Source organism: Cnephaeus nilssonii, assembly GCF_951640355.1.
Source record: "Cnephaeus nilssonii genome assembly, chromosome: 11".
NCBI lineage: Eukaryota > Metazoa > Chordata > Mammalia > Chiroptera > Vespertilionidae > Cnephaeus > Cnephaeus nilssonii.
Genome location: NC_137082.1, coordinates 46,098,559 through 46,170,647, shown reverse-complemented (window position 1 = coordinate 46,170,647; position 72,089 = coordinate 46,098,559).

Genomic DNA, 72,089 nt, shown 5'->3' with positions numbered 1-72,089 from the left:
CTTCAAAACACAAATTAATTTAAATTCCCTCTTCAAGCATAATTGTATTTTTGAAGTATAAAGCATATGACAATTGGAAGAAATGAAATTTCACTTATTGTAAAAACTGATTTCATTTGAGGATAAAAAGTAATTTACCACATAACTATTTCCTTTGAAATGTTATATGCAGATGACTTCCAGACAATTGAAGCATACACTCTTATATTAAACTAGAGGCTCGATGCACAAAATTCGTGCAAGAGTAGGCCTTCCTTCCCCCCACTGCCAGCACCAGCTTCCCTCTGGCACAGGCTTCCCTCCTCCAGCCGCCAGCAGGCACCTGGGACCCAGGCTTCTCTCACAGCCCTGCCAGCTTCATCTGTCCGAAAGGACATCAGGTCTAATTGACATATTACACTTTTATTATTATAGATGACTTACAACAGAATTTTACATTGATATGGAAAAATGTAGCTAACATATTTATTGGAGGAGAAAATTAGCTAATCTTAAATATTTAGGCAATTAGCAGAAAGGAAATAAAATATAAATAATAGATTTATATGAAAAATAAAGCACAATAAAGAATTTTTTTCATCTAAATATACACAAACAATATTACATAAGTCCTATCAACATACATTATACCTTAGGTTTCTTGATCAGGACAATAAAATGTACTTTCTTTCTTATATACCTTAAAATAAAATATATTGTTTCCTAAGAAATGAAATAGAGAAAATATTAGGAAAGTATAACAACTCTTGAGAATTATGTTGACTCTATTCAAAATTCTAGTTTTTCATTTACAGCAAATGCTTCAAATTATTAATTGAAGCATTTTACAGTATAAAAAACAGAAACATGAAAATAGACAAAAGAGATTACTGACATTTCTTTAGGTGCTGTTCTGGGCTGAGCCTCTGATTGACTTACTATTGACAAGGCTATTTCATAACTCTGGAAAGGCTGATGTGAACTTACAACAGATTTTTGTATAGTGAAAATGCAAATATTTTAACCTCCAAATAATCCTAAAATTTACTGTTAGTGATACTGTTGTAATCAGCTAGTAATTAATAATAGGAAAGGAGCAAAAGTGAGGCCAGACACCATAAACATGGTTATTTGGGTAGCTTCACCAGGAAGCTGCAATTTCACACTCCCCTGAGAACCACAGACCCATTCCCTGCTAAAGAGCATTTAAAACAAAACTTTCCTGCTCTAGCTGGTTTGGCTCAATGGACAGAGCTTCGGCCTGCGGACTGAAGGGTCCTTGGTTTGTTTCCAGTCAAGGGCACATGCCCGGGTTGTGGGCTCAATCCCCAATAGGGGGCATGCAGGAGGCAGCTGATCAATGATTCTCTCTCATCACTGATGTTTCTATCTCTCTCCCTCTCCCTTCCTCTCTGAAATCAATAAAAATATATTTTAAAAAAAAAACCTTTCCTATGTCAAATTACATAAATGATAACAATTTTTCAAATTGGACAAGAAAATTAAATGGACTATTTTAAGTATTATGGTTTATGTCTTATTTATTATCTCACTATATCCATGCAAACACGTTCATTATCACCTTTTAAATCAATATGCAAACATAGTTATTTTTTAAAATGTGTATTGAGTTTTGGACTTTTTTGTTTTGATTTTTCAATCCATGGAGTCACATCACAGTAATAACACTTGGCTGTAATTATACTCCCATTTTCAGTAGCTCCTTAATAATTATCATCTATTTCCAATCCGCAGTTTCATTACCCTTTATTTTCAAGCCTAAATTATAACAACACAGATAAGGTATCAATTGAAGAAGAGACAGCAGAGCTATTGAAATATTACATTTGCTACTAATTTAGGTAATTGCCTGTTAAGTCTTCCAAAGAGAAAAAAAATGATTTAATACTTTTGGTGCCTTGAGAGGAATAGCTCATTTCAAGGTCTAACAAAACATGCCAACATATAGAATATTTACATGTTGTGGTCAGGGTACTGCTAATTCTCATATGTGTCTCCCTTTGATTGAGCTATAATTATCCTAGCCTGCCTACAGAGAAAAGAAAGAAAAATTGTAGAACTCCAACAAACTTACCAGGATGACAGTGTAGAGTAAGCTACAATCAAGTATCCTATATAATAAAAGGCTAATATGCAAATTGACTGAATGGCAGAATGGCCAGTCGCTATAATGTGCACTGACCACCAGGGGGCATACACTCAACACAGGAGCTGCCCCCTGGTGGTCAGTGCACTCCCACAGGTGGAGTGCTGATCAGCCACAAGCAGGGCTCATGGGAGCCTCTCTCACATCTGAGGCAGTGCTAAGGATGCCCAACTGACATCCCCCAGAGGGCTCCCAGACTGCAAGAATGTGCAGGCCAGGCTGAGGGCCCCTCCCTACCCCCCGAGTGCATGAATTTCATGCACTGGGCATCTAGTGTATATCATAAACTCAAAGAAGTAAATGATAACTGGTTAACTCATGGCCACTTGGCAGGAGTCAGACGTTATTTTTGGAAAGACATATGCAAGCACATTTAAGAGTAACTGTGTAGCATTTGAAAGAAACCATAATATTTAAATTGGGTTTTTAATGAAACCTTATGACATTAAATTTCATTCCAAATAATCTTAATAGTCTCCTTTAACTAGTGGTCTTCTTTAATTTTGAATAAAAATTTGGTATTAAACTCAGAAAGAGGTTACTTAAAATAGCACTGAATTCTGAAAAAGGCCAATTGCTCAATTACTTCAATTTTCCAAAAAATATAAAATAAGTTACTGACATACTAAGTCTAAATTAGCCAAAGGACTGTGGGGACAATAGAAAATGTATCATCTGTGCTTCATTACCAACAAGGACACTAATTTCATATATGAAGTCAAATACCAGAATTATGACAAAGTTACAGGATGATGTTGAGAGATTACATGAATAATGAAACTCTAAAATTAACCTCAGAGTCACCAGCGAAGTTCCTCCATCCTGTCAGTCAATCTAAAATCAATTAAGATACTCGATGGAGAGAATTCATTCATTCTAACACGTCAATCTCACTGGACACTTTCCACTGCTTCCTAAAAATGCCTTTGCACTGACACGTGTTTAATTAGGGCCGAGTGAAGACTGTTTCTCTAACCTACATTTAAAAATCAAGACCATTGAAAATTTATAAAATTAAAGTTTCTTCCTTTACATATTTGAAGCAAAGCAGGAAGTGACTTGATTGAAAAAAAATGTATGATTAAAAATGGGAAGGGTCTGAATGGAATTGGTACCTAATCCTTAAAGTTGAAATTGCATACTTACTGTCCTAATTCAGGTACTACCCAAATCAGTTAAAAGCAAGACAGAGATAGTTAGTTGAGATTTTCAGAAATAAAGGATTATTAATTTTAGATCTGCTATAATCTAAATGTTCATCTTGTACTGTAAGTTATCAAAAGAAGTCATGATCATTTTGGTCAATTTATGTAATTGGCTTGACTAATCTCTACAAGAACAAGTTTCTGTTTAAGGATGATTGACATACACAAGGGCAAATCGGCTATCTAGCTATGCCCATTCAGCCCGATTTCTTGTACTTATCTTGCAAATATAACCAAGATGTCTTTTGAGGTTTCTTTACCTTTTAAGACCCAAATAAGTTCAACTCCAATCTGTTGGCCTCAACCATCTTGAACCATTAGAATTTCTCACCAAGTACAAGTTCAGTGCCTACCCTTTGATTTTGGAAGATGAGCTCACAATCTCATGACGACTTCTGGAACTTTTCTTCTACTGCTACAGAATGAGTTTATGTTATGGATTGTTCTCTCACATGTAAAGTCTCTCATCTTAGAACCAGATGTGAAACCTAGTCACAATTCTCCATTTCCAGAGACACACACAATCCTTCAGTTTTCTTTCACCATAATTCTTTGCAAAGATATTTACTGAAGATCACTGAGATAGGATGGAGTGTGGCTTAAGTAAGGGGAGGAAGTTTGAGGGCTGAGAAGGAAGAGTGAATACTTATGGGAAGAGGAGATGTTTTGCAGAATCGTAACTTTTTATTGCTCATAAGTGTCTTTAAGGCCCACATCAAGGGTACTGGGGCGCGCTCTCTCTCTCTCTCTCTCTCTCTCTCTCTCTCTCTCTCTCTCTCTCAAAATTTCTCTTAATTTGAACTGCAGAGAAATTTAACTGTATTTTCCTCTTTTCCAACTATTCACATTTTAGCTTTATATTTTTTATCTCGATCACTAAACTGAATTTTAGTGAACTATTAAGAAGTTACTTTAACAATTACTTAATATTATCTTGATTTTGGCACCTATAAAGTGATACCCAAGTCATCACTTCCCACAGGTGTACAGTTAACACTAAATTTAGAAATAAAACTGATGAAGATTAGCACTAAACAGAGAACATCACATCTCTAAAATGCAAGTGGGAATAGAAACACAATCAAGAATCTTAGTGGGGCTGCAAGTTTAGGGGAAAAACACACCTAGTTCAATTGTAAAATGATCCCTTTCAATAGATCAAATAAGCATGTACTTGTAAATTTAATTTGTCATCATTCATCTCTTCATGAAGAGTATTTTAGCTGTGGTTCTGAGAGTGTTGCAGCAGTGTCTTGTACTTATCAGGTATTTAGATAGCACTTTGGATTGGGTTTGGGGGAAGTGACTATGTTTTCTATGTATTGAGCCATTATGACAATAGGTATATTTTAGAGGAACATCTCCTAACTTCTAAATGTTCACATTAAATAGAAAATTGGCTCATCTCCACTTCATGTTGTAAAGTAAATGTGATTATAGATATAATAGACAAATATATCTACAATCACATTTCATGTAAATGTCCATACATAGGGGTGTGTGTGTGTGTGTGTGTGTGTGTGTGTGTGTGTATGTGTGTGTGTGTGTGTGTGCGCGTGCACACATGTGTGTGTGGTATTGTACAGACTAAATCTCAAAAGGATTTATTTTTGGTGGGGTAAGAGTTATTTGTCCAAATATGGTTTGAATTTCCTATAATTTTTTCTAATCAGAGAAATTATAACTCAAATCATGTCCTAAAGTGAAGATTTGCAGTTATTATAAACATAATTTCAGAATTGCATAATCAAGAAGAGATTTTGCTTAATCCTCTCACCTTTGTTACAGAAAACAGTATGGTGATTACCAGGGAAAGGGGAGGGGGGTTTAAAGAGTAAAGGGAGGATAAAGGATGACATAAGGAGACTTGACTTTGGTGGTGAACACACAATATAACATACCGATGATGTATTATAGAAATGCATACCTGAAACCTGTATACTTTTATTAACCAATGTCAACCCAATAAATTGAATATTTTTAATTAAATTAAATTTAAAAAATAAAAAGAAGAGATTTTGTCATTTATTCAGTCATTTCTTCACACAATCTATAGCACATACTCCTTCTATACTGAGTTAAATAAGATACGTCATTATTACGTGAATCACTAATAAAGAATAAAAATTTGTGAATTCAAATATGGCATAAGTTAATAATTCTGTGAACCATGAATTGGTTACACTCCTTTCATTACACTTAGGTTTCTTTCATCTATTCCAAGGAGTTTTGCAATTTTAAACTATATCCACAGTTTCCTTTTCCTTACATGGGACTGGCAATAATTTTACATGTATGTCAACGTTAAAACATTATACGCTTGAGGGTATTTTTCTTTCTTGGTTACCAAAAACACTTGGATTTGGCTTTGCAAGGCAATATGGACTAGCTGTCATTTTCCCTGTGAAGACTATTTATTTCACTATTATCAATGTGATGCCCCACTGCTCTCTTTCTTTCCTTTCTCTGACCACAGTAACTTTTCATTTCAGTGCTAAAACATTTTGTAATCTTTGGAAGACTTAAATGACAAGTAAAATCAACACATAAGGTGGCAGTAATACCCACAAGTTGATTAAAGTGATGAAAATATGAGCTGATTTGACCAAGTTCTCACATGCCAAAGCAAGAACAACTGGCCACACCCGTCCTTAGCCACTGTGCTTGTAAGACATCAGTGATTGTGAAGTAATGATCCATATTTGAAAGATGTCACAATATGAAACAAAAAAAAGACATTTTAAGAAACAATATGTTATAACATTTATTAAACTTTACTACATGCCAGAAACTATGATACATGTTGAAGGTTATGGAAGGCGTGTGCTTGTGGTAAAGACTTGTGTAATAAAATCTTCTATGAGAACATAGAAAGTATGGTGTTGGAAAACTTGTTCTCAAAGAATTCAAAGAGGATAGTAGTTGAAGATAGAAAGACCAATGCAAAATTCAACAGGAAGGTATCAGTTCATCTAAGCTAGAAAGAGACAAAATTTGGATAAGTGGTGGTGGTGAGAAGAAATATATTTGTAAGCTCAAATCAGATTGGAATAAAGATTTAGAGACTGTCTGGCTGGCATGGCTCAGTGGTTGAGCGTCAACCTATGAACCAAGAGGTCATGGTTGATTCCCGGCCAGGCATATGCCCAGGTTGTAGGTTCAATCCCCAGTACAGGGCATGCAGGAGGCAGCTGATCAATAATTCTCTCTCATTCTTGATGTTTTTATATCTCTCTCCCTCTCCCTTCCTCTCTGAAATCAATAAAGATATATATTTTTTAAATTTATAGGCAAAAAAAAACAGGGAGGATACTCAAACAGAGAGGGTTTATTTGGCTGAAGCTCAGCATCTGAAAAGGAATGACCACAGATGAGATCAGAATGGGCTCTGAACTGGGAAGATTCTTGAATGCAGGCTGAGAGTCTTAAATCTTTCTGAGGTCACTAGCATGTGTTCAAAACTTTTATCAGGATGCCAAACCTGTGCTGCTGGCTTATCTGAGCCAATATGATAATTCAACAAAGGTCAGGTTTCTGAGACAGTTGATAGTCTCAACTGTCTGTAAGCAAGTGAGGACATTGATGACAAGGCAAGGCTGATATTGCCCTCCATCCCTGTTCTCAATGACAGGTGGTATTTAAAACAAATCCCTTTCTACTGACAAATACTCCAGAAAAATACCTTGAATAAATTAATTTCTTCCAGAGAAGTCATTCTTCTCTCAGAACTGGTAGAACTCACAGTGCAATTGGGTAGCAGCTTATGTGAAGGGGAAATAGGCAAAATCATTGTACTCTAGACTTAAAGGGCTACTCCCAATGAGGATGACATTGGTGACTTCTATACCTTCTAAAAGCAAACCTGACAAATTTCAGAATATTTAAACTTCTAATAAAGTAACTATGGGTATGAATGACAACTAGGATTACCTTATTTATGCACACATAATTAGGGCACATCTCTCAGACTCAGTGGTTCAAACGAAATAGACAAATCACAATATAACCATATGAAAGCAATATAGGAAACAGATTACAAGTAGTAGCTGGAGAAACTGGAAACAGAGTTTGAGGTAGTAAAGCATTCTAATAAGCCAAAGTGAAAACTAATAAGGAACTGGAATAAGATAATGGTCTGGAAACATGAACAAAGAAGGAGGTGTTTTTAAAGCCTCTGTAAATAGTCCTGCTATATTCAGTAACTTAGTTCTAAGTGCATACTTCTTTTGCTCTGAGTTAAAGTGTAACTGTACATTAATACTCTTTCTGAGAACAGTTAGGCTCTATTTCCCATGAATGTAGGAAAAGTCATTCGGAAAATGAGAAATAGAAGAACAAGAAGCAACAATGGTTTCCTTTCCCAGGAAATTGACATAATGAAAACTGGTCCGTTGTTGTCCTCAACAGATACAAACCAGAAGCAGAAAGTCCCCCAATAAAGCAAATCTATTACTATGAAATTAGTGAACTCCTCAAACCGTTTCTCCATTCTGAAGCTTTCAAATATCTTGATATTTTATTCAAATCAATTCCAAAAGAACAGGTTTTGTGTTTATTTGTTTAATTCTCTCTACACACACTAAAACATCATGGAATTCAGAAGAGAAAGTAATGGTTATGCCTGTTGCCTTTTAATTGCCAAGTGGTAGTATTTAATTACCACTCAAGTGCAAAAAAATCCACTTAAAAGGTGCATTATACTTTTATTATCAGTGAATAAATATTTGATAGCCTTTCATAATTTTGATTCTTCTGTACAGTCATTGAAAATGCATTTGGTCAATCTTGAGGTCACACTGTTGGTCCATGAAAGAGAGGAGTACTAGACATAAGGATGAGTGAAGTAATTCTTGACATACTTCAGTTAATCTCTATTTATTGAAAGAAACTTTTAAAGTATTCTTTTAATCTGCCACCCTTTTGGTTTTTACATTACCAAAATTATTTCCATATTCATGTCCATGAGTTTTCAGATACTGTGGGAGCCCTCATGTAATCATCCACCTTTAGAATATCTGTTTGTCCAATCACAGAGCATAACTTGGGCCCATTTATAATGAAAGTTTAAAGAAAGAGACAATAGCCTGGCCTGCATGGCTCAGTGATTGAGCATTGAACTATGAATCAGGAGGTCATGGTTCGATTCCAGGCCAGGACATGTGGCCAGTTGTGGGCTCAATCCCCAGTGTGAGGCATGCAGGCGATAGCCAATCAATGATTCTTTCTCTCTTATTATTGACTAGAAGCTCAGTGCACAAAATTCGTGCACAGGTAGGGTCCCTAGGCCTGGCCAATGATCAGGGCTGATCTGTGGGGTGACCAGTGGGGCAATTGGGAGGCCCCCATTGGCACCCTCCTAGGAGACAACCTGCAGGGCAATCGGGGGTGGCGCTGGCCCATTCGCCAGACAGCGTCACCCCCTGATCACCCTGCCGCCGCTGGTCACATCCCACAGGTAGGGCGATCGGGGAGCGGCGCTGGCCACTTGCCTGCCGGCCCCATCACCCACTGTCAGAGCTGGTCACCTCCCTTTGCAAGGCAACCAGCATGGCGATCGGGGGGTGGGGCCCGCTTGCACCCACCTTGGCTGGTCTGGGGCCTGCGGGCTGGGGGAAGCTCCTGCATTGAGTGTCTGCCCCCTGGTGGTCACTGCACATCATAGCGACTGGTTGTTCCACCAGTCGCTCCGCAGTTCGGTCGATTTGCATATTAGGCTTTTATTATATAGGATGTTTCTATCCCTCTCTCTCTCTCTCTCTCTCTCTCTCTCTCTTCCTCTCTCTGAAATCAATAAAAATAAATTAAAAAACAAAGAGACAATATACTCTCATGTTTAAATAAACATAACTGTTTATGGATATAAAAATAGCTAAGCCAACAAGAAAACTGCACCATCATTCCCAAAAAATGAGAGAAGAGAGAATATTTTGACTACATGAAGAAAGAGGGAACTGTTATTGGCCTCTATTCCACGAAGTCATTTAATAGTAAATTGTTATAAGACATAAAGAATTAAAACATTCCTTTATACTTAGTCAGTAGCAAAGGAGAATAAGTATTTAATAGTTGATTTATAACCTCATTTCACATTTTCCTTTTTACTTGCACCACTTGCTTGAACTCTAAGTTCACTTTGTCATAAAGAAATGGGAATATAATTACTTCCTAATTACATAGCTTTGGGTTATTTGTACGATTAAGTTATCTATTACAAAGTTAATGAATGTTAATAATGCAATTCTCTTTGGTGACCTGATTGATATACTAACATTTATTGTAAACCGAAGTCATTAATTGAGTCATGCTTATTGAGTGAATATTGAATATTCAAGTATATATATATATATATATATATATATATATATATATATTCAAATCATTATCAGTCATTTATGACAATTTTGTTTTTAAGCAGTGTCTCAAATTTTAAAGTTCTAAATTAAGAAGAAGAACAGTAATACTAACCCATTTTATTTTACTTTATATCAGAACAATTGGACGTCAAAGTAAATTAGTCACCCAAGATTTGGGAGAAAATATGTCCTCTATCCCAGATAGGGCCTACCATGGAAAAGGAAATTAGAAAAAAATAACTCTCAAATATTAATGCCTTTGAAATATCATGCAGAGAAAACTGGACACAATGGAGGAAAAACTTATGATTCAAGATAAAAAACAAAAAAGTTACATGCACACAAAATTAACACTAAGCATACAGACCACCAGGGAAACCTCATTGCCTTTATTTCTTCTGATTAGATGCTGTCATCAGTCACAAATCAAGGTTTAGATAACAGTGTGTTACATTATATTTATGCCCTGGTAATGTGTGACATTGCTGCCTTAAATGAGAAGTTTTGAACCTTAAATGAAAAATTTTATGTGCTCTGAGAAGTAACCACTGAAATTTACTTTCAAAATCTGATCTGGTTGTATTAGACACTTTAAATAAGGACCTTTAAAATAGTTTATTTTTTAAAGACCATCTCTAAAATACTTATTTGTATACTAGAGGCCCGGTGCATGACATTTGGGGGCAGGGGAGGGGGGGTCTCTCAGCCTGGCCTGCACCATTTAGCAGTCCCGGAGCCCTCGAGGAATGTCTGACTGAAACCCCTAGTGGTCAGTACGCATCATAGTGACTGGTCGTTCCAGTCATATGGTTGTAATTGTTGCTTAGGCTTTTATTTATATAGACTAGATGCCCAGTGCACGGCATTCGTGCACTTGGGGGGGGGGTGCTCATCCTTAGTGCTGTCATGGAGGCAGGAGAGGTTCCCGCCATCGCCACTGCACTTGCCATCTGTGAGCCCAGCTTGTGGCTGAGTGGCACTCCCCCTGAAGGAGCGCACTCACCACCAGGGGGCAGCTCCTGCGTTGAGTGTCTGCCCCTTGTTCAGTGCACATCATAGTGACCAGTCGTTTGCCATTAGGTCAATTTGCATATTACCCTTTTATTATATAAGATGTCACCACTGGTTTATACCTACTGTGATAACTTTGAAGCTGCTATCCTATTTCTTCCAATGTCTTTTGATAACTAAGATTTTCAGACTTTATTTTAAAACAAACATACATTCCCATAAAGTACATCATATTATGTAAGAGAAAACCAGTTCCCAGCACTGGAACTACCATATTAAAGTTGTGTCATGATATAAAGTAAAATGGAAGGATATAATAATTATAGCATAAAAATTTCATCTGATATATTTACAAAATTGAGGCAAATATAAATTCTGCTTGTGGGAATTATCTCTATTTTCCACTTAAGTTAGCTAGTGTAAAATGTTCTTTCCTTTCCTTTAATACTCTCCTCCTCTGTACAATTTTCCTTGATGCCCCAAGCAATATTTAGAATTTTCTTTACAACACAATATTTTCACATTTACAGTTTTGTTGTGGTGGTGTGTTTTGTTTGTTTGTTTTGTGTGTATGTTCTTTGTGTGTGTGTGTGTGTGTGTGTGTGTGTGTGTGTAATCGCAAAGGGCTACTTCTTGCCAATATCTCCCCTAAGGAGTTATTTCCTCAAACTCCCATCAATTAACCATATACACACTTTGCCTTTGATATGGTCCAGGCTGAAACATTACTGCACATTCTCCTGTACTGCTATCAGTGTATTATTGCTCATTCTACCATCTACTTGTGTGCCATATACACCAAATGCTGAAATCTTTTTGTATTGATACTGCATCTTTGACAATACTAGATATAAGAAGGCAATAAATAAGATCCTATTTAACTTAAAAGAAAGAAGCCTTTATTTCCTGTGCCCTTCAATACTCCATAATTCTGGGAATTTGTCTTACCAAGCTCCTGTCAAAAGACAGAGATGAAGTAGGGAGACTAGAGAGGTGGCTGCGATTGGACATCAAAAAGTATTCTACAAAGAAAACAAACATAAAACCAAGTATCTAATTAAACTAATCTGAATGTAAAGCACTCGTTTATATTAACAATGACTGAGATTTTTATGTGTGCAGATGTTTAAGTTCTCTTCTTTTAATTAGTAGGAGACTGCAAATATTCCAGTAAAAAAAAAAAAAAGGAAGGTTCAAGACAAGTGTTTTAGAAAATGTCTTCTAGGTTTTTGCAGCACATAGCAGACTCTATATAAGAGATAGTCAATATATACGTGCTCCATACATACTAAAAATGACTAATAGTGTTAAAACTCCATCCTTGGTCTCTTTCAGTGAGAGAACACTGAGCTCTGTTTGATCCTCCGTTCTCTGAACTTCTGACTAGAAACTGTCTTCATACAGTAGAAGATACAAATGTAGGTAGGCATCACCTTGTTGGCTTTTCTTCTCTCAGGAATCATAGTCCTCCACTGTCTGTTGTCCACTGTATTAAATACATAGTTTTAGACATTTTGTTCATATTTAAGTTGTTTAATGTGGAATGCACAACTTGAAGGGCAGGTACTGCTCATAACAGCTTCCAGCAGTAAATTTCCTTTGAGGAGTACCATTGGGTAAAGCCTGGAGATGCCTGAGAATTGTGCCCCTCCCCAACCCAGAAAGTTCAAAATGTGATTGATGATGTCATGTTCTCCTTACAAAATAATCTCTGCCCTGACTCCAAGTTAACAGCTACAGAACCTACAAATCTAGTTGATATGTGGACCATATTTAGTCTTTGAATTAAGTACACTGAATTTACGAGTGTTTAAGAACAAGACATAGAGGCCTAATTTTTGGAGTTTCCTTTGCCAGAATATGAAATAATAAAAGAAGGTATGGCTTCAAACCAAGCCTTGGCATTTACTTAATTTTCATCTATTTATGTCAAAAACCTACATCTTAACTGCTCTATCATAATTCCCACAGTCATGGAAACAATTCCAGCTCTTACCATCATTTCATTTAACATATAGCAGGGTCTATTGATAATTGATGGTTGTGACATGTACTTAAAAATGGGGTCTAGAGAGAACATTAAAGAACTTTAAAGCTAAGAGTGAAGACAAGAGAGTGAACTCAACCAAAACAGGCTTATGCAGACGGCATGGGAATTTCATAATTTGAATTTGAGTTGTGATATATTTATGTATGTACAAGTACCAAAATTTGTATGAAATAATAGAAAATAATTTAATCACAAATAAAATTAAGGGATTCTGTATTTACAGACTATAGGATAAATACTCAGCATTTACACCTAACTTTCCTGTGAGACTGTAGCCTATCTCCTAATCCCTACTTGACAGGGAAAAGATCCAATTAGCTGAGGATTTTCTTTTTTTTAATATATTTTATTGATTTTTTTACAGAGAGGAAGGGAGAGGGATAGAGAGAAACATTGATGAGAGAGAAACATCGATCAGCTGCCTCCTGCACACCCTCTACTGGGGATGTGCCCGCAACTAAGATATGGTACATACCCTTGACCGGAATCAAACCTGGGACCCTTCAGTCCGCAGGCCGATGCTCCATCCACTGAGCCAAACCGGTTAGGGCCCTGAGAATTTTCTATACTTTTTCACTATACTCAGCTAATATTAAGACTAGTGCTTAAAATTGGTTATGCAATAATTAGAAAATTGAGAATATCAATATTAATAATCTTAATAATTAACTGAGAGCAAGTTTTTGGTGTAAGCCACACATACATGTGTATATATTTGAAGGTGTCCCAAGGTTATTATACAATCTTTTTGGGACAAAAAGAAAAACACTGAAATCATGATGATTTCTGATACATGAAAAAATTAAGTAATTTACCCTTCAGAAAACATGCTTACTTATTGGCGTCCTACGGAAGTCCACAATTTCAACTGTTCCTTTCCCTACTGTGGGAAGAACAGGGGACAATATGTGTTTCCCTGTTTTGTGGTGTGTTTCTTTCTAAGAATTCAGCATCCAGTCCCCTAGATATCAACCTATTTTCATGCTTCACTTGCTGTGTATGATTTATTCATGATTTGTACTATCAACCAGAATAGTTACATCATTTTTCTGGATTTTTATGACCTTGCTCATCTTTCCTGTAAAGACTGAGTCCTTTCACAGTACCTGAACATTGTTATTGTTTCTTTTTTTTTTTTTTTAGTTGACTTGGCATTGTTGAACTGCTGCAGTCTCAGTGGTCCCTCAGTTAATGATACCCTTCAGCTCAAAAATACTTCATTTCTCTCCTTTTCCTTTACTTGGAAGTGCATGATTTTAATCCCCAAGCCTATTAGGCAAGGGAGGAAAAAAGGATGTTTTCAACAATGCATTTCAAACACAAAGGTTAGAGGGAATACAAGAACTACACATTTAGAACAAGATACAATCATGTAACTGAATATGTGTGAACTTTTTATATTTCCTCTCCCCCACAAAAGAAAATCATAAAATAGGTAGGTGAAATAGAAAAACAAACCAAACCCACAGCACTAACAAATCCCAGTTACAAAAGTAAAGTACTAACTTTGACATGCATATTTTTTGTACAGTTATTTCACTCATGAACATATGGAATTAGGGATGCAGGAATATCCTCACACACACTCACCTTGCATTTATTGTGACATGCTTTGGCAGCATAACTATATCTATAATTCCTCTGATCCTATCTAATAAAGAGGGAATATGCTAATTGACCATCATACCTTCACAAAGATGGCAGTGCCCACAGCCAATAAGGAGGGAATATGCTAAGTGACTCCCACGCCCTTGAAGATGGTGGTGCCCACAGCCACAAGATGGTGGTGCCCAGTCCCCTCAGCCCCACTGGGGTTGCAGGCTCTGGCATGGTCGGGCCCACCCCCAGGTGGGTCCAGCCGCTCCATGTACCTGCTTCTGGAGTCCCCCAATCTCCTCAGCTCCCCAGCCACCCAAGGCCAGTCCGGGGCACAGGCAAGCCTCGGATGGTGGCTGCCCAACTGCCCAGGGCCGGCCCGAGGTGCAGGCAAGCCTCAGATGGCAGCTGCCCAGCTGCCCAGGGCCGCCCGAGGTAACCAGGGCCAGCTGAGGCTTGCACTGCCGGCAGTGGCAGCAGCAGAGGTGTGATGGGGGTGTCACCTTCCCCTGATCCGCCGGGTCGCCTCCCACCCCTGAGGGCTCCCAGACTGTGAGAGGGGAAAGGCCAGGCTGAGGGACGTTCCCCCCCCACCCAGTGCATGAATTTTCATGCACCGGGCCTCTAGTAGCTAAATATTTTTTCATATTTTAGATAGTTCTGATGAAGTTTTCAGTTTTGTTATATTCTACCACCAGTTGAAACTAAACGAAAATACAAATATCTCTTAGAAACTATCCATTGCAATTATAAGTCCTATGAAATCTTGAGGTAAAACTATGGAGACTAAAGCAACTTATTCAGATCAGTACCTACACAAATATAAAATACTTTAAGTTAGAAAGACTAGAAGACTATTCTTCTCTATGCTAAGGTGAGTTCTAACTGAATTTACATTTATTGATCAATGAAAAATTTAAAATCAATTGTTGAAAGTAACCTCTGTATTAGAAAGAAGAAAAGGAATATGAATATATTGACCATGTTTTGTGTATAATCAGCATAGCGAGAGTGTAGCTCAGTGTATCAGATAACTCCAGCAGATCAGAAGGCAGGTATGCAGGTGTTTATGTAAAGACAGGTTGGGAGTTGATGTGTATTCCAATACACTGTCTTAACTGGTAAGCTTTAAGAACCTATAATAATAAAAGGATAATATGCTAATTAGACGACATCATTCCGGACCTCCTTCTGGACGATGCTGGGGCTGCAAGGGAAGCCCGGGTCCCAGGTGCCTGCTGGTGGACAGAAGGAAGCCTGGGTCCCGGATGCCAGAGGGAAGCTGGTGCCAGCAGCCAGGGGAAGGAAGGCCTACTCTTGCTTTAAGTGTAATTTAGCAACATAAATACATCACCTCAACAGTAGTTGAACAACCCCAAGTATTATAATGCATTTTTACTCTCGTACACATAAATAATGGAACATAAACAGCCACATTTTTATAATTCATAGTAATTACACCACTGTATGATGTCTTTAAATTTAATCAGGATTCACTTCCTCCAGGAATTTGTTTTTGGAAGCCCAGAAATTTGCATGTTTAGAAATGATGCATTGGGCTAGAAACAGGCAGTTATGCTGTGTACCATAAAATTATTCCAGAAGTAAAATGTTTAAAGCACTTGGGTTTGTTCTATAAGCCATGGACTTATGTATCTTTAATTTTCAAAACCCTGTTTTGGAGTTGAGCAGGCAGCTTTGATGTTCCTTTCTCCTAACTCTCAGGGACTATTGAATTTGGAATGGCACAGTGTCCTGTGGGCAAGTCTCAGCTCCTGAAGTATCTATACATGCAAGCATGTGTGCACGAATATACATCTTTCCAGTAAAGATTTTGAAGTTTTCTGCTTTTTGTGCTAGTAGAAATCTAGGTCAACTCTGCTTCAAATATTCACATGTAATCTTTTGAGCAGGTATTGTTATTTGAGCATCACTGATTCTGAAGACAGCAACAGAATGTTGCTCCAAAGCAAATCTGATTGCTTTCAGTGTCCCATCAACCAGGAATGATTAGCTCTCTTGGTTCTCCAAATCTTAGAATCATGATATAAATTCAAGAAATAAGAATCTTCCTTTCAAATATAAACATGATCAAAAACCCATCTCACCAGACAATATTTCATTCAGCAGTGGGACTGTTAGACTTAAAGCTAGCTATGTCTGCAAGGCTGCTCCAGGTTGTTTCTGCTATTTCAAAAAGAATTCCAATTAGCATTGATTTCCAATAACCTAAAAGTCTATGACACCTCCCTGGAGGCTCAAGTTGAGGGTGGCAAACCTCAGTTGGCTTTTCTGCACCTGGCATCTTTTAGAAGTCTAGCACAACACATTTCCACAGAGCAGGGGGAAAAGCCAAATGCACATTAATCAAAGCACTAAGATAAGACTTACTGTTTCCAGAGGATTGGTAATTTTCTATGACCTGAAAATGAAATAAAAATTCATGCATCCTCACTCATTTGATAGTAACACTTAGGTAGTCCTGGATGGAACTGGGTCACTGCCCTTAAGGATGAGGCTTTCTAAACTGGAGATAATATATATTCAAAGAAGCTGCAAATCTCTGTTTGGTTGGTTGGTTTTTGTTTGTTTGGCTGTTGTTGTTGTTATTGTTGTTGTTGGGTTTTTTTGGGGGGGTTCTTTCAGTAAAATTGAACCTATAATAAATATAATCTTTCCCCTCAAGCTTTGTACTCTAAATCCATACATTATAAACTGAGTTCTTCAAAGCTTTAAAAATTGACAAGATTCTAAGAAAGTGAATGCCGTTGGAAGAAAGCATCTGTCTTAATGCAGGCTTGGCCAAGGTAGTGGCAATTAATCGATAATGTCCAAATTTAAAAGCTTTCTTGACAATGTGCAGGACCCATGGTTTACTTTCTTGTAAACTAGAGGTGCTACTTAATAATCCCTTTGTCAGCTCAAAACAAATCCATCCAGATAGGATCAAAAGAACTTCTTTCACACACACATATATATAATTTACTTTTAATTATTTATTTTCCTTAAGGAAGTGTCTTGTGTTTTATTAGTGAATGCATTCTTGTCTGCCTTGCTCTACTAGTACATTAACCGTGAATTTATGACATGAATAAACTCTAATGACTTCTTTGTTGTTAAATTCTTTAAGTCATTTTATTTCAAAGGCCACAATACTTTAATACAAAACTAGAAAAATAATACTAAAACATTAAAAAGTGAGTATTTACTAAAATATATTCACAAAATCTTAATCTTGATCTAAAGGATGATCTTATATCCTGTCCACTGAAATCTTGACTCATTTTTCCAACTTCCAATTTAAAATCTCCTGGTTTTTCATATTCACAACAGAACTCCTTGTTCCCAAACCCAATCCTATTCCCATGGCCACTGCCAGTTCTGCAAATGCAACCAGCACTTTTTCCATTTTCAAATTCTGGGGGCTGTTCTTTATTTCTCTTTCCTCTTTCTTCTTTCTCACTTCCAAGCCCTCACCACGCTCTGTCAAGTTGACTTCCAAATTTCAGCATCTACACTTCTCTCGGTTTCTACTACTCTGACCAGAGGTTCAAGGCCCCATTAGCCCTTTCAGGACAGTTGCAGTTGTCTGCTCATTAGCATTCCTGCTTCTAGTCTTTAAAATCCCTCCTTGGGATCCATTCAAACTGCAGAACTCTTGGTGGCCATTTTAAAATGTAAATCGGATCATTCCTCTTCTCTAACTGAAAATGTGCAGTCTTGTCCTTGTACTTTGAGTAGAGTCCACAGTCCTTCCTCTGGACTCTGACAATCTCTCATACTTTGATCCTACCTAATTTACCCTGTGGTTCCAACCACACAGCCACTCTGCTGTTCCTCCAACAGCACAGCTGTGTTCTCACCTGCAGGTTTTGGCTGTTTCTACTCTGTCTGCCAGGCACTCTTTTCCCAGGATCTTCCCTGTGGGTCATTCACTCCACAAAAAGAGGTCCCGACATGTTCTCTGTCCCTCTCCATCACATCACTCGGTTACAAGTTCCTCATTGCATCCATCACTCTCTGAATTATCTTGGTGATTTATATGTTTATTTGCTGTTCCCCTTCTGCCCCTAGAATGTAAACTTCATCAGAACAGAATTAGTTTTTCTGGTCCACTATGAATACCACATGCCTAGTACAGTGTCTGGCACATATGTTAAAGAATAAAACTTATTACATAAATGCTCAACTAATAAGATACTTTATCTTTAGTACCAAGAGCAGTGCAACACAAAAGCACTCTTAATTTTTTATTGAATTTATTGGGGTGATATTGGTTGATGAAAACATACAGGTTTCAATTTTATAACGCAATAAAATATCATCTGCATACTGCATTAAGCTCTCACCATTCAAAGTCAAGTCTCTTTCTTTCCCTATTTATCCCCTCTTTGACCACTTCTACCTCTAAGAATTTACAAATCCAGTTTGAGTAAACTCATAGTAACCTCTGACTTAATTTTCAATTAGTTTAAAGGTGAATATTTTTTCAAACACTTTTTTCCTGCTTGAAAACACAAATAAGTTTGAATTCTTCAAAATCCCCTCAAAATTTAAATAACCCGGTGCTATCATGCTTACATAATTTTCTCAAAACAAAGCTAACATTACACACTGACCTCTATTTATAAAACAAGAAGTTCAGGTACTTGATAAAATACCCATTTGATGGAAAGCCCATATGTTGGTATTTTCTTCTGTGGGACCTCTCTGTGGCCCTGTGTGTTTTTTATGCCTGAAAGCAAGCAGAAAACCCCCAGGTGGTGAGAAGCAGCTATGTGCTAGCTACCCCACAGCCAGGTGACTAGCCATCTCAATATAACCTCAATAAGCCAGAAATAAAACATAGCCACATTAACAGAGTTTTATATTTTTACTACCCAAATAAATCAAAACACATTTTATAGTCTGAAAACAAACCTCATGTGGAAAATAGTTCACAATGGAAAAAATGGGGTTTTGATTTTGTATAAATATCAAACAGCCTCTTTAACACAGACATTAGCAATAAATAACAAAAGCCAGAAACATCATTGCTGTAGAAGATTATATCTTACTAGAGGCCCGGTGCACGAAATTCATGCACAGGGGGCGGGGGGGGGGGTTCCCCTCAGCCCAGCCTGCACCCTCTCCAATCTGGGACCTCTCTCACAATCCAGGAATGCTGGCTCCCAAATGCTCGCCTGCCTGCCTTCCTGATTGCCCCTAACTGCTTCTGCCTGCCAGGCTGATCACCCCCTAACCACTCCCCTGCCAGCCTGATTGATGTCTAACCGCTCCCCTGCCAGCCTGTTTGCCCCCAACTTCCCTCCTCTGCCAGCCTGGTCACCCCTAACTGCCCTCTCCTGCAGGCCTTGTCCCTCCCAACTGCCCTCCCCTGCTGGCCTGATCACCCACAACTGCCCTCCCTTGTAGGCCTGGTCCCTCCCAACTACCCTCCCCTGCTGGCCATCTTGTGGTGGCCATCTTGTGTCCACATGGGGGCAGGATCTTTGATCACATGGGGGCAGCCATATTGTGTGTTGGAGTGATGGTCAATCTGCATATTACTCTTTTATTAGATAGGATATAGGCCTGGTGCATACGTGGGGGCCAGCTGGTTTGCCCTGAAGGGTGTCCCGGATCAGGGTGGGGGTTCCCTTGGGGTGTGGGATGGCCTGGGCGAGGGGCCTGTGGTAGTTTGCAGGCTGGCCACACGCCTGGCAATCCAAGCAGAAGGCCCTGGTATCTGGGATTTATTTAACTTCTACAATTGAAACTTTGTAGCCTGGAGCGGAGCCAAGCCTGGGGCTCCCTCCGAGGCCGGCAGCCATTTCTGTTGGGATTTATTTATCTTCTACAATTGAAACTTTGTAGCCTGGAGCGGAGCCAAGCCTTCTGCTTGCTCTGTGGCAGCAACCATTTCTGTTGGGATTTATTTATCTTCTATAATTGAAACTTTGTAGCCTTAAGCAGAGGCCTGGGCTGCCCAGGGTGTGCAGAAAGCTTGGCTTCCTCCATCGCCAGAGAAACCCAAGCTTCCCTCCTGCTCTCTCCGTGGCTGCAGCCATCTTGGTTGGGTTAACTTGCATACTCGCTCCTGATTGGCTGGTGGGTGTGGCTTGTGGGCGTGGCTTGTGGGTGTAGCAGAGTGATGGTTGATTTGCATATTACTCTTTTATTAGATAGGATTTTACTGTTTCAACCATAGAGCCTACTGATTCAGGATCCAAAGATAAATATTCCTAAGTTCTTGAATGCATATTGGAACAGAGCCAACCAGGCTTCCATGGATAAAGTGTTGATAGTGGGGGAGGACTGAGCAAGTATGGGGTCAGGGAGAGGGGACCTCTGTCCTCTTCAATTCATTTTGCTGTGGCTCTAAAACTGCTCTAAAAAATAGTCTTAAAAAGCATTTTACAGGTGGGTTATGATTTGACAAATCACCTTAGAGCACAGTGAAAAATCCCACGGCTATTACATACACACACACAGAGACATATAGCTATCTCAATGATTATGTGTAATGTTCATGTGATAAACTTGAGTTGCAGAAATGACACTAAATTCTTATAATACAAACAGGAGTCAGGTTCCAAAGTGAATAGATTCCAACATGGCTACTCGTTCATCTGAACCATTCATTTTTGCAATATTTGTCTCAATGTCATTTACATTTGTGTTTTACATTTGATGGCTGTACTTAATTCTATCTACTCTTCCTAGATAATACCAATAGGACATCATCATTGCCACTTATTACAACTATTAAAATAATAGCATCTTGCAAAATATTTTTAATCTTTTCTTAAAATTATTGATATGATACCAATGTTTTTATTTTCATAAGAAATCTTTTTCAAGTCAGCCTCTTCTAACATTTACTGGTCCCAAGTCTCCAAAACCTACTGCCCAGTGTAATCTTTTCCTTTTCTTCTTTAAAAAATAAGATGCTGACCTTATGATGATCCATTTAGTTTGACCACAGAAAGTATTGGGATATAGACTGTTGAACAAAAAGTAGTGTTTCAGAAAACATTGATTATGATATTATGTCTGGCAGCTGAGGTTTTTCTTAGTGTTATCATACCTCTAGAAATATGCTAAGATAATTCTTTCCTAAATAAAAAATTAATGGGTAAAATATTTCATAAGTACATGCTATAAAATCTACTTGTATCATGAGAACAAAGGAATAAATATTTACATAAAGTAAATATGTTTAATGTTTTAAACTCATTAAATTTCATATCATACCTATTAAAATCAGATTAAGAAGGAAACTCACATGTTCCCTTGAGTTAATTGATTTTCCTATGATATTTAAATGAATTGGTGGTGTGTTATAGTCATAAATAACATCAAAGTGTACTATTCATGTGCTGGGATTAAAGTTCTGCTGTTACTGTGAAGTTAATCATCTTCACAATTATACAATCAAATGAAGAACTTTGAGTATTTTTTAATAGGGAGATGAAAACCCCCTAAGGCTCCTTTTCTTTACACTTGCAAAAAGAATGTGAAGAAAGGAGCTTTTTAACTGTACATCCTTAGGGAACCCTCTGGACACCACAAGCATTTAAGATCCACAGTGAAAATGAAGAAATTAAAATTTCCTGGATTGCATACATAGGTTTTTCTTGACGGTAAAATTGCCAAAGTAATATAAAACCAAAGACAAGTAAAAATTACTTGGGATAATCAGTCCTTCATTCTACAATATATTAATCACCCACAGAATATACACTAAGTGGCCAGATTATTATGAGTACTTTGTTGGGCCACCTTTTGCCTTCAATACTGCAGCGATTCTTCTTGGCATTGACTCCACGAGATGTTGAAAGGTGATGCGACGAATCTGACACCATGCCTAATGAATAGCACTGTCCAGTTCTGTGAGATTTGATGGTTATGGAACCAGCTGCCTGATGGCTCTTTTAACTTCGTCCCACAAATGCTCAATTGCATTGAGATCTGGTGACTATGGGGGCCACCTAAGCAAGGTAAAGTCTCCTGCATGTTCTTGAAACCACTCCTGCACAATACGAGCACCGTGGCATGGTTCACTGTCTTGTTGGAAGAAGCCATCTCCATTGGGATATACCATCAACATGATAGGATGAACTTGATCAGCAATGATACTTAGGTATGTTGTGCTATTCAGACGTTGTTCCACACAAATTAAAGGGCCCAAATCATGCCAGGAAAACATGCCCCAAATCATAACACTGCCCCACCAGCTTGAAGGGTTGTACTCATGCATGTGGGGTGCATGCTTTCATGCTGTTTCCGTGAAATTCTCACTCTGTCACCTGCATGATGCAACTGGAAACGTGATTCATTGGACCGCATGACTTTTTTCCAATGCTCAACTATCCAATCCTTGTGTTCCTGTGTGAATTGGAGATGTTTTATCTTGGTAACTGCAGACAGCAAAGGTGTTCAAACAGGCCTTCGGCTTCCATATCCTATATGATGCAGTGTACGGCTAATTTGCCTACAAATGTCAGGTGGTTATAATAATCTGGCCACTCAGTGTATATTTCTACTTTTCTGATAAAAGAAAATGATGAGTAAACAGGAAAAAACATAATTCTTTGTCACTTACTCACTTTCTGGATGATAAAGGAAAAAATAAAACATAAAATTAACTTAAAAGAATATTTCCCATTCGTAGTTAATTCATTCTTCCCATAAGGAGAAATTATTTTTCTACTCAGCCCTGGTGATACAGAATTAGAAGGAGATATATTGGACACTATGAAAAACTCACAGGACATTATAAACAGTTGCAGAACATGCTATGAATTCAGCTTTAAAATTTCAGTCCAACTGCAGTAAATAGGCATCCTATTTCTATGTATCTACATCCCAGTAACTTAAGTCTTTAACAAAAATAATTTTCTCCAATTTAAAACTATTTCAAAAATTGAAGATTAAATCTTCTTAATTTAATGCACATTGTGTTTACCACAGGAAGTAACAAACATGATCCCTAATCAGACCTATTTAAAGGTGGAGAACCTGAAGCTCTGAACAACTCAGCCTGTCTACTTACAGACAACAGCTCTTGAAATTTTTCATTTCCATGTATTCATCTTTAAAGAACATGTGCTTAATCAAAATTTTAGAAATTGGGTAGAAAGGTCAGTTACAGAGCTATTCTATTGATTTCCTTGTTGTTAAGCAATAATTCCGGGTCAGCCCTAGCTGGTTTGGCTCAGTGGCTAGAGTGTTGGCCTGTGGACTGAAAAGTCCCAGGTTTGATTCCATTCAAGGGCATATGCCTGGGGTTGCAGGCTCGATCCCCAATAAGAGGGGTGCAGGAGGCAGCCAATCAATGATTCTCTCTCATCATTGATGTTTCTATCTCTCTCTCTCTCCTTTCCAATCTGAAATCAATAAAAATATTTTTAAAAAATAATTCTGGGTCAGAGATATTCAAAGCAGGCTGAGGCCCAGGATGCCTGATGTGGCCGGGGTGCCCATTTGCATGCAGCATCCCTTCCCAGGCAACATGTCCCAACTTAAAACTTCCACTTATTGTATTGTTCTTGATCCCTAGAGTTTGAAGTACCTCACCAGCTGATTTGCAACCAAAAGAGAAGGGAGTAATTAAGGAATTGTGAAAAATTATAATACTGACAATTGGGAACCAGGAAGTGACTAGATACAGAAGTGGATTACAAAGGTAACCCTCCATGGGGCAGTGGAGAAATCACAGCCTAGTGCTGTGGCACCTCCTTAACATCGGATGGGGGTTGCCCTTCTAGCAATTGCTTAGGAATTTGCTCAAGGGAAATTGCTCAGGACTTCAAAGGAGATCTGGGCTTCCAGAGCACAGCTAGTAATGCTTTGCAAGAGCCAACTGAGACCTGGCTGGTGGGACTCTTTGAAGACACCAGCCTACATGCTATCCATGCCAATCATGTAATGATCATCCCAAAGACCTCCAGCTATATAGAAGGTGCTTAAGATATGCCATGATGGAATCATTCCATTACTAAAACAAAACAAAGAAACTCAAAACTGATACAATGTCTTTTCCTACTGCATCAGGGATATTTTTTCTTTTCTTGTTCATAGCGTCAAAAGATAAACAAATATATGATACCAAATAGAACAGGAAAATGGGAGACAGAATCATCTACACTAATAAGAGAGTAACATGCTAACTGACCATACCTTAGGGATGCCCACTAGCCAATTAAGAGTGAGTATGCAAATTAACCCAGCAAAGATGGAGGGTTAATTTGCATAAGCAGGCACCAAGCAGCTGAGGGCGGGACACTTGCGTTGTCGCCATGGCGACAACACAGGCAATCTGCACCACCCCAGCCGTGCCTCTGAGCAGCATGGGAAGGTGGGAAGGTGGCTCTGGCCAGAGCGAATGTGGTGCCAGCAGCCAGGGGAAGAAAGGCCCATTCTTGCACGAATCTTCGTGCATTGGGCCTCTAGTATATTATACTTTCATTTAATTTATGAGTAATTTTAAAATAAAAATGTGGAGCTGCAAAACACTAATGCAACTCAAAATGTTTCAGTGAATAACACTGACCAATTCAACATTGTAACAATTATAAGTAAATATTTTAAATTTTGTGGATAATACCAGCATTTAAATTTTAAAAGCAACTTAAATTTCTTATTGATGGCAATTAAATGGTCTTTGTGGTATTTTTATCATGTTCTAGATACCACCCATGCATTCTACTTTTGAGTTTCCCTACACAACAGTCAATGTATTTGAGGTGTATATCTTTTATTCTCTCCTATAAAGTTTATGATTAAAATGTATTGGACCACCAAAATATGTAATCCAAACAAATACCCCATCAGTGCAATATACAGTGTACAATTGGGATACCTCAACAGCATGCTCTCCTTTTCTGGCCACACCCAATCTCTGATTCACAGATTTAAGTCACAGTACATTCACAAAAGTCAGAGCAGCACACAGATTGGGAAGCTGGTGTCTGATTTACTTAATAATAATTAAAAGCAATGTGAACAGTATAATAAATCTATAGTTGTAACACAGAAAAAATATACATCTATATATATACACAAAAATATACATATATATATATATATATATATATATATATATATATATATACAAAAAAAAAAACAGTTTGAAATACCGGGTACTGTGTTTACAAGAGTTTTGCTCTCAAGAGGATATTTTTTTAGCATATATTAAATGTATAAATCAACAATTGCATAAAAATAGAGTAATATATTGTTAAGTGCCAAATGAATTATACATACAGGGTATTCACAAGTGAGAGTTATTTTCCTGGAAAGAATAGGGAGAAAATTTTTTAAAAAGAGAAAGAGATACAAGAAGAATTCAAACTAAATCAGAGATAAAAGAATTAAAAAGATGTAGTGAAGACAAAGGGTTCTTGCAATTCTTAATAGAAAGGCCAGCTCACTCTACAAAATATGGAACGATGGTTAATAGAAGGTTTATGCTGTTAACATAATGGAACACTGGTTAAAGCTGAAGTTGATGAGATGAATTCCTAAAATCCTAAAATCAATCTAAATTCCTAAAATCAATTTAAAGGAATTTGATTTTATTTGTAAGGTTATATATAGACATCATCTTTATATATTACAGACAAGTGAAGTTTTAAAATTAATTAGAAAAAGTCATGTGGTCCGATGAATCACGTTTCCAGTTGCATCATGAAGTTTTAAAATTAATTTTTTTAAATTAATCTGGGGTGTTCTACACAATAGATTGTGGAGACCAACTCTCTGGTGCCCCAAAGTGCTAACTTTATCCATGCAGAGTTCTGAGTAAGGTTCTCAATTGTAACACTTATCAAAGGGAAGAAGAAAGGATAAATGAAATACATCTCACCAAGGGACAACTTACTGGAAGACTGGTTAGAAATGGGAAACAAAAGAGAGAAATGAGCCAGGGATGGCGCTAAGGCTTCAAGTGTGCATGATTACCTATGAGAAGACAGTTCTACTGGCAGATGGGAAGTCATCCAGAAAACCAGCTTACAAAGGAACATGATGAATTATGCTTGAGGTGTGTTTGGCTTGGAAGAACAATGGAAAATCCAAGGGATCATGGCATAAGGAGTTGCAGTGGACTTTTAAAGAAGACTCTATCCTCATCTGAGGCATCAGTCCCTTTAATCATCATCCCTAACCAATTGTCATTTTTCATGTTGACATCTTTAATGACAGGAAAATGCTCTGTCTTCTTATCAATTCAATGTTTTTTGCCAATCAATTTTTAAACATATCCTTCTTTACTAATCCAAAATTGCACCTCCTCTAAATTCTAGGCTTTGCTGCTAGCTGCTTCCTATGGAAATCCAAAATAAATTTAATCCTCCTTTCACAAAACAGCCCTTTGAATAGGTGAAGGCCCTTTTCATGTCCCATTGAACGCGCCTCTTCTCCAAGTTAAATGCCATTTGATGTGCTTTCAATCTTTACACTGTCTTTCTTTAAAGTATATTGCGTGGAACTAAATTAAGAATGCTGAGAAAGAGAACAGATCACTATGAAGATTCCTGAAGTTATGACACAGGGAAGACTGCTCAAGGGAAACAAACAAACAAACAAACAACAACAACAACAAAAACGAACAAGAGACACCAGGAAGCAGAGCAGAGGGCAGGGAGTTAACCTTAGTAAATGACGGAAAAGAAGAGAATAAACAATCTGGGTAAAAGAGAGATTAGAAAAGCAAAAAGAAAACCAGGGCCGGGCCAAAAAAATTAGAGGTTTTTGCGATAATTAGTGTATTCAAAAATTAGAAAATGCTATTGAGAAATTTATATATTTTTTAAAAAGCTGCACAAGGTCATTGGGTCATTTATTAATTAACCTAGGAGTGGTGGTTTTAGGAGAATCATGAGAGTATAAAAATTTGGGGGTAGTAGAAAAAAATGAGAAAAATAATGCAACTACAGTACTATCATAATCCTATTGAGACTTTAAAACCTAAATCAAGGGATACTTCTTCAGAGAAATCACCTCCCACCCCAATTTGTGCTTCTTGAACAATAGCCTCTTGTTACACTGCTTGTTGCTCTGTACAATTTTTCTCCTCCTCTGTCCCTACCAGAAACTTGTTCCTACCATCTCTCTGAAACGTCAGCATAGTCTAAGCCTGACACATAGAAAATAGTCAAATAAATGTTAAATCAGAAAATGAAGTATCTGATGCAAGCAGTTCAAGGGCAGTTTTAAGGATGCCCTAGGTGCTCTGCCCAGTTTTGCTCAGATCTCATGCCCTGTTCCTTTGTGAACTCTTCCCGTTTTCTGTGTGCTTCTGCTGCCAACTTCTTGAGCCTGAAACCATTTTTGAAGACAGTTTTAGGGTTAATAAATCCACTTTGCTCATGCTTGAAGAATAGAGGTGCCTAGGATTTACACCCCGCCCCTCCTTCACTCTACACTGTTGGTTTTTAACCAGTAAGAGCCAGGTGCAGGAGCAAGCCCTGAGCCGTGGCCTCTGGGAACAATAACTCTGACTTATAAGTTAATCAATTACATTCCTAAGTATCCTTGAGGAATGAAGCCAGAGCTACCAGATGTGGGCTTTGCCTGAAGTGTCATCCATGCTCGGCCTCTATCCCTCCCTTGTCTTGCCTTCCCCAACTCCTTATCAGTTTGTTTGTACTATGAATACCTTTCTAAGGAGATCAACCTGCTCATCAATCCTTGTCCCAAATCTGCTTCTGGTAAACTTAACCTAAAAACTCCTTTTAGAAGAGGTGGAACTAGTGATATTTAAAAGCAGAGACGGTGGGTCCATCTAGGAAAAGTGCTTAAATTAAATATGCTCTCATGTGAACTTTGTTTCGCAGAGATTTGAAGTGATACATAGCTGATTACCAGGTTAAATCTTGGCGGGGAGGAGAGGGGCTTGCCAGTGACTATCCCATGCCTTGATTTGGAAAAGAGAAAAAAAAATCATTTATTAGTAGGAATATATCCTGTCATTTTGGGGGAATTCTGAAGAATGTGAAGAGTTTAGGATGAAAAATAAATTTTCAGTTATGTAAATATAGACATGCGTACTGATACAGAGCTTGATGTGCTCAAGAACTGAATATGTGAATAAGGTATAGATAGATACAAATAGATACTATAAAATACTCCAAAAATATTCCTTTAAGTTTCAAATCCAGGCTGGTCAGGGTGTTTCCAAATCTTGCACTAAACTACAAGGAACAATGTGACATAAATAATGTGTCAAAGATCAAGGAGAGAAATGGTATTAAACACTCTCTAGCACTCACTTTAACAAGCACTTCACAGTCATTATTTCAACATTTTCATCAGGTCCATGTTATATGCCGTGAATACCAAAATCAATAAGGCCTAGGCTTATGCCATGTTGTTAACATACAGAGCGACAGTGAGGAGCCACTTAAGTGCAATGAATCACAAGAGCAAAATCGACTTAGGAGACATGAATGGTAAAATTAACATATAATATAAGTAAAGAGTTGCAATTTCATGATAAAATGAGAGAATGATTTCAAAGCCTGCAGAGTGGACTGTACCCTATTATCTCTCTCTCTCTCTCTCTCTCTCTCTCTCTCTCTCTCTCTCTCTCTCTCTATCTCTCTATATTAAAGCCTAAGCGACCATTATGACTAAACAACCAGAACAATCAGAATGACTGGTCGCTATGATGTGTACTGACCACCAGGGGGCAGACACTCAACCCAGGAGCTGCCCCCTGGTGGTCCACAGCCAACCTCCCGTGGTCCCCCCCCCCCACCCGCCACAGGAATTCGTGCACTGGGCCTCTAGTCTGAATGTATCACACCTTTAAGGAATGTTTCAAACTGAATGGGGGTGGTCAGTTATAAAATTACAGAGAATGAGATTCAAAAGGTCAACATGGGCAGAGCCATGAGGACCTTGCACAGAGGAGAGACTTTTATTTACAGACTTTGACATTCCAGAGTTTTGGCAAGGTCATTGATCCTTGATGTGCAATATGCTTCCTCTGGTGTAATGGAGACATAATTCATCTGGCTTTTGTTCTGATTCCAGTCTGACGGGGCATATATTTTTTGAGTCATCTCTCCCAAAATATGGAGCCAGCTGGTGTGAGTGTTCCGTTCTGTGTGATAGTTATAGATATCATTCTTTATTAAACATCAAAGCTGCCGTTCTATTTTAGTCAACTAAATGAAAGCTATCACTTTCTGGGTGCTATGGTCTTCTTTGTAAGTAAAAGTGAGTAGAACTGTCAGATTCGCCAAGTAATCTCAGCCTGTGACACTCTTTGGGTAACAGCCAATCAATGCTCCTGACCCAACAACACAGTGTCCTCTCCTATGGAAAGTAACCCTTTAGCGGTCCATTCTCCTCTCCTCTAGCCACTGTACCTACAGCAGCCTCAGTGCTGAACACCATGTCAGACACAAATCTTGAGAAGAAAAGTGTAATCAGAACTGATTACCCATTTTCCCCTAAAACACTCCCAGAATCAATTAAGTAATCCCTTATATTCTGGTTTAACCTCAACCCATAGGAGTTCAAGTCCCTGGACCAACTATCATCACCCAAATTGCTATCCCCAGATGCATCTGTACACCCTCAACTTTGGTCATGTCTCCCATACCTCTGTGACCTCCCCAAACCCTTCCAGAGTGCCCTATGGGATATATTATTTGTCATCAGCAGATTCCCTAAATCTCTGCTCTGACATTCTCTTTATTTTCTTGTTCTTCTTTGAAATGTAGATAATCTCTCCCCAGCGCTGCCATCTCTGCAGCTCACAATGTTCCATGTTGGCATGAGAATGAGTATTCTGCTGTTGGCTGGAATGTTCACTAGGTGTCTGTTAGATCGATTTTCTATATGTGTGCTTAAATATTCTATTTATTTATTGATCTTCCTCATTGTTCTATCCATTGTTGAAAGTGTGGTACTTAAGTCTCCAATAATTATTATTCAATTGTACATTTCTCCCTTTAATTATGTCATTTTTCGATTCATGTATTTTGGGACTCCTTTAAGAGGCACATATGTTTTAAAATGTTATATCTTACTCATGCTTAATATATTTTCTCCATCCTTTCCCTTTCAAATTGTTTGTCTCTTTGATTCTTAATTGCATATCCTGCAGATGACAGTTGAATTTTAGTTTTTATCCCATCTGACAATCTCTGTCTATTGTCTAAGTGTTTAACCCATTCACTTTTAATATTATTGATATAGTTTGTAGTAGGTCTGCTTTTTAATACTTTGTTTTCTATTTTTCTCATGACTTTTTGTTCTATTACTTCTTTGCTGCTTTTTTTAATAAAAAATATTATTTCTAGTATAACATTTTACTTCTCTTGATGTTTTTTTCACCCTATTTATTTTTAATTATTTCTTGATAGATGCTCTATGGCTTACCATATTCATCTTAATTTATAGAATCTAGATAAAATACACTAACTAAATTCCAGTAAGATATAGAAATTTTATACCTATATAGCTTTATTCCCTCTTTACATTTTTGTATTTATTTTGTTACATATATTATATCTGCATATTTTACCTTAAAATCATGTAGCTTGTCTATAACATGGTGAGAAGAAACATTTGTTTCTTTATGTAGAGTTATACACAAATCATTCAGAGCCCTTTTTTTAAATTATGTATCTTTATTTTTACACCTTTAAATTATTACTACCTTTTGCAGTATGTCTCACCATTGTATTCCTCAGTCCTATTCACTATATAATCTAATTCATTGTGGGCTATCCAACTGTGTCAGAAATTGGAGGATATTTCTCTCTGAGCACATGTTGTATTGTCAATTTTGTCAATTTTCAGCATGGTAAGCCACTCCAAAAATATGTAAAACACTGGGTAACTGACAGATATTTATTTTCTCATGCCAAATCTATTTTATTTTCACATGTAGTAAATGCTGCCAGTGAAAATTAGCCATTAGTTGCTATTTCTTTATTACTTATGCAAGCATCAATATTATTCTAATCCTGTCTAATTAGTTTCAATTTGCCACTCAGGATAAAAGGACTGTAAACATTTATTTAAAAATTATTATGTCTCCTATGCAAAGGTAGGCTACAATATGCTTAATTTTATGAAGGGCTAAATTCATCCACATCCCATTTTTATGAAATTCTTATTACTACCCCTGCTGTTACTGCTCCTATTGCTACTACTGAGAAAGAACTCTCATATGGAAGAGCGTATTTGCAATCATCTAGACTATTTTGCCAAGACAGTATATTAAAACATCCCTAGACAATTCTCAGGAGATATGTTCTTAATGAAATAGAGGGATACAAACTGACCAAGAATATTTTAGACTTCTTTAGTTGCTATCAGAGCATAAATTATTTTATGGGAAATAAACAAACTCATCAGGAATAATATTAAAAATAAATTAATAAAAATATCCTAATATTATATAGGATATATATATATAAAGCCACGCTGAAAATTCATAGGCTATTGTACATATTATTGTTATTGCAAAGGTAAAACAAAGAGCAATTTGAATGACCAAAGTGGATAAAGAAGATGTCAAATAAAGATATAATATATGGCAGTCTTCACACTGGAAAAGATGGAGAGGGTGAATTCTCCAAGTCTATACCAATGCACTCTTTCGATAAAGAAAGAGAGCTATTGAATACAAATATTTTGATTTGTGTCCCTGTTGTTTTTTATATTCACTCTCTGAATCTTACTTTTCTCATCTGAAAATTCAAGATTAAGTTAAGATAAATCATCAAGAGTTGTTAGTTCAATGTCTGTCATACAGTAAGTGCTCAAGCAATATTTTGTAATTTATTTTATCATTGTATACCTTCTAATTTATCCACATCTCTACTGTATTTTTCTTCAAAATAGAATATCTTGAAACTGACACATTTTCATAAAGATGATCATATGAGAATATAAAATTATATAATATATTATATGGTAAGAAGAAATTTATAGAATCTCAAAATCCCTAAATAGTCTAAAGGAAATGCGTCAACTATATTCCTGAACAATTTGGTTCAGGTTAAGGAAAAAAATGCTCTTCTAAAAAAAATCCACTTTATTTCATTACTACTGCAATTGAAATAATTAAATGAACAGGTTATCTCTTGTTTAACACCTTTAATCACCCCCCCCCCCTAATAAATACAGGCTGAAATTCGGAATTTAAAAAGTAGCCAAACGTTTCACCGCTGGGATTTACTCTCCCCTTCTTCGGTGACTCATAGTCAGTGTTCCGGTCATAAAGAATGACTTACCTGCCCAAATGTAGTCCTCTCCATACCACCTTCCTGATCTCCATGTGGAAAACCCTCTTCCAAGCTTTTTTCTTATTTACTTAGTGAACTCAAATGCACTCTGCACAACCCTTTCAGGCATTTTATTAATTTATTTCAAATTGTGATTTAAGCACCTACACTATCCCAGGCCTTATGATAGGGTACATGGTTGAAGTGTGAGGTTCATGCCCTTAATAACCAATGATCTGGTAACAGTTGCAACATAAAGACAAATAATTCCAATATAACTTATGTGTTATAAGTTGGAATATGCTGAGAGCAAAACAATAGCTCTGATGAAGGGCCTGTTGGACACCTTAAAAGGTTAGGGAAGCTTTCTGGAAAATATGATGTCTGGTGTCTTAGAGGAAGTGATGGCCTGCACTAAGAGGGGAAAATACCAGAAGATTTGAAAAGCATTCTCCTATAAATCCTACCTCTGTACAGTTGACTGTTCTACTTATTTTAGCCATCAATGCATCATGAATGAACTAAACATCTTCATTACAGTATAGTATATAGGACATACATTCTAAAGTAATCATCACACTATAAATCAACTATTGATTTATGCTTGGCACCTTACTAGTCAGAGTTATGTCTTTTTAAAGTTATTATCTTTTTTTAAACCCCACTGATTAATATAGGCATGACCACATAGAACACATAGTAAATATTTAATTAATGCCAATGATTGAGGCCCATGGGATACTCATTCCAACAGTAAAGTAACAACCAACGTAAAAACGTAAAACCTTCATTTTAAAACATGAGTTGGGTAGACTATAACAGAATAGCACACCAATATCTATACTATTTCACTGACATGAAAGGAGGCGCTCTAGTAATAAAGCCAGAGAACTCCCTTAGAACAGGGTTGGACAACCAGTGTTGATCTCTGGCACTATTCTTTCCTGATCACAGGTAATACCACGGGTAAGAAGCAATATCAATAATCAGGATAGGACACAGAAATTAGGTTTTCAAAACTGTTTTTAGGGAAAACCCACATTGAAACAGGGGAATGAATCAGTTGCTTGTCAGCAGTCATAAATAGACTTGTCTTTTCTAAACAAAGAATTTGAGATATAATAGGTTAAAATACAGTTAGACAGAGAAATATAGTTTAAGAAAAATAGAAACTCACCAGATGCCATTCCATAAGTAATAGCTTGATTCACCCCACAGTCTAAACAAAAACAGAAACAATAATTTTAACACTGTTCCTTGTCCTTTACTGATAAAGAAAAAAGAAACAAAAGTTATCTATATGAACTGAAGATGTTAGATCTAAAATTTTTGAGTTGATATCCAGTTTTTCTAAGACTATTTAGAAAGCCTTCTTTGCTACAGAGCTCGATGTTTAAATGGAAAGAAATGCAGCTCATTTAAAAACAAAGATTCTTAAAAATGTTAACATATTTGATACATTTTAATCACAGTTGAAATTAGGTAGTTTCTTTGTGATGGGGAAATATAAGTAATAAACTGACAAAATCTTAAGTGCCTGAAGCAAATTTTACTCACTATCTTGAAAATCAAGCCCTCAATAACTATTTTAATAAATTTATATTATTTTCATTATATAAGAAATACAATCTTTGTAGAAAATTTGAACCATACATCAAAATGATAAGATGTTTAAAAACCATTGCACCTAATCACACCATCCAGAGATAACCAATATAATAATTTTGTTATAGTTTTTTTCTACTTTTATTACTTTGTTTTACTTTTTCTTTATTCTTTTGCTACTCATAATCTCTTTTATTGTTTTCAAATTTATTTTTAAAATTTAAATTTCAAAATTAATTTAACATTTTCATAAATATGCCCTTTTAACAATATGAGCCTTAGAACAATAAAATGTGATCAATCCTTTACAAATTACATGATAGTACAAGTTTATAGTTTTAAGGTATTTTTGCCGTCCAAATTAGACAGTTTTATTGTTTTTCATATCAGACAGTCAATGTTTGCCTAGGTCTATCCACACATTTCCCAATTTCATTGCTCATCATTCCATCTCAGACCTAGGACAATTTTCTCCTACCAGAAGGACATACTTCTAAAATCCATTTACTAGAAATCAGTTGATAGTGAAATCTCTCTGCTTTAATCTAAAAATTACTATATATCACCTTGGTTCTTTCAAATCTTGTTTCTGCATATACAATTAAATGTAACATTTTTTGCTTCTGCGTAGCAAAGGAAACATCATTAAAATGACAAGTCAGCCTACCGAATGAGAGAAAATATTTGAAAATAATATATCTGCTAAAGGGTTAATATCCAAAATGAACAAATAACTCATACAACTCAATAGCACACACACACAAAATCTGATTAAAAATGGGTAGAGAATCTGAATAGGAAGTTTTCCAAAAAAGTCATACAAATGGCCAACAGGTACATGAAAAGATGCTCAATATTACTAATCATCAGGGAAATGCTAATGAAAACCTCCTTGAGTATCACCTCACTCTTTTGAGACTGGCTGTTATTAAATAGATAAGATAAATGCTAGAGAGGATGTGGAGAAAAAGGAACCTTGTGCAATGTTGGTGAGAATGCAAATTGGTGCAGCCACTGTGGAAAGCATTATAGAGATTCCTCAAAAAATTAAAAATATAACTATCTCATAATCCAGATATTCCACTTCTGGATATTTATCTGAAGAAAACAAAAACACTAATTTAAAAAGATACATATACCCTCGAGGTCATTATAGCATTATTTACAACTAGAGGCCCAGTGCACAGAGTTCGTGCACGGGGGTGGGGAGCCCCCTCAGCGCAGCCTGCACCCTCTCCAATCCAGGACCCCTCGGGAAATGTCCGACTGCTGGCAGTAGAACATCCCTCTCACAATCCAGGACCACGGGCTCCTACATGCTTACCTGCCTGCCTGCCTGATTTCCCCTAACTGCCCTCCCTGAAGGCCTGGTCGCCCCCAACTGCACCCCCCTGCCAGCCTGGTCGCCCTCAACTAACCCCTGCTGGCCTGATCCCCCCAAATGCTGTCCCCTGCAGGCCTGGTCACTTCCAACTGCCTTCCCCTGCAGGCCTGGTCACCCCCAACTGTCCCCTCTGCTGGCCTGGTCACCCCAACTGCTCTTTCCTGCAGGCCTGGTCTCCCCAAACTGCCCCCTCTGCTGGCCTGGTTGCCCCCAATTGCCTTCCCCTGCAGGCCTGGTACCCCCAACTGTCCTCCTCTGCCAGCCTGGTTGCCTCTCACTTCCCTCCTCTGCTGGCCTGGTCACCCTCACTGCCCCCCCTGCTGGCCTAGTTGCCACCAACTGCCCCCCCTTCTGGCCTGGTCGCCCCTCTCTGCACCCCGCACCCCCCCCCCCCCCCCGCCGGCCTAGTTGACCCACACAGCCCGCTATTCAGTCATTTGGTCATCCCCCCGCTGATCTGGTTGCCCCACACAGCCTGCTGTTAAGTCGTTTGGTCGTCTCTCACGAACCCACCTGCCAGCCTTGTAGCCCTACGCAGCCTGCTGTTCAGTTGTTACTGTGAGGGCATCCTTACCAATTTGGATATTACCCTTTTATTAAGAGAGATAGCCAAGATATAGCTAAGTGTCCATAAACAGATAAATGAAGAAAATGTGATATATATATATACACACACACACACACACACTGAGTGGCAGATTATTATGATCTCTGAATGCATAATAATCTGGCCACTCAGTGTACACTATCTAATAAAAGGGTAATATGCAAATTGACCATCACTCCAACACACAAGATGGCCACCCCCGTATGGTCAAAATTGGCCGCCCCCCTGTGGACAGAAGATGGCCGCCACAAGATGGCCGGCAGAGGAGGGCATTTAGGGGTGACCAGGCCTAAAGGGGAGGAGAGTTGGGGGGGACCAGGCCTGCAAGGGAGGGCATTTGGGGGGGACCAGGCCTGCAGGGGAGGACAGTTAGGGGTGACAGGGCCAGCAGAGGAGGGAAGTTGGGGGCAACCAGGCCTGCAGGGGAAGACAGTTGGAGGGAACCAGGCCTGTAGGAAAGGGCAGTTGGGGGGGACCAGGCCTGCAGGGGAGGCCAGTTGGGGGTGATCAGGCCTACAGTGGAGGGCAGTTAGGTGTGACTAGGCCTGCAGGGGAGGGCAGTTAGGGGCAATCAAGCCGGCAGGGGAACAGTTAGGCATCGATCAGGCTGGCAGGGGAGTGGTTAGAGGATGATCAGGCTGGCAGGCAGAAGCTGTTTGGGGCAATCAGGCAGGCAGGCAGGTGAGAGGTTGGGAGCCAGCAGTCCTGGATTGTAAGAGAGATGTCCCAGATTGGAGAAGGTGCAGGCTGGACTTAGGGATACACACCCCACTTCCCCCGTGTGCACAAATTTTGTCTGGTGCATGGGTGGGGTCCAGCCAGCCTGGCCAGGGGGAGGGGAAATGGGTGGTTGGCTGGCCTGCCTGCTGGCTGAACTCCTGGTTGAGGGGACAATTTGCATATTAGCCTTTTATTATATAGGATATACACTGAGTGGCCAGATCATTATGCGTTCAGAAAGCATAATAATCTGGCCACTCAGTGTAATTTACCCCATGTCCTGAGGACATCAGGTCAGGGAAAATGAATAAAAAACGTGTAAGTAGGTAAAGACATACAGTGTTTTACTCACATTCTCACCTAAATCCTGCCATCTCCTGATCCTAGAAAAGTTTCCAGTAGAGTCCCTCTCATAGTCAATGTGTTATTTAAACAATTAAGCCAATCCTTTAAAACTTTGTACCTGATGTTTTGAATAATAAGTGTTCCTTATCCCCCCCATAACGCCCTTTTTGCTTTATGGGGGGATAAGGAATGAGGTGTGGCTGTGCATATTTCTTGTATATTCATCATGTTATTAGTAGTAAACTGCTAGGCTTGATCAGAATCATTATGTCCAGATGGGCTGAATAATAGAGAACCCACTGCTCCAAACTTCTCCGTGTGTTCATCAAATTTCCTTCTTTTGCAGGGTAAGGGAATCTGAGAGCACAGTAGGTCTCAATCCTGGTTAACTACCATTTATAGCTTCCTGGGGTCCCTGAGAAAGGTCTAATATAATCCCCTTGCAAAGTCTGTGCAGGCTCCTGTCTTTGAAATTTCACTTACAGCCATTTCTAAGCGATTTCTTTCCTGTTGCCATTGGATTCAGTTTCTTATTAATTCAGCCATTTCATCAGGTACAACAAAAAATGTGCTATGACTTTACTCATTAGTGAATGGCTGAGCCCCCAGAAACCTGCTCATTTCAAGAAATCAAGTAAATGGTTCTGAGGATCTGACTAAAGCATGTGCCCTAGCATTCCTGATCCCCAGAGCCCTCGGCTATGCATATTTTGTGAGCATGTATGTGACCCATCTTATTCTTCCTCTAAATTCACAAAGGAATTTCCATAAATAAGTGCCTCATTCAAGGGTGCTCTTTATGGTCTAGTTATTTAGGGCTCATCTGCCTGACAATATCTGCAAGGCCACAGCAAAGAATAAGGGTGTCTAGATGAGGAAGATGACCTTCTAGTTGCTGAGCCTCTTGCTTTTTGTCAGGGTCAGTAGCAACTTATTTTTCACCTTTTGAGGAATGTCCCCAATTACAACAGCCCACGTAATTCTCAGCAATTTCTAAGACAGAGCTCAGCTTTGGATTTTAGCTGTATTTATCCATCAGACTCTCTTTGTCATATACGTGACTATGTTCTTACCTCCTTTGCCCTTCTTCCTCTGAGAAAGTAATTATCAAGATATCATCATATATTTCACTAAGTTGCTCATAAAGTTTAAGTTCAAGTGCCATATCACTACATATATTAATAAGCTAGTGACTTAAAATATCCATGTGGCAAAACAACAATTGTTTACTGAATGCCACTACATGAGAATGCAAATCGTCCCAGGTCAATTTAGATACTGGGATGGATTGAAATTAAGTTCACTGGTCGGTCTGTTATAGCATCTCATACTTTTGAGAGATATATCCCATATAGTCTTTATCATAACAGGTACAGCTGAAGCAATCAGTAAACCTATTTAGTTTAATCCTGGAGTGTTAACCTCAGGAACCATCTGCCTTAAGAATGGGCCAGATAAGAGGTAATGGGTTACAGACCTGCCGCTTAATCATTTACTCCCTAACAATCAAAGTGCATCTTCATATTTACAGAGCTAGAGAATATGTGTTCATATTCAAATCATTGACATCGAAGGAAGCATTATATTGGCAATATCAGACTTAGGATTCTAAAAACATGGGCCAAATAAGCAAAATATAGTATTACATATTTTAAAAAGTGTATCTCTTTTCTTTTCTTTTTTTTTTTTTACATACATTCTACATATAATGAGGCAATTATCACTGTAGCCAGAAATAGGTTGTTAGTTCATTTTCCCAAACAAGGATTCTTAATTTATACTCTCTCCCCAAAGTATTATCTCTGTCTGGGCTATATATCTTTCAATCCTCTTAATGTCCTTCTGACTTATATCAGCAAATTTATTACTAAAAAAGTAAAGCACTTTGTTATATTTTTAAATCCTGCTTAAAATACAGCTTGAAAAACAGAACCCATTTCTTGACTATTAAAGAATAAAGACTCACTCTAAGAGGAAAATGCTTTGTTTTCTAGCAGAAAAAAGAAAAAGAATTGTGCTTCTCTATCCAAACATACTTACTGCTTAACACTGGTGGCAATTTTATGAGATTATTGTGATCTAATATCCCAGGCTCCTAGCAGCTTAATGAATTGACTGAAGACAAAAACCGACACCAGATCTTTACTACTCCAGGTGCCCGGGAAGTAGTTCAGGGCCAGATGTTTGTAAGTAATGTGATTTTGTAGTTACTATCTCTGGGGCTGGGAAAGAGGTAAATTCAGTTTGGTTCATTTTGGATTCAATGTTCTTTTACTTTTCACTCTTCTCCACGGTGTCAATATAGTTCACATTTCCTAAGGAGTGGTAAAATAATACCTCGTTAACTTAGACTCTGGTTTCTGCAGACTTTCTTTTTATAGATGCGCCTTAGTTGTTTTGACTCAGAAGGCATTAAATTTAAAGATGTGTACTCTATAGCATCATAAACAAAACAGTCAAGTGGGAGAGTCCATTTTAAACATCCACACTGTCAGGTCATTCCCCCATAAGGAAAGCATCATGGGAGAAAGTTAGACATTTATCTGGCATCAATAATTTTACCTTCAAGTGGGAGGTTGGCAGTGTCCCAAGCATATTTGCACTTTATTCTTCAAAAGCAATGCTCTGTTATGCCCTTTCATTCAATGTTTTAGCTTTCCTTCCATTTAATTAGTTCCTAATTGTTCTCTTGTTTAAAAAAAATAAGTTTTGATCACAGAATCACTTAACATTGATTTTCATAACATTTTTTTGTTTTTCAATCTTATAGTTTTGCCTATTTAAAATAGAACCCTTTATTGAATTTCAGGGTATTTCAATTAAACAAATATCATAAATGTGTATGTATACAAAAAAAAAGTATTTTATTTTATTCCAAATATATTCAGAGGATTTTTCCAAAGTACATAAGAATCCTGGGAAGACTTTTTTCCAAATATTAGTTACAATTTCTTTAGAGCCATAACTATACTAAAAGAGAAGATGTTGCTGATATTGGGTGTGGTTACTTTCCTCTGATGTCTGCATTTGAAAGTGAACATCTGTGTGTCAGAGATAGAAGCATTTGCTCTGTGGAATGACCTCAAGGGTCCAGAGGCAAGGTCCACGCTTGCATTAAGTGGAAAATCTGAGAGGCATGTGTGAATTAGATAATGAATTTGGAGGCTTGACTAACAGTAACATGATGCTTCAAAGATTTTATCTCCTTGGCATAGCCAACAAGGTGAATTCTGCTAGTTCTGGTAGTGAACAGTATAAAAGGAAGTGATAGCCATCCTAATGTGGGTATCTTGACAGAGAGGAAATAGCACCTGTAAACATAAAGAACCAACATAAACTACCCATGTTATTCTTAGAAGAAGAATATATATCCAAACATATTCCATATCATTTTCACCATAATTATCTTCTTTTTTCAATTGCATGATCACCCCATAACTGCTCCCCTTAAGTAATAAAATGGGCAGGGGCCATTTAGATCTATATGGGCAGTTTTATTCTAAGCTTTATCCTGTATGGCAACTACTGTTGCTGGTATAGACCTGTAATGATAATTTGTATCCATCTCATGTTCTTTAAGAATAACTTTAGTATTTAGGGTATATATCTATTTATAATGATATCGCTTTTCTGTTAAGTTAAAATCAAAATATACTTTAAACCTCCATGGGATTAAATTAGAGAAATTGTATGACCATATATTAAACTATTTCAAACACAAAAGAGAGGAATTTAAAAAATAATTCTTTTTCTCAATTTATGTTTTAATTTTATTGGGGTGACATTACTCAACAAGAACATCCAGGTTTCATGTGTGGATTACTACTTTAAAAAATCTGTATATAGAACCATGTGCCCACCACCCAAAATCAACTCTCCTGTCACCTCATAAAAGGTTCTGAGAAAAAAATAATTACTGATATTCTTGATATAAGAGAGTATATTAAGATGACTGAATGAATAAATAATTTATCTGATTATTCTGCCTACCGCATAGGAAAAAATACACTATTTGATTCACTCACAGAATATTAATTTGAAAAAAATTACATAGTTTTGGCCCTGGTCCATTTGACCTGTAGACTGAAGGCTTCAATTCTTATCAAGGGCACATACCTAGACGGGGCTCTTGCAGGAGGCAACCAATCAATGTGTTTCTCTCACATAGATATTTCTCTCTGCTTTTCCCTCTATCATCCACTCTCTCTAAAAATCAATGGAAAAATATCCTTGGGTGAGGATTAAAAAGAAGAAAGAAAAAAATTACATATTTTTGGCTTGGGAAACAAAATGATTCATTATACTCTACTAGAGGCCCGGTGCATGAAATTCATGTAATGGTGGGGTGTCCCTCAGCCTGGCATGTACTCTCTCCAATCTGGGACCCATCAGGGGATGTCCGACTACCGGTTTAGGCCCCATTACACAGGGATTGGGCCTAAACCGGCAGTTCAACATCCCTGTCACAATCCAGGACTGCTGGCTCCTAACCGCTCGCTTGCCTGCCTGCCTGATTGCCCCTAACCGCTTCTGCCTGCCAGCATGATCACCCCATAACTTCTCCCCTGCCGAACTGATCAACGCCTAACTTCTCCCCTGCTGGCCCAATCGCCCTCAATTGCCCTCCCCTGCTGGCCTGATTGCCCCCAACTGCCCTCACCTGCCAGCCTGATTGTCCCCAACTGCACTCCCCTGCTAGCCTGATCACCCCTAATTGCTCTCCCCTGCAGGCCTGGTCACCCCCAACTGCCCTCCCTTGCTGGCCTGTTTGCCCCCGCAACTGCCCTCCCCTGCCGGCCATCTTGTGGTGGTCATCTTTTGGCAGCCATCTTGTGGCAGCCATCTTGTGACATTGCAGCAGCCATCTTGTGACAACATCATGTGAGGGCATCATGTGATGCCACCTAGGCTTTTATTATATAGGATGCTATCTTAGTATGCTTTGCCTATGTAGTAAGATGCTTTGCTTTGCTCTGATGTCCAGGAAATAATATAATTTAAAGCCTTTCTGGTTTTCATTAAAGGACAGAAATAATGATGCTTGTAAGTAAGAAGCAGAGAAAAGTATTAAAAACTCAGAACTGACCATGATATCAATTTGGGAAGATGAGTGGACCACCAATAAATATTTTATGGGTTTTTAGTTTCTACTCACTGCCCACCCGTTTCATCTGTTTTATAAAATGTGTTGAGTGTGAAACTTCAAGGAGGACTTCCAAATGCTTGAGCTTCTCTCCTCAAATCTTGTCAGGATATCATAATAAAGCAACAGCAACCCATAAAAAACCCTCCTTGCTACTTCCTTCCCAAACCAAGACTGAAAATTTTCAGATGATGTGGGTAAAGAAATGGCTTTCTCTTGGATGCTGACAGGGGTTTAGATCTGAATTTTAGCATGTTTGCTCCGCCATATGATCTCCTGGCACTTTGAAAAAAAAAATTGTTTATCTGTACTAGTCTAGAACTTTAATATATTTACCTCTAAACAGGGTGAAAAGCTCTTTTCCATTAAAAATCTGATTTCTTTTTGAAGTACAGCTCCAGTCAAACCATGTATATTTCAAAAACACAATCAAGCATCAGCCAGAATTGATATGGAATGGTATGGAATTGATATGGAATGCAAAGAGCTTCTCTGGATTAAAATTTCCAGACAACAGAAAGTGTGACTTTAACTTCATGTACATTTTAAATAATGCACATACACATAAATGAAATTTTATAATTTATATATATAATCTTTCCATTCACCAGGAAATGTGAATAGTGTGATAACCCATAATTCACATCCTATATAAAAAATAGGTGATATGCAAATTGACCATCACACCCTCGCACAAGATGGCCACCCCCATGTGGTCACAAGATGGCCAAAACAAGATAGCCGGCAGGGGAGGGCAGTTGTGGACGATGAGGCCAGGAGTGGAGGGCAGTTAGGAGGGACCAGGCAAGCAGGGGAGGGCAGTTGGGGGCAATCGGCTGGCAGAAGAGCAGTTAGGCATCAATCAGACTGGCAGGGGAGTGGTTACAGGGTGATCAGGCTGTCAGGCAGAAGCAGTTAGGGGCAATCAGGCAGGCAGGCAAACTGTTGGGAGCCAGCAGTCCTGGATTGTGAGAGGGATGTCCCAGATTGGAGAGGGTGCAGGCTGGGCTGAGGGATACTCCCACCCCAGTGCATGAATTTCATGCATCAGGCCTCTAGTGTTTCTATAATTTCCATTTAGTTTGTAAGTTTTGGCCAATAAGTTTTACCAGATTACTATTTAAACAGCAATCATTTTCATATTTTCTCAGGACAGCTTTATACTTTTATCTTTATACTAGAGGCCCAGTGAATGAAATTCGTGCATGGGGGGGTGTCCCTCAGCCATCAAAGTATAATACCTTCTCTGTATTTGGTGCAGGGCACCTATATATCCAGGCTGAGCAATGTGGGATGGGCATGTAGTGGGTAGAAAAGGTGGTGAGCAAAAAGAGACAAAAATGTAATCCAGTGATCCAGACTTGAAAAGTTACTTGATGAATTTCTTTACTCCATATTTCAATTATGTTGTTTATAAATTTTGCCAATTTTATTATCTTTTTTCAATATTCCCTTTGTATATAATCATAATATTTTAGTTACTATATTTCTCCAATAGTTAATCATCCTGATCTAAACATTTTATCTCAGTAACATATACAACAGTCTGGAATTTTTTCTGTGTACTGAGTTTGAAAATAGTAAATCTATCGTTGTTCAATGATGCCCTCTCCACAGTAAACACTAAGGGTCAGTCCACTGAAAGGCAAGAAATTTTTGTTTTGTTAGTTTATTTAGTAATTGTTTTGTAGGCCTGTTCATGAAAATCCTATATAATAAAGAGGTAATATGCAAATTAACCCTCACACCCTCACAAGATGGCTGCCTACGACCAGGCCGGCAGGGGGGTAGTGAGGGTCGACCAAACAACTGAACAAGCAGGCTGCATGGGGCGACCAGGCCAGTGGGGGGGCTGTGAGGGGTGGCCAGGCCAGCGGTGGGGGGGTAGTTAGGGGCTACCAGGCCAGCAGAGGGGGGCAGTTGGGGGTGACCAGGCTGGAGGGGGGCAGTTAGGGGCGATCAGGCAGGCAGGCAGGTGAGTGATTATGAGCCAGTGGTCCTGGATTGTGAGAGGGACGTCCGACTGCCAGTTTAAGCCCTATCCCCCGAGGGTTCCCTGATTGGAGAGGGTGCAGGCTGGGCTGAGGGTAACCCCCTCCCCTGTGCACGAATTTCAGGCCTCTAGTCATTAAAATAAGATTGCCTGCTGGGTCATGAGGTCTGTCTCGAGAACACCTGAGGCATGACTGGTCAACACAGTTGAGCTCCATGCATCACTCCTGGTATATGATAGCCTCTTCTTCAAACCACCCATTGATAAACAGAAAATAGTCTCTCCTCAATATACAGAGGCCCCTATATAGGCCATCTATTTTAAAGACCATTTATCTGTGTAGATCTACTAAGAAAGCAAAAGAATTAGTCAATAAAAGGGACAACCCCAGAGAATTTCCTGGAAATATAATGCTTTAGGATCTCACTAAATAAATATTAAATAAAAAAGAATATCATGTGGCAGTTTGGCTATCAACTAGGGAGACATATATTCACAATTAGGAAGTCAGTAACCACCTGCCTAAGAGGACGGGCAGAAATAATTTATTATTTGATGATAAAAAGCATATTGTAATGTAGCCATTTCAGAGTAATAAAATTACAATTTTTGTTCTTTTAAGCATTGAGGAACACTATCATTGCAAAGCTGTTCAATTTTTCAGATCAATTATTCCTTCCTGATGCACATGTAATTCCCATGTTATCTAGTTATCTGATTATTTACATTATTTCACATGTAATTTAAGATGCTGGCCAGAAATCCCAGTGGCCAATTTTGGCAAAAGAAGAAGACAAAGTTGAAATATAAAGATCTTACAACATTTTGGTTTCTCTCTTTGTAAAGGCTGATGTGGCTGGCTTGGCACTTCATTAAACAAATCAGTGCTAATTGTTACCACTTTAGCAAATTAAAGAGGTGTGAAAAGGCAGTGGACAGTCTGGCGTAAAGGCAGTAGTTCTAGAAGTGCCAACTAACTAAAACCTCAGGAGTCCAACTCAGGCTAGACATCAAGAGAGGCACTTTCTGGAAAAGCCAGGGAAGAAGGCAATTCTATGAGCACTGCTATGAGCACTTCTCAAGTAAGAGAATGAGCAAATGTTTCTAAGTACTCGTAGAGTATAAGTTTATGTCTTTTTTCACAAGATCCAGTCAATTCCATTAAAGGAAGTTTTGAGAAGCAGCTAAACTTACATGAGGATCACAGAGCCCACTAGTTTACTCAGACAAAAAAAAAAAAAAAGAAGAAGAAGTCTAAGTAGAACAGAAAAGATAATGCAAGAATTAATTCAAAACAGGAGAATAATCTCTAATTTTCCAAATATGAGAATTATCTATTCAGACTTCCTTTTGTCAATCAACCACAGATTTTATATTCAAAAAATGAAACTCAGAAAGGTCGGATATGTGTAAAGTCACAGGACACAGATGACTGAGATGAGAGGTGCAACATTTCTCAGTTTAGTCTTCTTTGCACTGAATCTTGATAAAGAAAAACTTTGGAAAATACATATGTGCATCCAAACACAGATAATTAGTCAAGGTATATCATGTACTTCATGCTCAACTCAATAAATAAATGATTCTCAGATATTTTCAGGTGCAGAGAAGACAGACAAGCTTAAGATGTCGGTGTTCAGAAAATAATTGGAAAAGCAGGTATGAAGTTTCAGAGGAAGATTGGGGTTAGAAAAGAGACTTTAGAGTCCTCTACATAGCAAATTTCTGTATTCAGCTAGGTGAATAAATCTTTCATGAAAGGAGGGTACATTTTGTGTCTGGAGCAAGAAAAGAAGGCAAAGGAAGAAAAAGTCAAGAAGACAGCATTATCAGAAGAGAATGAGGAAAGAGCAGTGCTGTTGCACTAAGGAAAGAGAAGATGCTCAACTCTGTCACATATTCCAAAGAAGTGAAATATGAAAATGTGCAAGTCAATGTCTCAGCTGATGAAGAGTACATATGGATCTTGAGGGGGTATTTCATAGAGTTGAGGTATTAGAATCCAAAATAAGATAACTTTAGAATGTGAATTGAAGGCAATCACTGACTATTTAGTGATTCTCAGACTTCCTAATCAACTGCCCTGAAGAGGAGAGTGTGTATCTGTGTGTGTGTGTGTGTGTGTGTGTGTGTGTGTGTGTGTGTGTGTTCTCCAGGCATGTGTGCTATTTTTATTTTAAATTGATAGAGAGAAAGAAACCTAAAAAAAAGGTTCACCAAACTTTTTTCAAGACTGATCTTAAGCCCTAATAAAACACAAACAAAACCCAAATAATTATTACTTATCTTCACACTAGAAGCCCATTGCACTAAGTTTCATGCAAAAGACCTTCCTTCACCTGGCTGCTGGCACCAGTTTTCCGCCAGCACCAGTTTTCCTCTGGCCACCCGCTGATCAGAGCACCGTTTCCTCTGGCCTCCAGCGCGATCGGCCACCCCAAGTTCCTCCAGCCACTGGTGGAGGAACTCTGGGTGGCCAATCGCGCTGGTGGGAGGCACTCCAATCGGCGGGTGGCCAGAGGAAAACTGGTGCTGGCGGAAAACTGGTGCCAGCAGCCACACAATCAGCAACCCAGAGTTCCGCCACTGGCGCGCTGGCCCCATGGGTCCTCCCGCAGCGCCAGCAGTTGGGGATGGCAGGAGGAATGGGGGCGGGACTCGTGAGTCAGCCCAATCGGCCACCCCGAGTCCTGCCCCCAGCCTCCCAATGGCCCAATCGTGGGCATAGCTGAGTGATGGTAATTTGCATATTACCATTTTATTAGGTATGATGATTAATTAGAAACCCTTCCTTTTACATAACTCTAAAAGGCATCATTCACCTAAATGATGATTTACCTGAAATTTTGAAAACTGGATTCCCTAATTATTCCATTAAAAACAGCAAAAATAGAGAAACTGAATCAGAATAATAAAGCACCATAATGTGTGCATTTAAACATGCATGCATAAACCATTTTATCATTTCACTAAATTGTTATGAAAATGTAGTTATGAATTGGCATTAGAGTACTAAAGCTTTTCCAGAATTATAAAGAAAGGCTATGTTAGAGATACAATGGGAATATAGGTCCTTATTTTACAGTAAGTCCATTCAGCTTAGTTTTCCAAAACCAAATCTATAAATTAATATAATGAACATTTTTTTTAAAAACTTAAGGTTAGAAAATATTACTAAAGTTACATTTTTATTACATTATTTTACAATTTAACCTCTTTTAAGAGTAAATTAAAAATAATGAAGATAGTTGGTTTCAAGTTTTTACTACATAAGCAAGTAAAGCTGTTGCTAATAACAATTTAACTTAAGATATAGTCCTATCGATTCAAGATTAATATTTCTCACACTTGGATGTATATTGGAATTACCTAGGACATTCTAAAAATACTGGGTTCTGCCCAGGCAGTGTGGCTCAATGATTGAGCGTCCTCCTATGAACCAGGAGGTGACAGTTTGATTCCCAGCCAGGGCACATGCCCAGGATATGGGATCGATCCCCATTGATGTTTCTCTCTCTCTCTCTCCCTCTCCCTGACTCTCTGAAATCAATAAAAATATATTTAAAATACTGGGTTCTATCCCCAGGGATTCTGACTGAATTGGTAGGAGATGTAGCCTGAGCATCAATACTGTTAAAAGTCCACTGGAGTGATTTTAATATACAGAAAAGTCTGAAAACAACTGTCCTAGGCCAAAATATCTTCTGGTAGCCAGCTTCTTTCATGAAAATGATGGTCCAAATGTGTTTGCAAATGGCATTCCAATAAAAGGATTGAATTAATTGTGTGGGTAGAGAGCAGGCTTGGGAACACACTGGATGATTCCACTCAAGATCAGAACAACCTCCTTAAACCAAAATCATGTTATCCAAGTGCCAATTGTTGTTATTGTTGTTTACAAGATTGGAAACATATTCTATTGTACCTACAACCTGCAAGAACATCAAAGACAGGAGATATGGTTATTCCATGATCAAGGTCTCACAAATGAAAGGGACTGGAACTGAATCACCAGGCAACAGAACTCAAGCCTCTTCTGATCAGATCCAAACACTTGATTTTACATGTTCCATTGGAGTGACTACAGCAATCCAAAAATGAATTAGGATCATGCCTAAGCCAGTGTGTCAATTTCTTTTCATCCAAAAGTAGCTAATCGGTCACCCTATTTTGAGGCATATCCAGTTTGGAGACCAACTTGCATATGAAAGGTGACTTGGCAAGCAGGCAATGAGATTTTTCTCTGTAGACGGCTGGCCATGACTACATGATACACTGAAGGAAGCTCACTTTCAACTCTAGGGACATTTAGTCTAACCAAGCCTATGCTTCCTTTAGTCATGTGGAATCAGAAAAATCATCTATTTAAAGTGTCGTTTTAAATACTACTAAATCCTTGCTCTTTGTCTTTCCTTTTCCTAGACACTATGCTGACGGTTGTGTATTTATTACAAGAGAGTTAAGACAATGTTATTAAAGTACCTTAACCTCACTCTATTGCATCTGGTCATTACTTCCAGGTAGGACACCTTGGCCATCTTTGGTATACATCCCAGGCTCTTTGGCACAGTGACTAAGAGCATGTGCTCAGAAATCTGATTGCCTAGGTTTAAATTCTGATTGCACCACTCACCAGCTTGATTAATTAAATTCCCTAACCTTCAGATGTCTCATCTATAAATGCAAACAATAATGATATCAATCTCATATATCACTTGTGAGGACTACATAATGCATTCATTACAAATTACATAGTGTTTGCTACTGGCAGTAAAATTAATCATTATAATTATTAATGATCTTGCCCAATCATCAACAGCAACATATTTTATTCCACACCTACTACATGTTATTTAATTAGAAGAGGGAGAATAGTGCATTTTACAAGGGACACTGGGTGAAGGGCAGAAGCATCTGTGTGAGGCAGCCCCTAGTTCCTAGAAATACAAACACAACCAAAAGAACCTCCTCCTTACAAGTCCAGACTCTTAAAACATATCCCTTTGTGGCTTACTATATCTTTCTATTAAATGATATAGTTCTCCTATTGTTTTACTCTCCGATAACTGATAGTGTTATACTTCTAGTAACTATTAAAAAGATTTCAATGCATGTAATCCACAGAAAAAAACACTACTTGTTTAATAGAGATATCTCATAGTCACCAAGTGAAACATACATAAAAGTAATATAATGATGAAACATTAGTATAAATAATTGCAAATAACCAGATTGACATGTATATAAATAAGCAATACACAGATGTATGAGCCCATAAAATAACTTTATTCTGTAATACAGTAACCACCTGCAAGTTACTGTAGAAGAGAAATATACCTGACAAAAGGAAAAAAAATCCATCAGCTCCACTTGGTTTTGATCAGAGCTACCATTAATGAAAGATTAATACCCTGAAAGATTAATAACATCTGAAAGTGAAGAAATTCTTCTTTTCCCCTTTGCCTTCCTAGCCTTTAATATACAGGTGTTAATGAGTATTGAAATGGACAAAGGCAAGAAAAGATATAAGAAAAGGGAGAAAATTGAATCTTCATCTTTGAATAATCTGACTTGGTCTTCGTGGCCTTCCCCATTTGAGAACCTCAGAAAATAGATATTATGTGACAGGAATTTTACGTGGCTATTTCTACACAGAAAGTAAATATTCATAGAATAAGAAAAATGTAGCTTATGCATTATATAAGATGAACTCTAGGAAAAGTCAAAGTTCTTACACATGATATATTGTGAGAGACCAAAAAACTGTTCTCCTCAGCAAAACAAGCATCACTTTGCCTTTGCTTCCTAGCTATTACCCCTCTTCTTCAACTTTGAGAAGAAACAGGTCCTCATCAGGAGCTAAGAAGGGGTTTTATTTTCTCTCATCATGGTTTAAAACAAAAATCTCAAATTAAATGTCTGCTCAGGGTCTATGACTTTGCTGTATGTGCTGAGAAGAGACCCCCCACCACCACCTCTGAGATGCTTACACCTGTGAGATGGTGAAGCTACAAATAAGCACGGCACAAACACAGCCTGGTCATAATGGCTGTAACATTGCTAAACAGCAAATCCCTTGTCACATGTTTATCAAACAGAGCACTAAGGTTACATAAGACCAAATACAATTGTTCAATGGTGTGGTTTTGTTGAACTACACATTGTGGTTCTCTGGAGTTACTACTTTGGTAGCCATGTGTGGCCAAAGTCAAGATCTCACGGATGATTCTGGTCCTTTTGACACCCTCCAAGTCATCCTGCCAGGCAGGTAACAGGGGCTCCCTTAGTCTTACCTGGAGCTTCCTGCCTGTGAGCCTTCTGAAATGTAGAAGAGCATTCCAAGACTCCTTCTGCTGCTCTTGTTGCAGCATTGACCTCTTCTTGTCCCTGGACATATGTTATGGTAGCATTTAACTGTCACTGATATCCTATGCTGTCATTTCCACAAATGTGCAAGACTGTACGTTTTCTTTGGTCATCCTGCTGCCTGAGAACAAATCTGAGCATCTCTTAGGCCTCTATGATAACCTAATTGCATATAATCGGCATCACTGAGTAGAGATAATATCCTTGGTCTTCTGAATGGCCCATTTTGTACCATGAACACAACATCAGTATCTCAGTGGCTGTATCTTTCCTTCAGGGTGTGCTGACACTATGACTGTACTAGCTGTCTAGTTAGTGTCCAGCTTGAGCAATTTAGACTCTAAGCTCCAAAGGCCCCAATGATAAAAGTCTTGACATTTCCCATTACAATCTATTCCTAGAACACTTTGTAAGGTTTGTTATCTCCCTCTGTGGTTTCAAGTAGGAAGGGAATGCATTTCCCAGTTAAAAGTCACTGCAAATACCAAGACTGGGAATAATAGGATAGAAAAACTAAAGCTCAGGGGATCTGGTCCATCTGGGTCTGAGACTTAGCTCTTATAATCTGTGACACTGGATAACTACATACTCCCCCCCCCCCTCCCCAACCCACCTGGCCTCCAGGTCCTCACTTGTGAACTGGAGATAATGGATGCCTACTCCACCAGCTGCTCCACCAGCAGAGTTTAAACGGAGTAAGAAATGAAAGGGTGCCTAATTAATGCCTAAACCTACAGGGATTCTGAAAATATATCAGTATTAGATCTGAGCATCTTTCGTCAATACTCCCTATTCATTTACTGCAAACTTTGTAGTCCTTTACTTTCTTACCAAAGGTAAAGTGTGGAACATTTGTAATTTTTTACATTTTATTTTATCAAAAACATCTTTTGACTATCATGCTTAGCTGTCAAATGCTGTTATATAATTCAATATGCATTTTTTAAAATTAATTCTATTTTGTTCCTATCAGGGTCTCAACTAGCAGAAAGTATTATCAGTATTGACAATAGTAATGTCAGTCCCAAACTGAACCCTTCAAAGCTATACCTCATTATCTGGAGTGAGATGTAAGCAAAAATCTTTTCAAATCATTATGTTCAAATTAAGACATCAGAAGATAAACTGCAAATACTCAGATGGAATTTCACTGCCCTCAGTAGAGCCAGAAATATATTTTGTTCCATTTTTTAATTATGTAACATAAAAATTGAAATATTTATAAGCAGTCATAAAGACCAGGAATAATTTAAAAACTCATGTTATGGGCAATGCCTTTCAGACCCTTCTCCAAAAAAAGGAAGCACAATGAACGTGTGCCTCGAATATTTTGTACTTCTTAAATTTTAGTTCTGGTGTATCCACATTCCAGTGCAAATCCATGAGGATAAATGAAGTGACATCCTAGGGTTTGGGGGAGAAAAACAGTAAAGACGTGATGTGCTTGTACCTTGGCAAGGGATGTGGCTCTCCAGAGACTAAGACATTCTGAAAGAAAACATTGTTAGAGACTTAAAATATCAGTGGTAGTTTCCAAATATTCCTCTCTCTCCATCTTCCTGGCCCCCTCTGGAAGGGTGAGCCATGTGGTTTCTTCTGTCCAATGAGTTGGTAGCCATGTAAAAGTGCTTTTAAGGCCAATACATTTACTTTCTATTTTTTAATGTTTTTATTGATTTCAGAGAAAAAAAGGGAGAGGGAGAGGAATAGAAACACAAATGATAGAGAATCATTGATCAGCTGCCTCTGCACGCCCCCTATGGGGATCGAACCCGCAACCTGGGCATGTGCCCTGACCAGGAATTGAACCGTGACCTCCTGGTTCATAGGTTGATGCTCAACTATTGAGCAAAGCCACAGAGTGGAGCTTGAGGGAACACATAGACAGCATGGTAGAAGCTCTTATTGCCCTAACCAACTGATTTGGGCTTTCTCAGACCTATCCACTGGATTAACTTATTACAATAAAGATGTCTCATTTTGTTCTTTTTGCAGTTTATCACTGTGGATCAAATGAAAAAAATAAATAAAGTAAATAAGGCCAATACATTTAATTTCCAATGCAAGAACCTGTAGGGATTTCCCTTTGGAACTGCGACTGTTATGATCATTATCCTTAAACCTGGATCCCTCTGAGTGTCTATGGAGCACTTCCACACCTGCCCCCTCCCCCAACACTGACCAGGAGTGGGCATATGTGAGTTGGGAAGAGGAGGGCAGTATGTTCTATATTTGGAGAGAGGAGGGAAGTGCATATATATATATATATATATATATATATATATATATATAGTATGTATATATATTTGACTTATATATGTTATCCTACCTAATAATAGACAAATATGCAAATTGACCATAACTCCAACACACCCACAAGCCACACTCACCATCCAATCAGAGCGAGTATGCAAATTAACCCAAGATGGCTACAGCCACAGAGAGCAAGGTTTCCTAGGTAACAGAGGAAGCCAAGCTTTCCGCCTGCCCTTGCCAGGCCTAAGCCTCCACTCAAGCTACAAAGTTTCAATTATAGAAGGTAAACAAATTCAAACAGAAATGGCGGCAGAGTGGAGCTTGAGAGAGCAGGCCAGGGTTGCCCCCGGCAACAGGGGAAGCAAAGCTTTCCGCACACCCTGGCCGGGCCCAGGCCTCTGCTTAAGGCTACAAAGTTTCAATTATAACCCCAACAGAAATGGCTGCTGGCCAGCCGCGGAGGAAGCCCCAGGCTTGGCTCTGCTCCAAGCTACAAAGTTTCAATTGTAGAAGGAAAATAAATTCCAGATATCAGGGCCTCCGCTTGGGTTGCCAGGGGGTGGGGCCAGGCTGCCCCATGCCCCAAGGGAACCCCACCCTGATCAGGGACACCCTTCAGGGCAAACCAGCTGGCACCCACCCCTGTACCAGGCCTCTATCTTATCTAATAAAAGAGTAATATGCAGATTGATCATCACTGCAACACACAATATAGCTGCCCCCATGTGGTCAAAGATCCTGTCTCCATGTGGACACAAGATGGCCACCAGAAGATGGCCAGCAGGAGAGGGCAGTTGGGAGGCCCCCGGCCTGCAAGGGAGGGGAGTTGAGAAGGACCAGGCCTGCAAGGGAGGGCAGTTGGAGGTGATCAACCCTGCAGGAGAGGGCAGTTAGGGGTGACCAGGCTGGCAGAGGAGGGAAGTTGGGGGCAAACAGGCTGGCAGCGGAGTAGTTAGGGGGTGATCAGGCTGGCAGGCAGAAGCAGTTAGGGGCAATCAGGAAGGCAGGCAGGCAAGCAGTTGGGAGCCAGCAGTCCTGGATTGTGAGAGGGAGGTCCGACTGCCCGTTTAGGCCCGATCCCACCGGGATCCCTCAAGGGGTCCCAGATTGGAGAGGGTACAGGCTGGGCTGAGGGACAACCCCCCTCCGTGCATGAATTTCGTGCACCAGGCCTATAGTAGAATATAAATTTATATATATATATATATATATATATATATATATATATATAGAGAGAGAGAGAGAGAGAGAGAGAGAGAGAGAGAGGTGGACATACCAGTAACACATAATCAAATAGGATTGTATTGGTCCTGTCGAAGGAAATGAATATTAATTACCAAACAATAGTTTTTATATAAATTACCTACTCTCCTTCCTCTAACAACCAAAAAAAGCATATTAAAGCTACATATAAAACTAACACATAAAGTAAAAGGCTGATCCAATTGACATCTAAAATAATATTACAAATCAAAGAATGTTTACATCTCCAGTGGGACAATTCTAGCAGAGATGACTCACCTTTGTGCATTAACAGACAAATAAATCCTACCTGTCTCTACCATTGGGATAACAATGCCAAGCTTTATCTTGCATTTATTTGAAAAAAATTGATTTGCTTTCTTAAAGACTGGCTTTCTAGCCCTCTGAGTAAAAAGAGATTTCCAGGCCTTCAACCTTTTGATTGCAGAAGTCGTTTTTATCCGCATATCCTTGAAGAATGCCAATTGCTCACTGTGGTCATACTGTCCATGACACAGTGTTGTGTCAGCAACAGCAGGCAGAGAATCCCTTGACAATCCAAAAAAGTTCATGTGAAAAAATCTAGTCAACTCAGATCATTCAAGCCAAAAATCACACGATTTTATTAAAGATAATTTCAAGAACATGGAGAGACAAACACCCAGCATCTTAGAACGTCCTGTCTTTGTGATGGGAAGGGTACTATAGATGACTCTGCTTCCCCAAGTTTATCTAGTATTCCTCTTAAAATACTGTAGGCCAAACAAGTAAAGAGGAGAAGAAATCTTGTTTTCTGCTTTTTTTTTTTTAACGTTTATCTCTTCCTATCTATATATATAAAAGGCTAAGCAACCATCTGACTCTCCAACTGGCCGGTAGGTATGATGTACACTGACTTCCAGGGGGCAGACACTCAACACAGGAGCTGTTGAGCTGCAGTGACTTGGCAGTGGCAGTTCTTGGGTGATGCACCCCGGAACCAGAGAGGAGGGAGCCTAATTCCTCACGGATCTGCATGATTCCACCTTTAGCTGTGGGTTATGTTGTTGCTGGGGCACTGCTGGCCTTGAATCTGGTTTACTGCACACATGGGTTTGTGTTCCTCACCCTGTATGACAGTAACTTTGCAGAGTGCCCTCTTATGCTCCAGGACCTCTCGGGGGATGTTAGAGATCCAGTTTCTGCCCGATCCCCGCAGGCCAGGCCAAGGGACCCCACCTGCTGGAGGGATCCTGCTCACTCCACAGATGCCCTTGGAGCCACAGCGGCATCCCAGGTGCAGCCTGCCCGGGAGGGACCACAGGAGGTTGGCTCCAGCATGTCTGGCCCATCTTGCCCAGTCCTGCCCTGTTGGCCACCTTCTAATTAATCTCCTTTAACCGTGCATGAATCTGTGCACCAGGTCACTAGTTATTAAATATGTGAAAAGAATGAATTGATTCCTTAGAGGGAAAATGAGATAACTTCTACTGACTTGATATTTTCTACTTTAAAATAATCTATAAACTAATGATTCAAAAATTTATATTCTGCTCTGACCACTTAATTTAAAAAGCTCTCCCCAAGATCCAGGCCACCCAAATCTTACTACTCACAATGCTTCTTTAATGCTAAAAGAAGCACTGGTTTAAAATTAGAATAGTTTTCAACCAGCTGTACCGATAGTTATTCTTTATTATTATTCACTAGAGGCCCGATGCAGTAAATTCATGCAAAGGGCTCGGCCCTCGCAGCCCCGGCTGCCTCGGCCAGCCTTCACAGGCCCTCACTGCCCCTTGCAGCCTTGGCCAGCCCTCGCAGCCCGGGCTTTGTCTGGAAGGTTGTCCAGACGGTCATTCTGCTGTTTGGTCTAATTAGCATATTAGCTCTTTATTATATAGGATTATCAATCTTTGTTATCACTTTTCTAGATTAATAAGATGGCAAAAATAATAGAATTGTCTTCATTTAAACTAAAAGAAAGCTATCAATATGTTCTATATCTAATAGTTTGCTTTTCACAAAAGCCTGCAATAAAATAATCTACATATCATATAATAGGAAACTATGTAAATAAATTATGATACATTCATAAAATTCAATATTTTATAGCCTTCATGTACCAATAATTTATATGGTGCAAGTAAATGTTTACATTACAAAATAATATAAATATGAACTAAATTTAATTCATGCTTATTTTTATCCTATACATGGAGAAAAAGAAAATTTAAAAGAGGTGAAAGAAAAGACTAGTAATAGGTACAGAGGTTTGTTTAGTTTGGGAAACATATTCTACACTTAGACTGTGGTTATGGTTGTTCAACACTATAATATACTTAAAACCATTTAATTGTATGCTTTAAATATATGGATATTATAGTATATGAATATTATCTCAATAAATATGTTAAAAATGTCATATAAGATTATTCTAAATAATTTTATTTAAGTATAACTTACATAAAATACCCATTTCAGGTACACAGTTTGGTAAATTGTAACAAATGCTTACGCTAACAAAATCAGTAGCTGATTCTGGAAAATACAACCAACAAATGGCCTAAATATTCCTCCTAGTTTACTTCATTGTTCTTATGATTATTTATTATTTATTATTTTCATTTACAGCTGCGTGAGTGACAAATAACAAAGCTCAGTGCTGTGTTTCTTCATAATTGGTTCTAACACTTGAAAACCACAAGTCACCAAGCACACTGTATAACCAGACCCTAACTGAAAATATGTTCACTACCCATCAGTAATAAATATTAACTAGCTGTGAATTCAGCTTTAGAGTTCTAGGTTTTACAACTTAAATAGCATCGACACTGTAACAGTCCCTTTGTAACACTTTGAAAGTTCTGATTTTTTTCAAGTGCTACCTGGCAAGTAAATAAATTTAGGCCTTAACTACAACAAAACAAAAAACTTTGGTGCCCTTTATTTTATTTTATTTTATTTTATTTTATTTTATTTTATTTTATTTTACAAAGCTCAAACGTGAACCCTTTCCAGTGCCTATGCTCTGAACCCATTTCTCTTTGGGTGGCAAGAACTCCACTCGGCAGTCTGATGTTGATTTGCCGAGCATACTTCTCTTACCTACCTTCCATCTCTGGATTTTGCTTCACCCTTTTCTCCTTAACCCTTTGCTCAGTTCTTGGGCCCAGTCCTGGTTCAGACTCCTGTTGTGTACGTCCTGTGGCTATCCATAATTTGGCATTTGTGTCATGCACATGAAGTGACAGTGAGAATTTATATTAAGAAAAATATTTATTATTCTCATTATGCCATTTGCAGTCACACTGATATATAGAAAAACATCTGAAATAATTTAGTTGACAAAGATCAAATATAATATGTGCAGTATTTTGTATATTTATTAATTAAATGTTCCTCTACCTTGAGAATCATTTAATCTTACTAAACTCACTTTAATTGGTTTTCTAGCTTCAAGCAATCCTCTGCTTCATAATTAGAGTCCAGTCTCTCAATCTCAGCTAAATCCAGGCCATAAAACCACAGAGAGCAGGTTAGTGAAGGTCAGAGACTTTCCAGAGCCCAAGAGGCAAAAAGAAGGAATGAGATAATTATTAGAACTCCATCACTATAAACAGAAAATACAGACAAATCAAATTCCCCAAGTGCTCCCAAGCTTTCTAATCACAGGTACACACACAAATACCTAACATAAGTACACGTATATGCACACACACAAGCACACAAATACATACATGCATTCTCTATATTTATTTAACATCAAGGAAACAGTTTCCAGAAAATGCTAGGGAGAACATAGTATATTCAAAGGTGTTAAGAACAATAAATAGGAGAAAAAAATGTATCTTGCAACTAAAAGACACCTTTTGCTCTTTCTGCAAGGATATTAAAAAAGAGAGAAAGAGAATGAGAACAAGACAGATACCCCTATGCAATAACCTTTTATAAGGGCATAAAGAGTTCTCGTCACCACCATTATTCCCTGCGTGCTGTTCTTTCCCACTAAATTATCACCTGAAATTCCCCTTTCCTTTATTCTCCCTCTGCTGAACCTCAGAGGTGAGTGCGGGTACTGCTGACATGGCAGGTATAATGCAGTCAGTACAAATGCTTCACACACGCACACTTACACATTGACCTTCATCTGCCTCTTCGGAGGAGAAGCAGGAGGGGAAGCATCTGGCAGCATGGTACTCCAACACGGGCAATGCATTGTACACAGCCCTAGGACTTCTCTCCTTCATGTCAGAAACCCCCCTTAGCAAAAATTAATGAAGAAGGAAATGGGGCATGAGGCCCAACTATACTGTTCTCTTTCAAACTGAGAATTTAAGGCTTTGAGTCATATTAATTACAAGCATCTTAAAGAGACATTTCTTGTCATATGTCATCATTTTTATAGCACAGATTTACACAGGGACAATCTGATTATCCTGTTGGAACAGAGTATCTTCATGTATATGCCACCTTATGGGCTAGGCATATTTTAAAAACATTTTTTTTACTATTATTGCGTATAAATCAAGTATTCTGTTTCCTCGACTTCTAAATTGTTACTAATGTGCACAACTAGTATGGCTTTGCTATATAAATTTCTAAAATGTGGTATTTTAACTTTAAAAATATGGGGCTATTTGAACTAAAGTTATGAAGAAAACTCCAAGCTCCAAAATGCCCTTTGGAGTAAGGACCCCAAATGAAGGTCAGCAAACCATAGACAAAATGAACTGTGAAACCAATAGGCTGCAATTTGAGCTACTGCTGAAATCTAGAAGGTGGGAGGAGATAACATAAGGTGATGAGAGTAATCAGGAAAATCCCAGGAAAATGCAACATGTGGATCACTTCCCTAAACAGCCCTTTCATTTGCAACCAATGGTTGGTCTGCATTTGGCATGAGTGCCTCTACCCTCTGATGTTCAAAAGCTCCACTATATAAACATGACATCTTATTGGTATGCGAGTCAGAATCATCAGTCTCAACAACCCTGACAAATGTCAGGAATATGCTGATAAGTTAAATGTCTTGGGACTAAGGGAATGGATTCAAAACACTTAATCTATCTGGCAGCCACGGAAAAACCACTGTCTCTCAGCCCCCTACCACCACCACATAGGAGGTCCAGGATCTTCTTAGACTCTGAGTACTAGAGACAATATGTACTTCATATTGACATTCTCTCTGGTCTTTCATATTGAACAGTACACAAATTAGCATCCTTTGTGCAGACCCAGACCAAAAGTCGGCATGGGAAGCCATCCAGTCTCTGTCTTTGTGCCTCCATAGCACTAATGACCTCTTTGAGCTGTGAGTCTCTATGACTGATGACTTTGCCAATTGGGCCTTTGCATAAAGGAGGCAGCCTCAATGCAGAGGCAACCCCTCAGTATTGGCCTCGTTCTCTCCATGACATGCCTGCCAGGATTATTCATTTTGAAAGGTGGTTATTAGCTTGCCACTGGGTTCTTAATGTAACAAAAATCCTGACTTTGGTGGGGGTTAACTTGGACTTAACAATTAACAAGGTAGGAAGGATCCAATGAGCCTCACTTGTCAAATAAAAATGGTCAAGACACTGCACCTGGCCTGGCCTTGGCAGTCACAACGTTGGGGGCAATTCCATCCCCCACACCACTGCCTTATAAGAAAGCTGCTGGACCCTTAATTCACAGCGGGGATCCCCTAAATATCTGGGCCTACCTAGTTCACTGATGGTTTGGCTGAGATGAAAACTGATGGCATTCACTGGGCTCTACATCTATTCAACCTCAGTGCCAGCAGCAAAGAATAAAAAAATAAGTATGGTCACTCAGCTCAGTGGACAGAACTCAAGGCATTTGCAGAGCTCTGGCCAATATTCACCTGGACGAAACTTATTAAAATTCCATTGAGGTTTGGGCACTTGCCAACGGCCCTGTGTTTGGTTTGCCCCTTGGAAAACTACGGAGTGGCAGATTAATACTCTCCTCTTCGGGGCCATGAACTGCGAAAACTAATCACAGTTGCTGATCAAACCATCTGGATTCTTCATGCAAATGCCCAAGTTAAATGCCCTTTATCTGATGAGACCAACTGAACTCAAGCTGATGTGTGAGCCTGCATCCCATAAAATACCACCCTTTCTCTCTGAGCACAGCAACACCTCCTCCATCACAGACTGTTTCTGATGGAAGCATAACTATTCCATGCCAGACTCTTGACTTCTGGAAAGGGTTGACCCCTTTGTCTAGCAGTGAGGGTGGCCACACTGCATGGGGCACTGCTCCTGTCTGATCCTAGAAGATGTACTGCCTCACACGTTAACCTTCTCTCAGTATTATCCGCAGTGTCTTACCACAGTTGACACTTTTGCAGGTCATGGCACTGCTAGTGGGTCTGATCAGCCCACTCAGGTCACACCGTTGTGGCCCATGAATTTAATTTGTGTCATGTTTCTAGCATAGCAAAACATTGGCAGTGTGATAATGGTGCACATTTTATCATAAAATCCATGAAACAATGGACTTTTCATGCCCCCAACCATCAGCAAATATCTCTGGGTCTTTGCAAACATTTGGTGTTGTTGCTATTTTGATTTTAGCCATTTTACATAATATTTGTGTAAGGATGCATCGTTTTGGTTTTAAATTTCCCCAATGGATTATGATGTTGAACACCATTTCACGTGCTTGTCATCTGTATATCCTCTCCAGTGACATGTGTATTCATGATTTTTGCCCCTTTTCTAAATGAAATGTTTCTTTTGTTATTTTTTTCCTCTTGAGTATGAGATCTTTATATATTCTATATTCTAGATACAAACATTTCATCAGATATGTGGTTCTTAAATATTTTCTCCCATTGCCACTTGTATTTTCATCCTCTTCACTGGATCTTTTTGAAAGCAAAATTTTCAATGTTGATGAGGTTCAATTTATCATTTTTTTCCTTTTTGCGGTCAAGGTTTTAATATCAAGTCTAAAAGCTCTTTGCATAGTCTTAGGTCTTGAATGTTTTCTCCTAATTTTTTCCTAAGTTTTGTAACCTATCTAATAAAAGAGTAATATGCAAATTGACTGTCACTCCAACATAAGATGGCTGCCCCCATGTGGTCAAAGATGGCTGCCCCCATGTGGACACAAGATGGCCAGCAGGGGAGGGCAGTTAAGAGGGATCAGGCCAGCAGGGGAGGGCAGTTGTGGGTGATCAGGCCAGCATGGGAGGGCAGTTAGGGGTGACCAGGCTGGCAGAGGAGGGAAGTTGGGGGCGACCGGGCCTGCAGGGAAGGGCAGTTGGGGGGGACCCAGACCTGCAGGGGAGAGCAGTTTGGGGGGACCAGGCCTGCAGGGGAGGACAGTTAGGGGTGACTAGGCCTGCAGGGGAGGGCAGTTAGGGGCATATAGGCTGGCAGGGGAGTGGTTAGGGGGTGATCAGGTTGGCAGGCAGAAGCAGTTAGGGGCAATCAGGAAGGCAGGCAGGCGAGCAGTTGGGAGCCAGCAGTCCTGGATTGGGAGAGGTATCCCAGATTTGAGAGGGTGCAGGCTGGGCTGAGGGACCCCCCCCCCCCGTGCACAAATTTCGTGCACCAGGCCTCTAGTATTACATAAAAGTCCATGATCTATTTCCCATTAAAATTTATGTTGAGATTTGCTTTTTTGCCTATGGATGACCAATTAATTGGACACCATTTACTAAAAAGACTATTCTTCTTACATTGAATTGCTTTTTCACCTTTGTCAAAAAATCCATTAGGCAGATTTGTGTGGATCTCTAAGTATTTTCTATTCATGTGTTTTTAGGCTGTGTTGTTGGTGCCTACACATTCATAATTATTATGTATTCCTGGTGGTTTAATCATTTTATGATTATTTTATGTCCCTCTATGTCTCTAGTAACTTGCTCTAAAGTAGACTTTGACCATAATATGATTGTCATTCCCTTTAAAAATACCTTATACCTGCTACACTCTCTCTTGGATACCCTTCAATCTCATGTTAATACTAGTACACCTTTATCTAAAGTAAGTATATTGATCAAAACACTTAAGTATTGTATTTTCCATACTAACAACTGCAATTATTTTCTTGCATAACGCATGCCTATTATTGTTTGGCAAGACTTCAAAGAATTAGAGAAATAAGTGTATGTAAAAATCAAGTGATTAAAAAAGAATCTATATTTTCAACAGCATCCCTGTTATTACTGACATATGCTACCACATGGTCTGCTTAATTTGTCTTAGTCCTAATTAGTGAATAGCTTATTCTAGGCAAGTTTATGTTGAGAAAGAATGGTTATCATACTGGTACAGTTGTGTGTGTTTTTCTTATAGTGTCATTGGAATACACCAAAAATGATCCATCTACTCTTAGCAATGGAACAATTAAGGTAGAAGCCACAAAGGCTGTATTTGGGAAAGCCAAAAGTAGGGCACAATATTTCAATTAATAGTAATCAGTAATAGTAGCTCTAGGAGAAATAATAGATAAAATTTATATAATAATTTAGAGCTTAGAAATCATGTTCATAAATTAACTAAGTCTTCCCAATAAATATTTTATTATTGACATTTTACAGATCAGGAAAATTAATCTTAGAATTACTTTAATCTTAGAGAAATTGAATAATCTGTTCTATCACATCAGATCATAACCTAAGCCTGAAACTAGAATGCAGAGCTACTGAATGCCAAATCTATACTGAAATACAAGAGAGAAGACTGAAGTCCTATCTTTCCCCTACTTCTTTCTCATGGAAGCAATCAAGTTGACACTAGATTTATAGATGACTTCCTTGAGACAGGAGGAGCAAACATAATTTGGCATATCATTATTTTTATTACCCAATTAACTGCCATGCATCCAAAACGGGTCTGCTGCATGTGTCTATAGATGCTTATGGAGTAGAAAGAGTTACTAAATGTACAGCTAGGCAAAGTTCAAAATTAAAGGTGATGAGTTTCATTTGTGAAAAAATCATTAAAGGTAAACAGCTTTATATATATATGTATAATATATATGTATATATGCATATATGTATATATGTATATATGTATATATGTATTTAACAGCTTCAATGCAAAGGTAGTGTTAAGAAAGAAAGAAAAAAAAAAGCTTACTTAACATGTTTCAGCCAAATAATAAGTATCATATTGCTAGGCTTATGTCCTTGCCCAGATGGAGAGAAAATTTTGAGTATTTGGAAATTAAAAAGTATCCTCTTGACCAGGAATGTGATAAGTCTGTGCTTCTATATAACTACCTTAATTACTAAATGGTTAAAGAAGGAAAATAGCTTAAAATGTTTTTATAGGAGGACCATATATAGAAGTTTCACTGTTTAGCCTAAAAAAGAAAGCACACAGTATGTTTTTAACTAGTGAATTCCATGAAAATATTGTAATCTCTAAAATTAGCATTATAGGCTGATGGATGCCTTACTAGCTGAAGAAATTCAAAACTGTCCTAAAGTCTTATTTATTTCATAAAGGCATGATTTTGCTCCCCCAAAACAAGGTCAATATTTTTACATAATGTCTTAGCAGAACTTTTCCCAGTAGTACAACATGTGCATAAATTCTATCAATGTGCAAAGCATTTAAAAATCAATTGTGTTTATGGGGTATTACTATATTAAACAATGATGCCTTAAGTTTGAGTGCATTTGCCCTTCAAAGTAGAAAGTGAACATTTTCAAAGTTATAACAATTGAAATGTTAGCACTAGGCAGTGTTTTCCCAGCTTAAAGCAATAGTTTAGATGAGGATGTCTTATCACTATTAACAAAACATCTGTTGCAAGTTCAGCAATTAAGACAAATAGTTTCCTCTCTAATTATTTGAATGTGAAATGAACATTGGGGTTATTAAGAGAAGCTCAGGCCATTACAGATCTGAAGCTGAAAGAGGAGATAGGAGAAGCTGAGCATGGGTAAGCACACAAGGCTATGAGCTGCTTAGAACTAAGGCACCCTCTGCCATTCACACTGAGTAAGGGTCTGGACAAAACAGAACCAAACTGTTCCACACAGTTGCTACTTTAACAACAAGGAAGCAATTGTCTCTCTTAATGAAGAAAATGAGCTGATAACATTTTTCCTCATTTCTCAGTAAACTCTGAGTAACCATAGGATGATGGCTATACCCAAGATGACATAAATGCTTCTGAAATGAGTGTCCTGTTTGAGCTGATCCTCTCTCAGGCTTAATGATCCAAAAATGTATTTCACATACCCTTCATTCTGAATCGCTGTTTGATTAAATGTTATCAATAATGTCATTCAATTATCTCAAATGATTTAAATCTTTTTCTAATAATCCTATCTAATAAAAGAGTAATATACAAATTGACCATACCTCTGCTACACCCGCAAGCCACGCCCAGCAGCCATGCCCACCAGCCAATCAGGAGCAAATATGCAAATAAACCAAACCAAGATGGCTGTGGCCACAGAGAGCAGGAGCGAGGCTTGGGTTTCCCCAGCAACAGAGGAAGCCAAGCTTTCCGCCTGCCCTTGCCGGCCTAGGCCTCCACTCAAGGCTACAAAGTTTCAATTATAGAAGGTATATAAATTCCAACAGAAATGGCTGCAGCCACAGAGCTGGAAGAGCAGGAGGCTAGGGTTGCCCCTGGCGATAAAGGAAGCCAAGCTTCTGTAGCCCTGACCAGCCTAGGCCTCCGCTCCAGGTTACAAAGTTTCAATTATAGAAGATACATAAATTCCAACAGAAATGGCTGCCTCCATGGAGCAAGCAGAAGGCTTGGCTCCACTCCAGGCTACAAAGTTTCAATTGCAGAAGATAAATAAACCCCAGATAACAGGGCCTCCACTTGGGTCGCCAGGGGGCGTGGCTGGCCTGCAAACCACCACAGGCCCCTAGCCCAGGCCACCCCACTCCCCAAGGGAACCCCCACCCTGATGCGGAACACCCTTCAGGGCAAACCAGCTGGCCCCCACCCATACACCAGGCCTCTATCCTATCTAATAAAAGAGCAATAAGATTGACCATCACTCCAACACACAAGATGGCTGCCCCCATGTGGTCAAAGATGCTTCCCCCATGTGGACACAAGATGGCCACCACAAGATGGCCAGCAGGGGAGGACAGTTGGGAGGGACCAGGCCTGCAAGGGAGGGAAGTTGGGGGCAATCAAGCCTGCAGGGAAGCGCAGTTGTGGGGGGACCCAGGTCTGCAGGGGAGAGCAGTTATGGGTCACCAGGCCTGCAGGGGAAGGCAGTTAGGGGGGACCAGGCCTGTAGGGAAGGGCAGTTAGGGGGGACCAGGCCTGAAGGGGAGGGCAGTTAGGGGCATATAGGCTGGCAGGGGAGCAGTTAGGCATCAATCAAGCTGGCAGGGGAGTGCTTAGGGGGTGATCAGGCTGGCAGGCAGAAGCAGTTAGGGGCAATCAGGAAGGCAGGCAGGCGAGCAGCTGGGAGCCAGAAGTCCTGGATTGTGAGAGGGATGTCCGACTGTCCATTTAGGCCTAAACAGGCAGTCGGACATCCCTCGAGGGGTCCCAGATTGGAGAGGGTACAGGCTGGGCTGAGGGACATCCCCCCTCCCATGCAGCGGGCCTCTAGTCCTATATAATAAAAGCCTAATATGCAAATTGTTTGACCAGGAGTCCAACTGCTCACTATGACATGCACTGACCACCAGGGGGTGGCGCGGAACATGGTGGGCATTGGCAACGCAGCGCTGGCAGTGAGCGGCAGTGGAGGTGCTGCCAGCCCCGTTGGGCCCCAATGAGAGCGGGACCAAAGCAGGATGGTGGAGCAGGTGAGCAGGCAGCGCCAGGCCAAGGCATCTGTGAGCAGGGGCCCCATTGCCCTGCTGATCACCCCACAGACATCGACCAGTGGCAGCGACAGGGGGCGGGGCTGCCACCTGACTCCCAGGCACTGAGGGAGCCGGGCAGGGGACCTGGCACCAATCAACAGTCCCGCAGGTGGGATGGAAGAGCAGATGATGGGGCGGGGCCAGGCCACAGCGGGGTGCCAGGTAGGGCTGCGGGGCTGCGAGGTTGGGGGCGTGAGCTGGGGCCAGATCCCTGCAGGCCACCCCTAGGGACCCCATCTGTGCACGAATTCGTGCACCTGGCCTCTAGTTTAATATATAATAGCTTTAAAAGATAATCACTACTAAAATGTCTCATTTTAATCTTTCTTTAAGCCCAGATGGCATGGCTCAGTGGTTGAGCATCGAACTATGAACCAGGAGGTGATGGTTTGATTCCTGGTCACGGCACACATCCAAATGTTGGGTTGTGGGTGTAATCCCCAGTGTGGGGTGTGCAGGAGACAGCCAATCAATGATTCTCTCTCATCATTGATGCTTCTATCTTCCTCTCCCTTCTTCTCTGAAATCAATAAAAATATATTTTTAAAAAATTATTCTCTAAGAACTGTTCTACTAGCACAATGAAAATCAGTACCTTATTCTGCAATCTACTGATAAACCAAGAAACTAGATAGATTTCCAGCATACCCATACCAAAGTGTTAAAAGTCCTTGGAAGTTGTAACACACATCTAAGTTGGCATTCTCAAATCTTCTGTCCTCTTTGTGACTTTCGTGAAGTGAGCTCCTTCAATGAGACCAATGACAAGAGAAATGGTCCATGCTGGATTGATATTAAGGCTCACCTCTTTTCAATTCTTTTTTCAGTAGTCTCAGAGGAGGGAAAGGATCAGACATGCTCCCTTAATTTTGTTTCCTGGCAATTAACTCCCAGAATAACACCAAATAATTACAACCATAACATTGCAGAGAAAGTTAGAGTAACAGTAAGTGCTGCTAAGCTGTGAACTTTGACAAACGAGCCCCTATAAATGGTGCAAGGCTACTGCCATGCATCCAGTAACATGCTCTGCATTGATGCTCAGAAGACTTGCCAAAGAAGACAACTTATCACTGAAGGAAAATCTAACTTTTTGAGGTATGACACTGTTTTGGAGGTCAGGACAGGAGAAATAACACAGAGAAAGAATTCATTAAGAGTGAAACCAGCAGTATCTCAAGTTAGATATCTATGCATTTACCTATTTCCCTATTCATTTTTTCTTTTAATGAGGGAGAGAGAAAAAATGAATAATCTTCCTGTGTTGTTCTCCCCAAGGGTACACAGCAGAATGGCTCTGAGTTTGTGCATGTAAATAGAAAGACATTCTGTTTAGCAAACTGATGGCTGAGTATCTCCAGGTCCCCAGTGGTCCTCTGACAGAAGACCCAACCCCACCCACAGTAGTACATGTAATCTCTATCCTTTACTGGTGAGAATCTCTATTTGCTGAGTGTTTTGACTTCAGTCTTACTCCATTCCCTTTAAATTATCCCTCTTTCTTATATGCACCTTCTTCCTTTCACCCACAATGTCCCCACACTGGTAATGCTGACCTTGTTTCAAGTCACTTTGAGAACTGAATCCTGTAGGCTGTGAGAACTCTATTATCAAGGTCTTTCTTAGTTTTGCCCATTCTCACTCTACACTTCATTTCTACAGTCTATAAATAAAACAGTTAATTGGCAAAATGTGAGTTAAGCTTTTAAAGCACACAGATTCCTCCTCTAATCAATCTTTGCATTTCCATAGACAGCTTAACTACCTTAAACCCCAAATAATGAATAATGTGAAGCTTTCCAGGAGAAGGATAGTGAGCCACTGGGAAAATACTGTTTCTAGAAATATTTGTGACTTTGAAAATTTAATAATTCTATTTAAAAGATTTCCTGTTAAAAAGATTTTTTGTTGTTCAACTTATCTTCTAATAAAGGTAGAATCTTTCTAAATATTAGAAAGACTAGATCTTTCAACTTTAAAAATAGTTTAGAATCTAATAATCTTACGGTAGCATGGGGACAGCAATCCAGTAAATATTCCCAAGGGCTCCAAACTTCAAATGATTAGGCAGCCAAGAGTCAAAGGAGAGGTCATGTAGGAGAAAATGGAGAGACAATAGTGTCTGGATCTCACTTGCCAAATACAATAATACATACACGTAAGTGTGTTCCCCTTGATTTATGAAGATTGAAAAAAACATGATAGTATAAATTTGAATATTCAGCTCCCTGTCATTAAAAAAGGCACATTTAAAAAATCAGAAGAAGCAACCCAATAACCCATCATGAATGGAAAAGTGTAATAATTCAATAATCAGATATATCTATCTATATGGGAAGAGAAAGAAAGTGAAGGTGGAGGTGAAAGAGAGAGAGGAGGAAACTTCACTGGCCAATTACCTCTCAGTCTTTTTTTCTTTTTCTTTTTGGTTCTCTTCTGCCCTGTACCCTCTTAATAAAAGGCTCCAGATCTTGGTCATTGGTCCTTTTCTCCTCCCCATCAATAGTTATTCTCTTTGTGACCTTCATTTTCCTCTATCATCTTCCTATCCAAGGTGTGTTTTCCATACCATTCCCCTCTTCCTGGACATATTTCCCTTCTAGTCATGTTTAGGCCATATAACTCAGTCCAGTGAATTTGAGAAAAAAAGTAATTTAAAACATTTCCAGACATGTTTTTTAAAAAGCATCCATCAAGATCCTATGGCCCTCTTTTTTATTTATTCATTCTGCTTTTGTGATGTTGGAGACCATAAGCTCCTAATGATATAATTCCAAGATGGAGAGGAGCAGTCTAATCAATTTATAAACTGTGATTCAAATAATTTATAATCCTTTATTATATTAAACCTATAGCAGAAATTCCAAATCTTTATTAGGTTCAGCCAGTAACAATAACTCCAAAATGTCTTTGATTAGTCACATCGCATCAACTAAGTCCCTAGGGAATATGGCATCTTTTTTGTGAACTAGTTTAAGTTTTCATATTCCCCATTTATCCAAAAAGGGTTCAAATGCATTGAGAAATTGGCACAGCTAAGAACTAATGTCTAGTTTTCAATTTCATTCATTCCTTAAGTTTCCTCCATTTTCATAAACTCACATGAGACATATTTTAATTCTCCATTGAGTACTTTCTGATAAAAACTGAGTTGTTTGAAAAATTATGTTTATCTCAGAGATTTCTATTTTCCTGTTTTTATTTTGTTAGTTTTAAGAACTCACATTTCATGTCTGAATATCCTCAACATCTTGGTACAATAGCTAATACCTACTAGTAGATGATAATGGTAACAATGTGCCCTTGGATCATGATTAATCTGCTAAATTTTAGGTGCAGAGGGACATTTGACTGCAACCAAACAAGAAATAGAGGTTTGGCTCCCCGCTGCAAGGAAAGCCGAGCTCCAGAGGCAGGCACTGGTGTAAAGAGAAAGAGGTTTTATTTAGGAGTATCTGGGAGAATGACGGGCTACTGTCTCAAAGACCAAACTCATCCCCTTCCATCCCAAAGATCATCTCTTCTTCGTGCTCAAACCCAGAGTCCTTATAAGAGTAATGAGGGGAAGGCTTTTTTTTTCCTTTCTTTTTTTCTTTTTCTTTTATTTTTTCAATCTGTCTAATTATCTTTCTATCTTTTGGCATACTCAGTGTAAGAACCTCTCCTTACCCCCATCTTTGCCAATGGGGGAGATTCCAAGGTGCTCTAGGTAACATGACTACAGGTCCAATCTTGGAAGGGAAAACCCACAAAGTAAAAGTTACCTGAATAAAGCTGAAGCATCTTGAGGGCTAATCCAACTGCAGAATTATAGTTGAATAATCATTAATCTAACAACTCAAATAAGTAAAGATGGAAACTTAACATCTCTTATAGAGTCATTTAAAGAATGACACTGGGGAATGGAAATCCATATTAATCCAGCAGATGGAAATTTCATAATCTTTTCTTCCTTTTTCACTCTCTCCACTTCCATTTCTGTGTGCATATTACAACCCCAAATCAAATTCATCCATAAAGAACATCCTCTTTCCTCCTATTCCTTTCCTCTGCTAACGTATTTCTATATAAAGCATGTTATTTACTTAGCTGTCCTGAATATTTTTCTTATTTACCTGTCACCAATATTTGATATGTAAAGGGACAATGCAAGATTTACCCAATAAAAAAATGTTTCCTCAGTTTGGCCACAAAATACAAGACAAGCATGATTTTCCCCTAGATTAGCTGAACACTGATCTTATCTTGCAAGTGGTATCAACCACTCCTCACTTCCACTACCAGTATGCTCAAGACTTCTTAAACCAAATGGCCAGTCTCTTATTGCCTCAAAATCAGAAATTCTAAATCCTACCCAAATGTGGCTACTCCACAATAAGCATTGTGAAATTAGTCCTGCAGCTAAAGTAACCATCTGATAAAAGCTGTTATGTAGCCCTAACCCCATGGTCAGCAAACTTCGGCTCACGAGCCACATGCGGCTCTTTGGCCCGTTGAGTGTGGCTCTTCCACAAAATACCACGGCCTGGGTGAGTCTATTTTGAAGAAGTGACATTAGAAGAAGTTTAAGTTTAAAAAATTTGGCTCTCAAAAGAAATTTCAATCATTGTACTGTTGATATTTGGCTCTGTTGACTAATGAGTTTGCCGACCACTGCCCTAACCGGTTTGGCTCAGTGGATAGAGCATCGGCCTGCGGACTCAAGGGTCCCAGGTTCGATTCCGGTCAAGGGCATGTACCTTGGTTGTGGGCACATCCCCAGTGGGGGATGTGCAGGAGGCAGCTGATTGATGTTTCTAACTCTCTCTACCTCTCCCTTCCTCTGTAAAAAAACAATAAAATATGTTTAAGGAAAAAAAAAAAAAGCTGTTATGTAATATTTATGTTCCCTCAAAATTCATAAGTTGAAGCTCTAACCCCAATGTGTTGATATTTGGAGGTGGGGCATTTGGGAGGTAGTTAGGTTAAAAAGAGGTCATAAGGACAGGGCACTAAGGAGGGGATTAGTGTTCTTATAAGAAGGGAAAGAGATACCAAAGCTCTCTCTTCACCATGTGTGACTACAGAGAGAAGGCAGCCGACTGCAAAACAGAAAGAGAGACCTCACCAATAATCAAATCTGCTGGCAACTTGATCTTGGATTTCCCATCTCTAGAACTATGAGAAATAAATGTCAGTTTTTAATACGAAGTCTACTGTATTTTGTAATAGCAGGCTAAGACAGAGGTTGCTGAAATCATACTGCTCCAACACCACTGAAATAACTGATGTCACCTGTCAGATTATATGAAATTGGCTTGGTGTCTGCCACAAACGTTAGTGTAGATCACTTTTTATACCATACACGTTTTATACCTGCAGCATAGGACCAATCAATTACCATATACAGATCTGAGGAAGTTCCACACCAGAATTTACCAGGTCATGCAACTCCACATTTTCTCATGCATCCACTGCTCTGGGGCACAAAATGGCCAAAAGCCTATCTGGGTTTGGGCAGATGGTGTGTCTGTAACTTTACAGACCTAAGGCCATGGTTTCATTTCAAATACTCAGTAAACATTTCAGCACACATCTCTCTAATGTGATCTTCAAACATCACATATCAACAGCTTATAAATGCCTTCCCCTCAGAAAACCCAGGGTTAATAGCATAATTTGGTGATATTTGTAACCACTCTTTTAACATTTTGTAAGAAATTTTATTTAAAAGCTAGAGGCCCGATGCATGAAATTCATGCAAGAGTAGGCCTTCCTTCCCCCTGCTGTCAGCACTGGTTTCCCTCTGGCACCCAGGACCTGGGCTTCCCTCGCAGCCCCAACTTTGTCTGGAAGGTCGTCTAGTCTAATTAGCATATTATGCTTTTATTATTATAGACGAACACTAGAGGCCCAGTGCATGAAATTTGTGCACTTGTGGGGAGTCCCTCAGCCTGGCCTGTGCCCTCTCGCAGTCCAGGAGCCCTGGGGGGATGTTCAACTGACAGCTTAGTGAGCCTAAGCCATCAGTCAGGCATCCTTAGCATTGCC